This window comes from Lipotes vexillifer, unplaced genomic scaffold (genome assembly GCF_000442215.2).
Source record: "Lipotes vexillifer unplaced genomic scaffold, Lipotes_vexillifer_v1.1 scaffold1176, whole genome shotgun sequence".
Lineage (NCBI taxonomy): Eukaryota > Metazoa > Chordata > Mammalia > Artiodactyla > Lipotidae > Lipotes > Lipotes vexillifer.
Genome location: NW_006795223.1, coordinates 264,595 through 333,716, shown reverse-complemented (window position 1 = coordinate 333,716; position 69,122 = coordinate 264,595). Strand labels below are relative to the sequence as shown.

At 36.1% G+C, this 69,122-nt stretch overlaps 3 protein-coding genes across 3 annotated transcripts in view; all 3 read left to right on the top strand.

The window, feature by feature from the left end:
- Positions 1-8,622: 8,622 nt before the first annotated feature.
- On the top strand, positions 8,623-25,720 carry ALB (albumin). Its single transcript, XM_007467568.1, has 15 exons — positions 8,623-8,738; positions 9,443-9,500; positions 10,349-10,481; positions 11,789-11,997; positions 12,877-13,009; positions 13,844-13,941; positions 15,439-15,568; positions 16,560-16,774; positions 18,093-18,225; positions 19,547-19,644; positions 20,964-21,102; positions 21,961-22,184; positions 23,360-23,492; positions 24,130-24,197; positions 25,550-25,720. Exons 1-14 carry the CDS (start codon positions 8,660-8,662, stop codon positions 24,169-24,171), a joined length of 1,824 nt encoding a protein of 607 aa, XP_007467630.1. The 5' UTR covers positions 8,623-8,659; the 3' UTR covers positions 24,172-24,197; positions 25,550-25,720.
- An 11,075-nt stretch (positions 25,721-36,795) lies between these two features.
- Positions 36,796-56,740, top strand: LOC103087515 (alpha-fetoprotein). Its single transcript, XM_007467567.1, has 15 exons — positions 36,796-36,973; positions 37,458-37,509; positions 38,454-38,586; positions 40,544-40,755; positions 41,848-41,980; positions 42,901-42,998; positions 46,298-46,427; positions 48,238-48,455; positions 50,042-50,174; positions 50,714-50,811; positions 51,393-51,531; positions 53,162-53,385; positions 54,513-54,645; positions 56,165-56,219; positions 56,593-56,740. The coding sequence occupies exons 1-14, from the start codon at positions 36,889-36,891 to the stop codon at positions 56,207-56,209; spliced, it is 1,833 nt and encodes a 610-aa protein (XP_007467629.1). The 5' UTR covers positions 36,796-36,888; the 3' UTR covers positions 56,210-56,219; positions 56,593-56,740.
- Positions 56,741-65,785: 9,045 nt separating this feature from the next.
- The window catches only part of AFM (afamin), a 20,614-nt gene continuing 17,277 nt past the window's right edge, over positions 65,786-69,122 (top strand). Inside the window, exons 1-3 of the mRNA XM_007467575.1 lie at positions 65,786-65,870; positions 67,999-68,047; positions 68,357-68,489. Of these exons, the coding sequence (XP_007467637.1) occupies positions 65,786-65,870; positions 67,999-68,047; positions 68,357-68,489 (267 nt within the window). The remainder of the gene's footprint in view (positions 65,871-67,998; positions 68,048-68,356; positions 68,490-69,122) is intronic.

Sequence of the window (69,122 nt, the reverse complement as noted above, 5' to 3'; positions counted from 1 at the left end):
CTTTTTTTTTTTTTTTTTTTTTTTTTTTTTTTTTTTTTTTGCGGTATGCAGCCCTCTCACTCTTGTGGCCTCTCCCGCCGCGGAGCACAGGCTCCGGACGCACAGGCCCAGCGGCCATGGCTCATAGGCCCAGCAGCTCCACGGCACGTGGGATACTCCCGGACCGGGGCACGAACCTGCGTCCCCTGCATCGGCAGGCGGACTCCCAACCACCGCACCACCAGGGAAGCCCCTGTATATATTCTTTGGAAAAATGTCTGTTCAGATATTCTGCCCATTTTTTAATTGGGTTTTTTTTTTTGATATTGAGTTGTATGAGCTATTTATATACTTTGGATATTAATCCCTCATTAGTCATATCATTTGCAAGTATTTTCTCCCACTCAGTAGGTTGTCTTTTTGTTTTGTTGATAGTTTCCTTTGCTGTGCAAAAGCTTTTAAGCTTAATTAGGCCCCACTTCTTTATTTTTGCTTCAGTTTTCTTTGCCTTAGGAGACAGATTCAAAAAAATATTGCTAAAATTTATGTCAAAGGGTGTTCTGCCTATGTTTTCCTCTAAGAGTTTTGTAATATCTGGTCTTACATTTAGGTTTTAATCAATTTTGAGTTTACTTTTGTATACGATGTTAGATGATGTTCTTATTTCATTCTTTTACATGCAGCTGTTCAGTTTTTCCAACACCACTTATTGAAGAGACTGTCTTTTCTCCACTGTATATTCTTGCCACCTTTGTCATAGATTAATTGACCATGAGTGCATGGGTTTATTCCTGGGCTCTCTACTCTGTTTCATTGATCTGTGTGTCTGTTTTTGTGCCAGTACCATGCTGTTTTGATTATTGTAGCTTTGTAGTATAGTCTGAAGTCTAGGAGTGTGATTCCTCCAGCTCTGTTCATCTTTCTCAAGATTGTTTTGGCTATTCGGGGTCTTTTGTGGTTCCATACGAATTTTAAAATTATTTGTTCTAGTTTTGTGAAAAATGCCATTGGTATTTTGGTAAGGATTGCATTGTCTGTAGATTGAGTTGAGTAGTATGATCATTTTAACAATATTAAGTCTTCCAATCTATGAACATGGTATATCTTTAGATCTGTTTGTGTCATCTTCAATTTCTTTCATCAGTGTCTTATAGTTTTCCAAGCACAGGTCTTTCACCTCCTTAGGTAAGTTTATTTCTAGGTATTTTATTCTTTTTGATGCAATTGTAAATGTGATTGTTTCCTTAATTTCCCTTTCTGGTAGTTCATTGTTAGTGTATAGAAATGCAACAGATTTCTGTATATTAATCTTGTATTCTGCAACTTTACCAGATTGATTGTTGAGCTCTAGTAGTTTTTTGGTAGCATTTTAAGGATTTTTTATGTATAGTATCCTGTTGTCTGCAAACCGTGACAGCTTTACTTCTTACTTTCCAATTTGGATTCCTTATATTTCTTTTTCTTGTCTTTGACATCTCTTCTAAGATGTCTCAAGCATGCCTGAAATCAAACATGTCCAAATCATACTAATGATATTCCTACATAGCTCTGGTCTTTGTCCAGTGCTCCTTAGACCTGTGAGTCATGCCACAAACATTGAATTGTACAAGGCAGAAAGCTAGAAATCATCATGACACCTCTACTTTTCTTACCAACCATTTTCAATCCATCCAGTCCTGCTGCTTTTTTCTCCTTGGAGTTTTGTGCCGGAGAGAACTACCCCCCACCCCTGGCCCACCTCTCTTTTCTGCCTATCCCTGGCTTTATCCTGTACTATGAAGGGACGTTATTTATGTGCATGTGGAAATTCCACTTATTATATCCCAACTTATTATATACCACCTTCAAAAGCTGCCTCTTGGCCATTTCTCAGACCTAGGAGTAAATACATCAGTAATATGGTCTGCCCATGGAAAGATATACTCATGTAAGGGAACTCTCTGGCCCTAGAAGAGGTTTAGAGCTGTTTGGACTGGGAGTTCCAGGGTTAGGGTGCCTGAATCATGGTCTATAATAGGAGGAAGACATACCCTCGGTTTTGTGAGCAGAGCATAGCTGGAAGCAGAACATAGCTGGGGCAGAACATAGCTGGAAGAAGCTGGAGGAGGCCTTCTAAAGCATGGATTTTATAGACGGGGTTCCCTTTTTTGGGTCCAAGACCAGTACTGCTCCTAAATATCTCTTCAGTCTGTCCGTTTCTCTCCATTTCTATACCATTGATATAGGTCAAGATCTCACCATCTGTTGCTGGGACTATTGCATTAATCCCCTGACTAGTCTTCATAGGTATACTCTTGCCTTCTCTAGTCTCTTCCCTATACTGCAACCAGAGTAATTTTCTGAAGCATAAATCAGATTATATCATTGGGCTAATAAAATCATTCAACTTCTCATTGCTTTTAGAATGAAAACCAAATATACTACTGTAGCTAAGATGACATACAAACCATCTACTCTCATATCTCATCTCACTTTGTGCTTCCCCTCAACTCTAGACTTTCTCAGTTTCTTTCATGCTCTTTCTTTTCTCAAGCATATTTTGTCCCCTGTGCCTGGAAGGCTATTTTCTTTCATCTTTCTTTATGCCCATTTAAAAAACTCTCAGTTTAAAACTCACATCCCTGGGAAAGCACCCTCCGACTTCCAGGCACAAGGTGTTATTAAATAAATATGGCTTGAATCAAGAACACTGTTTTATCACTAAATATTTGGGTGGTCTACTGACTTTGTCAGTCATCTTAGATGAACTATTTCCCCATAGAAGTTTTGTAGCTTTCTACCAGAACAATACATTTCTTTGGGGTTTATAATATTAAAATGACCAATCTCATCCTTAGCTTTGCCTGCAAATCCAAATAATTGAAAATTCTGCTTTATTTTTTCTGATTGCCAGCCTGCCTTTCTTTTCTTTCTTACTCCTACAGGAAATTTCATTGTCTTTTAAAATCAGGTCTAAATCTTTGCTTTCTGCTTTTGGTATTTTATCAAACATTTAGAAATTACACATATTCTTACCCTCCTTACTTCCCTCAGCCCTCTACCTACTCATTCCATTTTGTCAGGCAAAGTTCCTTCATAGACAAAATTGAACCCAGAGAATGCAAATTTGAAGCTTTGCAGTCTGTTGAGTTGCATAGTTACCTGAAGAGGTTAGAGCCCACACCTCTTATTTATGGACAGGATTGCCCTTAAATTTAGAGCTTCTCCTCTGATACTTCTTTAGCACCTCAGGAGTACTTTGTGTTCTACATGCACAGCACTTTACAATGTTGCAGTGTAATTATCTTTCTGTGGTTCTATCTTCCCTATTATACTGTGGGCTTCAAGACCTAGGGAGGTCTTCAAGAACTTCAAAGTCAGGGACTGTATCTTATTAATCTTTTGTATCCTCGTAGCCTAGGAAATGCGTGGCATTTAGTGAGCATTCAATACATTTTGAGCATTTAGTGAGCATTTGATGCATTTCTTTCACATGAATGAAAGACTAGGTGGTACTGCTTAAAATAATAAGTAATAAAATAAGTCTGAAACATTATTTTCAGAATTGTGCCCTATCAGCAAGAACACTGGTGTTCCTAAATAAATAACGGGTTTGTTGATGCTAGGACAATGTTTGCTTTTAGATACCATGCTTCTCGATGTGCAGTTTTTGCCAATTTTCCATGTAATAACAAAGAGAAATTTGGACTCATCAATAACAGCATTTGCCTTCAAGACATTAAATGCTGAGAGGCCAAATTATATTAATTTTAATGAATGAATGAATATCTAATGTAAATATAAAAATTAAAATTGAAATAGTAATTGTATATATTTCATCTAATAATTAAGCTACACGTATTACATATACTGCATATCTCACAACTGTGAATCAAAAGTACTTTGGAAAGAAATTGCCATTGTCAACATCATACGTTACTGAAATTACTTCTTTATGCTATTTGAATGTATATTTTTATAGCAACATATTATTATCAAATAGCTATTTTTGCAAACAGAAACTTCAAACCTATACATACTATTCTAATAAAAGAATTTTGTTCTTTTCAATGTCTATATCACGAAAAACTAATTTTGAACAATTCATTGCTTATATGTGCAATAATTATATTTAAAATCATTTTCAAAATATTTACACTGTATAGTTTATTATAATTAGGCTAGAGATGAATTTCTCGTTAAAAAAGATTAGGCCAATTATTTATTTGATATATTTCTTAAAAGTTACAAGTTTTTTTGGATCAAATAATTCATTTCTTGATGTTAACCCATATATGGATGCTTAAAAAGGTAACGAGAATTTCAAGACTTAAATTTCATGGCTCAGTTGGGTGGCCAGCCAGAGGAGTTTCAGCTAAAGTCCAGCACTGTAAGATTACAAAACATTTGATTAATTTTAAGCTTTAGAAGACATGAAGGAGAAAACAATTTTTATCCTTTAATGAAAACTTCCTAAATTTGATCCACTGACGTTTTAACATAAGAATATTTTAGCTACACAACCTTTGTTGTTTTACAAGAGGTTAAAAATAGTTCCATTTTGTACCTTTAAACTAATCTCCTTTATAGGTAGTAAGTCTCTTGAATTATACTTGAAAAAATATATAGAATATGAAGAGACTAAGCACTATTAAACTCTCAGCAGTGTATTAATTTCTGTTTGATGTCCATCTGTAGCTACTATTATGAGATAGGAGTCACTAGTATTAATTTCAATTTCTATGTTTATAGACTATTTGTTGTTAACTTATACAGAGAATGGATAAACATGGATTTCAGGCATTAGCTATATTTTTCTTGTATTGGAAAAATGCTAGAAAGATGTGAGAAAGTGTCATTTTATTTCCATAATTTAGACAAGTTAAATGATCTTTTCATTTCTTAAAAATGTTAAACCTGAATTGGATAGAGAGTAATGCCTGATGAGCCACTGGGCAGCTTAGCAATGGACCAATTCTCAGATTTGTATCCCAATTTCCTAACTTGTTATATTCATTCTAACAGTCAGACCCTTTTCTCATGCTATGACTGTTTCATTAGGAATATGAAATCACAGAATGTTCAAGGTAGAAGGGTCCTTAAAGATGATTTCATTCAACTTGACCCATATAGCATAAAGATATAACTAGATCTGCATGTTCAAGTTTGGAGCTAGAAATTGACACTGAGCTGAATTAAACTGCATAGTAAAGAGTTGAGAAGTTTGAAGTAAATGGTTAGGAAATCTGAGAGAAGGTACATGTAATTTCTAGAGGCCCAGCGTAACATGAGGAAAGGTGGAAAAGGGACCCTCCTGCCATGGGAGCTTTGGAGAGAGGACTTAAGAGATGGGACAAGCCAACAGTGGTGATCTAGTATGGTTTTCATAATGTGAACTTTCTTTTCTTTGTTTCCTATGAAATTTTCAGCAAAGAATTTTCTCACTAATGCAACTGTTTATGGAGGGACATGAGGGGACAATTGATATTTGGATTACATTACAATTTTTTCTTTGCATTAGATGCCTGTATAAGTTCATACAATTTGGACAATTTATTTTCTTATTTATTAATGGGAAATATATCTTCACAAGTGAACAAGAAATTAAATTGCTTACCATGTTTCAATTAGTTAGTTTGATGCTTAATTTTAGTCTTTTACTTTTCTACCCTTCGTATGTTTTAGAAAGCAGTCCAGAGCCTTCATGATAGGTAGGATCTACCCTACCTATCCACACATATGTCCATAGTATAATAGGAAAAATGCTAAGAAGAGATTTTTTTGTTCTTGAATTTCTCTCCAAAAAGATCCAAATTTCCCTTATTTTGGAATGACTTTGGGTTAAGTGTTCCTAGAAAGTCTCTATTAAAATACTGAGGCTATTATCCGACATTGTTGTCACATTGTAATGCATATGTTTCACTTTTTTTCTGAGAGAAGACAACCCAGAAGTAATAATCTATCACAGAAGGAGATGGCATAAGGGCTGGACCAAGAAGATGGACAGTTGGAAGGAAAGCTGGTTTGGATGACTTGGTGAGAAACTTCAGGAATTCAGAGTGTGGTAGGAGGCTGTAGGTTTAAGGTTATGATTAGCAGGGCAAGGAAGTAGGGGACTGGTCTCAAGAGAGATTTCATTTGCTTCAAAACTGTGCCTTTTCTATCCTGTCAAAATGAATGCAAAAATAAAGGACGAAAGGGATAAAGGCTCAGGTTTAATTCCCAGTTATATTTCAACTGAGGTATTTTTTTTCTCTTCTAAATGATCAGTACATTATTAACCTTTGCATATGAAGTAATCATCTTAACCACTCTCTCTTTAAACTTTTTCCATAAAAAGAAACTAGAATCTGTAAGACGTATTTTTAACTCTTGGTTTAAATATTTGCATTTACTCCCATGCCAGACTCCTTTGATGATTAACTAAATATGACTTTAAAAGCTTGAAGAACAGAATATTTAGAAATAACCAACAATTATGTAGTTTCATTTTTCTTTCAGTTTATAATGTACATGAAGAATTAATCGAAGAAAACTGTAGGTATCCTTACTTTGGGAACCCACAAAATGCAAATATTCAAGGGATACTTATTAATTAAGATAAATTTTAAACAAATAGTGTTAAGAATTAAATATTTTAATTTCTCAACCATCTGCTAGTCTTTAAAAAGGATACACATATGGAAAATGCATTATTGATACTTTTAGTAAGATTCTTTCAGGTGTTTCAGTTTTATATTTGAAAATTATGCAATCTTCATTAAATATAGGAATATCAATTTTAGGTTTCTAGAATCATAATGAATTTGATTTTCTTTTGGTTTTCTCTATTACTATTATAGTACAGTATAATGTTACAGTGCGAAGTAGGTGGAAAAACTAATATTATTCTCTTCATTTGTTAAATAAAAAAATATGCACAAAGTATATGTGTGAATGCTAAAGGCCTGATTTTGTGAATTAGTCATACAATTAAGTCCAATGATAAGGATTGTGTGTTTGATCAAGCTTTCCCAGAAGACTCATTTTAAGGAAAAGGCCAGGGTTGAATACTGACTTCAAATAAAAGTGCCTACTTTTTCTTGGAGGCTAAAAGAAAAGTTGACTTCATTTACCCAAAAAGGAATTATTTTTTTATTCAGAAAATCAGCATAGTTTCCTTCATTCTTTTACAGTATGCAATATCAGGCTTCAAAGAAATGGTTTTCTCCAATGGAAATAATTCCATCGGCAGATATTCGTTTACTTCTGTTCATCTATGGCTGGAAAGACAAGTCTGGCTCCCTTATTCGGACTCCCTTGAGACATTAAAAAAACTCTTATCAGCTCTAGCTAGCTAGCTATCATCTGTATGTATATTACCTATCTCGGTCACCTATCTAAAAATCTATCACCTGTTTTTCTATTATCTCCTCTTCTGTGCTTGATTATTTAATTAGTACCTTGAAAATGAAATAAAATGAAATAAGATCATAGAAAGTGTATTTCTTTCACCATATGACTGAATAGGAAAAATAATTCTTCTCTTGAGTATTTACTAGTCTCTGAGTCTATATGTGCCATAGGGCAAAATGACTGACAGTTTTAGTTGACTCGGTTATTTAATTAAATGAAATGATTGGCTTGGTACTAATTATTGTTCTGTAGTATCAGAGAGGGTCAACTTTCCCACTGATTGAAATGCATAGTTCATCTTTTAGAGCAAAAGGGCAGAGAGAGAATAGTCATTCAGAGGTAGAGATCAGAATCTTGGGTGGGGAGAATAAGAAAGGAAGTTTGAAAAAACATTTTCAAAAAATTATCTTTGTTTTGCTTTGTTTTTAGACATGAAGTTAAATTTATTTTGAAATTTAAAATAACATTAAAAAAGAGCATGTGACTTCTCTTTTTATTAAAAGAGAGAAAGGAAAAAAGCATGAAATAGGGATGGAAAGAATATGATGCCTAGTAAAGAAGATCTAGTATTATTATAACCACTAAAGGTGTAATCAGGCTCAGCCTGTCCTGTGTATATTATGATGGCAAAGATCATCATTACTGCCACTGTGTCCATTTTCTTCCCCATGTCTATTTCATGAGAGACACCCACATTGCCTCTAAGTACTTTGCTCTAGGGCCTGAACCACATGTGGGCCAGAGCTGAGATGAAAATGTAGGACTTTTGAGTATCCATTTCAGTTATTATTGTTGCTATGGCTTTTCCTTAGTTCTCAAATGTGTGTGTGTATGAATACATTTTTCATTATTTATCAATAAAAGTACAGTTTGAATTAGTAATAGAATCAGTGCAGAGCTTAGCTCTTTTAGTATATGTTATTTCCAAGCTAAGTTATTGGTTTGGTTAAATTTTTGCAAATACTGAAAACTCAAATGTTCAAATGGTAAATCACAGAGAACACGGTAATCGTACAAATTGTTTAAACTCTTATGTAAAATTTGATAAGGTGTTTTACATAACTAATGAATTGACAAGGTCTTGTGGAGAAAACAGTTCCAGATCGCAAACATACGCAACGGATTTAGTCAAACAATTTTTTTGGCAAGAATACTATGACTTTTGTAATCAGTTGTGAGCCAATGAAATACAAAGATGAGTCTAGTTAATAATCTACAATTATTGGCTAAAGAAGTATATTAGCGCTGATCTCCCTCTATTCATCCTACCTTTTCTCTTCTATCAACCCCACAAGGCTTTGGCACAATGAAGTGGGTGACTTTTATTTCCCTTATCTTTCTCTTCAGCTCTGCTTATTCCAGGGGTGTGTTTCGTCGAGATACACGTAAGAATTCTATTTTTCTACTGTTCAACTTTTATTTTATTTTCCTAGTAAAAGAAGGTTTCAGTAAACCTTGAATCTTTAATGAAGTAATTTTTCCTTTAGCATTTATTTTCTAGACTGTTATATTTTGTATTTGTGAACCCTTAAGAAGTTATCTTATATTTCTAACATCCTAGGTGAAACAAATAGTGAGAATTGTTTAGTAACTGTTATTTGCTATTGCACATTGAGGGAACTTAGGCAGAGTGAATTAAACTTCACAGAATATAGTTGAAGATAGAATTCAAAACTCCAGATTCCCAAAGGTCTATCCACTGTACCTTAACTTATATAAAAAAATATAAAACCTGTGTTTTTAATCTTATAAATAGAACTTGTATCTATATTTTTCATTTCAGACTGTCCTCTCAGTGGCTGTTAATAGACACTGCAAAGGCATTAGATCTTATCCAGGTTTGAATATAAAGCTATAAATATTTAATGATTTTTCAAATAGTATCATTTGAGATTAAATAACTCTTCTGCTTAAATGCAGAAGAAATAGTTCACCGTCATCCTAAGATTTTCTGTTGGGAGTCAGAGCTCAATATCTTGGAGCAAATGAATACCTAAGTCAAATGGAGAGAAACATAAAAAATAATATCTTAACCAGTTGTTTCTTTAGAATTTAAAGCAAATCTTTTTTTCCCCTTTTTTTCCCTCAGACAAGAGTGAGATTGCTCATCGGTTTAATGATTTGGGAGAAGAAAATTTCAAAGGCCTGTAAGTTAAAATATTTAAGAATGAAAATTTAACGTTTCTAATAGTATTGGTTGTAATTTTGAAGTCCTTATATTCCACTGTCATCAAAGATTCTAGAACAGTACTGTCCAATAGGATTTTCTGCATTGATGCAAATATTCTATATCAGTGTAGTCCAATATAGTTGCCATTGGCCACATGTGGCTATTGAGTACTTTAAATATGACAAGTGCATCTGTGGACCAAAAATTTAAACAGTATTTAATTTAAATTTATTTAAATATATATTGTCACTTATGGCTAATGGCAACTATTTGGACAGTGTAGCCCTGGAACTCTTACATAACCTGCATGGTGGAAAGTTCCTTTCACAACTTGCTTACTAAATTCTTTTACCTAGCAAATAGTTCTGTGGTTTCTTGAGATGATTTTAATATTTTTTAATCTGGTAAAAGTTGAGAAAATAGTTTATTTTTCAAGGTCTATCTTATTCTACAGCCTGATTAAATAAGATATGTGTGTGGTTTTTGTTTTTTGTTTTAAATAGTCAAAAGGCCTATGTAATGCCCCAGTCTTAACAATTAGGTCTATTGAGAATACATTTGGCTTGCTTGCTCTATGTGTGTGCGTCTACTGACATGCACACACATATTTTTATACGTGGTGGAAATATAATCATCTTTGCTTAGAAAGCCACACATACCTGGTTAGGCCTCAGATAACAGCTGATGTGAACAGGCTTTCTGGATAATAGTAAGAAAGATGTGTAAAATATAGAACATATGCAGACACACTTTGTTTTCTAGCATAGCAACCTACTGTATATTAAAATTTTATTATGCTACATTTTTCTATGTCCTTCGTTTCAGGGTGCTGATTGCCTTTTCTCAGTATCTTCAGCAGTGCCCGTTTGATGAGCATGTAAAATTAGTGAATGAAGTAACTGAGCTTGCAAAAACATGCGTTGCTGATGAGTCAGCTGCAAATTGTGACAAGCCACTTGTAAGTATATTCTGATTTTGAATAGTACTTCTTCTTCCTTTACGTAATCTTGAATGTTTACAAAGAAAACAAATACCACTTTAGTTTTCTCAATTATTACTAAATGACCATATTTGTAAGCAACGCTCAAAAGTGGATATAGCCACTGTTTCTTCAATGATAGATATATTCTAGTATGCCCACAATTTTAAAAACATTTCTTTGTTGAAACCACACGCAAGAGTCATAGTGTTTTTAAATGGAAATTTTTTATTTGTAGAAGTTTCTTTTTAAAATTTGAAGTTAAATTTCTCTTCATAGAGGCTAATAATGATAGTATAGTTTTTATCTTCAGAAAGTACTCACCTGATCTCTGTGCTAACTTTGTTACCCGGGTGAAATAATAGTACAGCTATGTATTCCTCATTTTAGGGATATTCATATTTTTACATACAATAAAAAATCAGAACTTTGAACTTGTGATATTTTCAGATAGGTCTTTAATATAAGGATAGCTTTATGTTTCTCTCACCACTTAATCTATATATACCTTTCTGGGGACAAGGCAGTTTTTTATTTATCACTAAAGCCTTTCTTCCTCTTATTTTTCTCTATATGTACTTCTGCCTCAAGGCAGAATCAGTTCTTCAGCTACACACAATTATATTGCTCTAAATATGAATATTAAAAATGTCTTTTAAAAAAATTAATAAATTCTGTCTTGAGCAGCATATTTTCCCTGAAGTTATAATTACTTTCATAATAAAAATTAATGGGGACAGAAAGGATTCATTTAATGGAATATGCATTGAGGCAAATATTTCTAGAACAAAAAAAATCTATATTTTAATACAATAACAACTAATGCATGGTAGATTATGTTACTCCTCAGTTTTGAATGGTATCTACTAAAAAGTTGAACCTCTTCAAAAGGAGCAGATCAAATGAGAAACTATATGAACACTTCCCTCCCTAATGTGAATTCACTTGCTACTTAGAGGATATTTTTCCTTGAGTTTTTATTATAATGATTGTTCTCCTAGCCTTTAGCCTCAGGTGGAAATAGGAGTTATGCTCATTCATTAAAGTCATTGTCTTTTTGCCCTTCTGTTTTATCCACTATAAGTGATAGTGTGACAGTTAATTCTTATGGAAATCACACATAGATGGTCAAATCAAGGGAAGGTCTCTAAATCTGAGAAAAATGTGGATTTTTATATGATTTACTAACCAAGGCTTACCAAGATATTAATTCCTTATACTATTCTTTGGGTATAAGGAAAACAAAAGTCTGCCCAGCAATTTGACACCTGCTCTCTTTCACTTAGCACAATCTCTTTGGAGATAAACTGTGTGCAGTTGCATCCCTTCGTGAAACCTATGGTGAAATGGCCGACTGCTGTGTGAAACAAGAGCCTGAGAGACATGAATGCCTCCTGAAACACAAAAATGATAATCCAGACCTCCCTAAGTTGAAACCAGACCCTGATACTTTGTGTGCCGAGTTTAAGGAAAACGAACAGAAGTTTTGGGGAAAGTAAGTAATCAGATTTTTAAGCTTCAAAATTAAAAATTATGGAATAGGTCAAGACTCATTATAACAATTACTATTTTGAAAAATATTATCAACATTAAGACTTGAAGCTTCTGTTCTAATGACAATTTTCAAAGAAATAATATATGAGGGGCTTCCCTGGTGGCGCAGTGGTTGAGAGTCTGCCTGCCGGTGCAGGGGACACGGGTTCGAGCCCTGGTCTGGGAAGATCCCACATGCCGCGGAGCGGCTGGGCCCGTGAGCCACAACTGCTGAGCCTGCGCGTCTGGAGCCTGTGCTCTGCAACGGGAGAGGCCGCGACGGTGAGGGTCCCGCGCACCGCGATGAAGAGTGGCCCCCACTTGCCACAACTAGAGAAAGCCCTCGCACAGAAACGAAGACCCAACACAGCCAAAAATAAATAAATAAATAAATTTATTAAAAAAAAAAAATAATAATAATAATATATGATACGACAAAATTCTACATGTTGAAAAAGTCGATCAAAGATCTTTTGGAGGTCATCAAAACAGGATATGATCTGTATGAAAATATTTGAAGATAACATGTATTAAAATATTATAAAGATATATATATATTTAGTATTCTCAGAATTTATTTCATTTTAGTCAATAACATATCACTGATATTTAACTAATTTATGCATGTGTGTATATTTATATGTATATATATGTATGAGTTTAACATTTTCACTGACTCAAAGAGTGACAAAGACAAGTTCATTATGTGCAAATTGAGCTTAACTGGTAAATTAGATGTCTTCAGATTTTGGAGGTTCTGGGGAGAATGTAGATTACAAGTGTTCCTGCAATACTGTCTGCTATAGAAAAATGGCTGTCTGTTTTTTGTTTAAAAATTTAGATACCTATATGAAATTGCCAGAAGACACCCCTACTTTTATGCCCCAGAACTCCTTTACTATGCTCATCAATATAAAGGAGTTTTTGCAGAATGCTGCCAAGCTGCTGATAAAGGTGCCTGCCTGATACCAAAGGTATTCCCCAGAAGAAGAATAGAAGAATCAATTCATAATCAAATCTCAGTTTTGGGACATCTTATGGTTAGATTTAGGAAACCTAAGCCTCCAACAGAAACTTCTTTACGTGGTCAAAAAAGCCTTCCTCCGTCTTTCCCCCCGCAAAGATCTTTCATCTTTTTTGAAGGCCTATGTCTTCCACCTTCCTCCTTCTAAGATTTGCCTAAGTGGATCTGGTAGAGGGAATCGCTGTGTATGTGTCTAAATATCCTGCCTCTTTTAATAGTGCAAGTTGCTATAGTGAAATACAGAAACTCATGTTTAAAATTACACAGCAAGGGAACACAGTGTTTGTTTCTCTTTTCATGAGACTTTTTTATTCGGAAGGGAATTTAAAGTAGGGGAGAATTTAACTGCATCTAGAAGCCTGGGTTTATTCATTCATTCCATAAATATTTACACTGCATTCTCTTTTATAGGGAGTTTATTGATGTTATGAGAGTTGGTGGAGGAGGCATTGAAAGGGGTTATATGCAAAATTAAGAAGTCAGCAAAGTTCTGTTCCCTGGGATATTAATATACTCTGTCCTTCCACTTTTCCTTTCCGTTCCCTTTCTCCTAGCAATGGCTCCATGCTGGTTCTTAACTACCTGGAGGTTTCCACTATGAGCAGACTGACTTTTCCTCTTCCTACAGAGCAAAATAGTTATTTGCCAATAGTGATACTTGGGAATTTAGGGGTAAATTCTCTCTTTAAAATTCAATTTGGCATAGTCTCATCTGAGCTTATGAAGGGGTGGTCTGCGTAAAATTTTTCTTTTCTAATTTTTCCAAAATTGTTTCTTTTTGCAGATTGAGACTGTGAGAGAAGAAGTACTGGCTTCATCTGCCGCACAGAGACTCAAGTGTACCAGTATCCAAAAATTCGGAGAAAGAGCTCTAAAAGCATGGTATGTTAAACTTAGTTTGCATTTTTATAATGATGTAAATGATGATGGTTCAGATGACAATACTGTACACTTGCATGTCATTTTATGCAGTGCTTTCACATATATCTTTTTGGTTGTCTAAAAGGTAGAAATTTGACAGAGGTGAAAACCAGAGCATCAGTAACAATTTGTCATTATTTTTTTATCATATCTTTTCTAAGTAGTCAAAGAATCTAGAGGACTTTTTTGTTCTTCTAGGACAGGTGTTTAAACTCCCATGTATTTATAATGACTGTGATTTTAGTATAATGGTCCACTGTTTTTATAAAGCTGTAGTCAGGGTCTTTTATTTAATTTTATCTCCCCTCCACCCAATTATCTGAAGTGTCTGCTTGTCTTTTTATGTTCTGATAATTAATTTCAGCCATCAGGTTTTCTTCTCACTTTCTTGTAGCACCAGTTCTGCGCTTAATGTCTTGTTTTTTCCTGGGCCTCTGTTTTTATATTATTAGCTAGCTCTAGAAGCATCATCCTTCAGTATCTGAGCCAAGGAACTCCCCTTCTCCATCTCCCACACCCCCGTCACCAATCCCTCCCTTCTAGTCAACACGAACAGGAAATAAAATGAAAATAGATATTTTGCAAACTCTCTAGAAACTGGCACTTGAACTATCTTTGCCTGTCATCCCTACCATCTATACCACCAAAAGCAACCAAATCAATAAACGAAACAACCTTAACATGAAATGATACATAGTTAAACAGGCTATGATTAGTTTGGGGAAAGAAGTGTCTTTTATCAGATTTAGGCAACTCCGAAATGATTTGGGAAAGCTTGTGGTTGTTAGCCTTTTACATCTTGTCAGTGAGCTGAGAGATTATGCTGAATCAATTTCTTGGTAAGAATATGCTGAATCAAAACTCTCTAATTTTGTAGAAGTTATGAAATTTCTTTTCTCAGAGACCTTTGGAAGTCAGGAAGAATGTGTTTTAGTTAATAAAAAAAAAGATAACTGGAATTTGTATGGCACTTCCCAGTTCATAAAATGCTTTCATATGTATTATCTAATTTAATCCTCACAACAGTCCTTTGGTTTAGCATGTTGTTGTGACTCTGTAGAGACTGAAGCTCAGAAAGGCTAAGTAACTTGCCTAGGGTCACACTGTTAATAAGCTATAAAGCCAGATCTGGAAGTCAGCTCTGGGCTCCAAACCTGATGCCTCTCAGCATGTTGCCTTTTTTAGAATCCCTCTTTGATTTCTGCTTTCATGAATTGCTGGACTTCTAACAAGGATACACACTCCTACAATGGATAATTAGGCCCTAAGGAAACATTTTGCCCTAAGATAACAATTTGGTTCAGAATTAGCATTAAAATAAGAACTAATAAATCTTACAAATTATTTCTCTATGTTATTTTATCCTAAATTTTCTTGTTATACGTAGTATTTTCCTAGTGCCTTGATATAAAATGTTGCCTGTTAATAATATTCTGATGGGAGAATTTTCTTCTTTAGGGCAGTAGCTCGCCTGAGCCAAAAATTTCCCAAGGCTGATTTTGCAGAGGTTTCCAAGATAGTGACAGATCTTACGAAAGTCCACAAGGAATGCTGCCATGGTGACCTGCTTGAATGTGCAGATGACAGGGTAAAGAATCCTCAGTATACCTTTTGGTAACTTACTTGCTTAAGTTGGTAGAATCAATGTTTAGCATCAGAACTGAGAGTGGTTTGAGATAGTTTTCTATGCTCTAATCTGCTCAATACTTGCCTTGCCTTGTGGTTCTTTCCTTCTTTGTTTCTCTCTTCCTTCCTTCCTTCCTTTCTTTCTTTCTCTCTCTCTCCTCTTTCTTTCTTTCTTTCCTCTCTCTTTCTTTCTTTCTTTCTTTCTTTCTCCTACTCAGTAAGTGATCTGATAAACTCATTCAGTAATTTGTAATCCCTTTCATTCATATTCTGAGAACAAAAGCTTAAAACTGAAGTAAGACAGTTACAAAGGTAGATTTGTAAGAAGATTTTTTAAGGAGGTGGGAGGAGTTGGAGAAAGGCTAGAATCTGAAGAGACCTTTGGAAATTATGTAACTTTTTGCTCTATATTCTCTCAACTGTCTGTGTTAAAAATACAAATATTTAGCATATCTTTTTCTCAAACTGAAAAATATACCAAATACCAGGATACTAATCTCTTAGTACACTTTCTGGAAAATTTAAGGCAGATATTTTACATGTGTAAGTAGGGTCTGTGACTATGATCTTGACTAATTTTTCAAAAATCTGTAACACTTTAGTTTTTTGGTTTCAAGATGCCTGCACTTAATTTGTGGGGAATATTTGGAAAAACAGTACTGAGTTTTAGTTTAAAATTTAAATGCTTTAACAGTAGAAATATAAAATTAATAAATAACAGATATGAGACCTTTTTACTGACTAGTTTTTTTCAAATCAAGTGGAAATGTTTTAGTAGTTCTATCTGTGTTTCTAGACTTAGCAGCACAGACTGAAAATATTCACAGAAGGCAGGTTGGTATATGTATGGTCTTAGAGTAAAATGAACTTGTTCTGCCAACATAGTAAAAGTCTAGGGAGGAAGCACAGCAAAGTCAATTTACGTTGAACAGTTTCCATCAACTTGCTTGTAGGCGAATCTTGCCAAGTATATATGTGAAAATCAAGCTACAATCTCCACTAAACTGAAGAAGTGCTGTGATAAGCCTCTGTTGGAAAAATCCCACTGCATTGCAGAGGTGGAAAAAGATGAGTTGCCTGAAAACCTGTCCCCATTAGCTGCTGATTTTGCTGAAGATAAGGAAGTTTGCAAAAACTATAATGAAGCAAAAGATGTCTTCCTGGGCACGTAAGTGGATAAGGAATGATCTTTCATAGTTTTATATGGTCTCAGGATTTAGGAAATTATTCTAGGCTTTCCTTTGGAATTGCTACAATCTTCATGTTGCCTACAATGTTTCTTTATTCTTTCTTCTCCCAGTCTTTAAACATTTTTGGAAAAAATTAATTTAAAAAATTGTTGTAAAATTATACATGCATATAACAGATGCTCAATTAACAAAGAAGAGTACAAAGTAATAATAAAAGTTCATTTTTACACCCCCATTTCATTCCTTACTCCTTAGGAATATTTCTGGAAATACCTGTAGAAATATTTTGTGTATACATAAATTATATACATATTATCCATTAATGCATTCATTCAAAGAATATTTCTTGAACTTATATATCTGTGAATATATGTAATACATCTTTATGTCTCTATGTCTATCTGTCTACCTATCTATTGATATATCTGATGTCAGCAAAGCACTATAAAGAGAAGTAGAATGTTACCAGGTGCTTTATATTTGGTTAAAAAGACCAGAAGCGTGGTAGCATGGCAAGGCAGTGTTAAATGACAGCAATTAAATGACAAAATCGATGATTATATAAAGTCAGTAAGTGTAGTGATAAACTTTGCATTTTTATTGCTCAATTATAATAGTATTCCGTGCACTAAATAATATTTCATAAAATTATGTACCCATCAAGAATTTACTCATACAGAGAGGAAAAAAAATTAAGAATATAACTCTATTAATCTATCAGAACCTTTCTGAGGTGTAGTCCGAATCAAACAAATTATACCTAATAGTAACGGGTGTCATTCCTCAGATATTTAACATGTGCCAGACCGCATGTGTTTCACATAGATTACGTCATCTATTTCCTACAGTTTACCTTATGAGATAGGTACTATTATTATCCCCATTCCACAGAGGAGGAAACAAAGTCTTGATAGTTTTAATAAGTTGCCTAAGGTGGTATAATAAAATAAGTGGCAGAGCCAGGATTTGATAGCTTTAACTCTGAACTCCCAAGTCCTTAGCCACTAAGCTTTACTGCATGGCGTTTAGTCAAATTCAGACCTTTAGGATATGAGTTAATTTTGTGGTTAATTATGGTGTTTTTTTTTTTATGTTTTATTTACTTATTTATTTGTCTGCACTGGCTCTTAGTTGCAGCATGCATGTGGGATCTAGTTCCCTGGCCAGGGATCGAACCCGGGCCCCCTGCATTGGGAGTGCGGAGACTTAGCCACTGGGTCACCAGGGAAGTCCCAATTATGTAGTTTTTCTTGCTCATTTGTCCAACTAAATCTATTTTATTGTCATCTTAATTAGGTTTTTGTATGAATATGCGAGAAGGCATCCTGAGTACTCTGTCTCATTGCTATTGAGAATTGCCAAGGGATATGAAGCCACACTGGAGGATTGCTGTGCCAAAGATGATCCTCCTGCATGCTATGCCACAGTGGTAGGTTTCTGGAAGGAAAAAAAATATAGCTCTTTAACTGATGATTCTAATAACAGGAAAGAAAAATAACGCAAGAATGTTACATAGTGCAATTTAGATTTTTTCTTAAGATGGTTTCAACTCTGTGCTTTTAAACATTATAGGAATAATAGCCTTAAATAGAAAGATCAAAGAGAGCAATCTCTAATTTCACAAAATCTTTTTTTTTTTTTTTTTTTTGCGGTCCGCGGGCCTCTCACTGTTGTGGCCTCTCCCATTGCGGAGCACAGGCTCCGGACGCGCAGGCTCAGCGGCCATGGCTCACGGGCCCAGCCGCTCCGCGGCATGTGGGATCTTCCCGGACCGGGGCACGAACCCGTGTGCCCTGCATCGGCAGGCGGACTCTCAACCACTACGCCTTCAGGGAAGCCCTAATTTCACAAAATCTTGACCATGCTTTTTCTCCTTTTTACACTCCTGAGAACAAAATAAAGTAAATTTAAATGTTAAGAGATTTAACTTAGATATAAAGTTAACCTCCAAGTTTTATTAAGTATCAAGAATTAGTATCATAAGAAAGATTGTGAAATCTAGTACTTTAGAATATTTTCAAATCCTTTTTTGAGACAGTTTAAGAATGGTTTTACAAGAAATTAAGTGCTGAGAGGAAATCTGTTTTGAGAATATTTCGCATATTTAGCTATGCTAAAATAGAATTTTATCATGTTTGAGATATTTAGTACTCCTAGCACATATAGTGGTGTGCAAACTTAAGAATCAGAGGAAAGTCATTTTTTCCTCTACCAAGAAACTGGTTATATGCCACGTGCCACACAGGAACTGATGACCAAGGTAAAATCTCTTATCTCAGAAAGCTCAGGGTCCAACTGGAGAGATGGCTTAATAATGATGATACTTACAATCATAGCCATCATTTACTGAGTTTTTACTATATTCCAGGCTATGTTTTAATTTCATTAGCTCAGGTAGTCTACAAGAGCAGTTCTCTGAGGTGAGTACCATGTTCATCACCATCTTAAAAATGAGGGTTCTAAAGCTTTGAGATGGGAAGTAAAGTTGCACAACTAGAACATGAGTCAGGTTGGCCTGGCTCAAACATCAGCAGTTGCACTCCAGAGTCTGAATGTTCTTAATCACTTATCTCATACGGTCTCATCAAATAAACAGTTTGGACATATTATAATAGATTTGACATCAAAAATCTATTTTCATGGCTTTGGGCAGAAAGGAGGAAGGATCTCATTATGCCTAGAAGGATGAAAAACAACCTGCATCTGGTCCTCAGGGAGAATGTTGTAAACACAATTCTTTTATTTTTCAGTTTGAGAAACTTCAGCCTCTTGTGGAGGAGCCTAAGAATTTAATTAAACAAAACTGTGAACTTTTTGAAAAACTTGGAGAGTACCAATTCCAAAATGCGTAAGTATTTTTGCTTATTGACTAAATTTTTCATGTTCATTTAATAAATATTTAAGCCAATTTATAGACCACCTATCAGAACTTTTTTTTAAAGTAAATTTATTTATTTTATTTATTTATTTTTGGCTGCTTTGGGTCTTCCTTGCTGCACACGGGCTTTCTCTAGTTGCGGAGAGCAGGGGCTACTCTTCGTTGCAGTGTGCGGGCTTCTCATTGTGGTGGCTTCTCTTGTTGCAGAGCACGGACTCTAGGCATGCAGTCTTCAGTAGTTGTGGCTTGCAGGCTCTAGAGCGCAGGCTCAGTAGTTGTGGTGCGTGGGCTTAGTTGTTCCGCGGCGTGTGGGATCTCCCAGACCAGGGCTCGAACCTATGTCCCCTGCACTGGCAGGTGGATTCTTAACCACTGCACCACCAGGGAAGCCCTATCATAGAACTTTTAATCTTGAAAATAAAGTATCATTTCTAATCACTCCCCATCAAGAAAGACCAGAGAAAATTAAATAAAATAGTTGATGGGATGAAGAGGCCTATGTTTGAGTGCACTTTAGAAAATTGGGCTCTTAAGTCTGGGAGGAAAAATATCAAATCTTGGGATATAGGAACTGAGGATGCCATTTGAAAGTTAAGAAATAGTTTATGAGCAAACAAAATATAGCAATGCTTCACAGAGCCTTATCTGTGGAAGTTAAGACAGGAAGGGACACATCATTTAGTTATTTATTGTTCAGCTTACACATGTTAACACTCTTCTACCTATAGGTGCTAGGAATAACAACAATGAACAAGACATAGTCTCTTCCCTTGAGTAGATTATGGTCATACATTGGCTTTCAATGGTGATTAGCATTCTTAGTAAATGATTATTACATGCTAGATACCACATCAGGTTGATTGCATGCTTTGCTCCTTTTAATTTAACCCTTGCACTATCCCTTTTGAGTCAGATATATTTCCTTCCATTTCATGGGTGAGAAATTTCATCCATGTCTTTCAAATTTAGTATAGTGCTGATGTATGTTAAGCTCTCAGTAGGTTTTATTGAAAGAAAGAAGCAATAAATAAATATCTTAATGTCACTGAATTACAATAAGGTAAGCCACTTTCCTAAGATTATACAGCACAGGTGGATTCAAAGCTAGGCTTAATTAGTTGCTCAGGACAAGGTCTTCTCCCACATTACCCCGCCAACCTGGAGATGATAATTTTATGAATGGAAAACCATCTTAGTGGATTTTGGCTAAGTGACCTCTGCTTGACCTGATGTGTTAGAAAAAGACAGTTTCTTCCCTGGCTGAAAACACATGGATTATGTTGTTATAGGCTCATAATTCGTTACACCAAGAAAGTACCCCAAGTGTCAACTCCAACTCTCGTGGAGGTCTCAAGAAACCTAGGAAGAGTGGGCTCTAAGTGTTGTAAGCATCCTGAATCAGAAAGAATGTCCTGTGCTGAAGACTATGTGAGTCTTTTAGAATATAATAAAGTTAATAATGATGAATTTTTGCTTTTAGATATTGACAAAGCTAACTTTCAGAAGCAAGAGTGGGCTAATGTGTGTGTGTGTGTGTGTGTGTGTGTGTGTTTTGTATATGGTAATGGCAGCCAGGATTTGGTCAGCTGTCTTATCCTGACCATCAGAAAGAGGTTTTAGATAAGATTCCAAAAATGATAAACTGTTTTGAAAAAATTCTGTGAACTTTTAATGTTCCATCCTGGAATTTTCTAAATTTTTACTTTCTTTGGATCTTTTTTTTAATTTTTTTTTTTTTTTTTTTTTTTTTTTTTTGCGATACACGGGCCTATCACTGTTGTGGCCTCTCCTGTTGCGGAGCACAGGCTCTGGACGCGCAGGCTCAGCAGCCATGGCTCATGGGCCTAGCTGCTCCACGGCATGTGGGATCTTCCCGGACCGGGTCACGAACCCGTGTCCCCTGCATCGGCAGGCAGACTCTCAACCACTGCGCCACCAGGGAAGCCCTACCCTCTATTTTTGCTTTGCATCATTGGATCTTTAATGTATAGAACTATTTCTTCCCTACTCCAAGACATATATCAGGATTCACCTCAAATTATTTAATCAATTATTTTCTCAATAAATTATTCTTAAAATGTAGACATATTTAATTAAAAGAGAAGACTTCAAAGTCCCTTATTATTTGTAGTTCTAAAAATAAGCAAATCATTTTCTCAAATCAACCTAGGATTCAATGTTGCTAGTTATTATATAACATTTGTTTTGGTCCTTTGGAAGGTAGGAGTTCATGGAAAACTTTTCATTATGCTTCCTTTGAACTTCTGCTCTCCTGCCTGATTTTAGCTGTCCTTGGTCCTGAACCGGTTGTGCGTGTTGCACGAGAAGACACCAGTGAGCGAAAGAGTTACCAAATGCTGCACGGAGTCCTTGGTGAACAGACGGCCATGCTTTTCTGCTCTGACACTTGATGAAACATATGAACCCAAAGCCTTTGATGAGAAAACATTCACCTTCCATGCAGATTTATGCACACTTCCCGAGAATGAGAAACAAATCAAGAAACAAATGTGAGGAGTACTTCATTACTGCATGTGTTTGTAGTCTTGATAGTGAGAATTGTAAATTAAAATGAGCAACTTTTCCTTAAGTAGTGATTATATACCTTAAATACTTAAGTATTGACCTTATTAAGCAGATAAAAGTGTCAAGAATAAAATGGATAGCATTTTGTTTTCTTAGCAAAAGAAAAAAAAAAAAGTACCATTCAGAATAATCTTGTGGATAAAAACTGCAGTAGAATAACAGCTTAGGCTAGGTCCAGTAGAAAAAACTGAACTGATGCATTTTTGCAGATAGCAAATTAGTTAGTAGAAATCATATGAAAATTTAATTCTAGGCATGAATGGTTATTTTCAGTTTGTTCTATGGCAACGCACAGACAAGGCAACCCCTCAAGACCTGACTTTTGAGAATGGAACTTGGATTAAAAATATCTGGGATTTAGAGTTCTGAGGCATGACTCCCTATTGCTGTCACAAGGGGTTATAATTGCATGAAATTTAGCAACATAAATTTGCTATTATCTCTGGTGGATTCTGATCATGGACATAGACCTAAAAGTAATATTGCAAAACCTGTCATGCCCATATGACTCTTTCTCTAGCACTGTTGTCTCTGTAGATGTCAGTGAAAGAGAACCACCCACTCCCATGAATTGGATAGTTTATTTCCTATGGCCGCTCCACTATTAACTTTGAATGGGCAGATTACAAAAACCAAATATAAAGATTCTCAGATTAGAAACTTTTTAAATGGAGCCCAAGATAAGTAAGTTTTTCAGGGTCATTTTTAACTCTCAAATTTTAAAACTTCCATATGGCATTACTTCCAAAATCTGAATAACATATAAATGCAATGACATCATCCTTTCCAGTGATTTACTGAAGAATGATTTGTTGAGATTTACTGACACTACAAATGTTGAGCAATTTACATTGATTACTTAATTTGATCCTTCCACTGACCCTGCGAAGGTGGATTTTATTATCCTCATTATGCAAGTAAGAATATTGAAGCTTATAATGGTAAGCCTGGGCCTCAGGTCCAGAGTTGTCTGGCTCTAAGACTTAGCATCTTAAGTAGCAGTGCTACCATTTTTACCATCTCCATTTTTCTGTAGTGAGTAAACATTTTTTCCATATTTTGTTTGTTTGTTTGTTTGTTTGTTTTCATTCAAATGCAGTGCACTCGTTGAGCTGGTAAAACACAAACCCAAGGTAACAGAGGAACAACTGAAAACTGTTATGGGGAATTTTGCAGCTTTTGTAGACAAATGCTGTGCAGCCGATGACAAAGAGGCCTGCTTTGCTCTGGAGGTACTGGAGTTGTTTGCCTTCATTTTCACGTGTCTAATTTCCTTTGCTGTTGCATTTGATCAAGCTAGGGGTTAGTGGTTGAAGTATCTGAAAGGCATTATGTGCATGTAGAACAGGAATCTTATTCTTCATACAATTGTCTTACCAAATGACTGAAAGAGCTCTTTTTTCTTTTAAATCTCCTGCTGCACTGTAGTTTATTACTGTTTGTAATGTTTGTTCTGTTTCCAAAGTTGTGATGTTTATGAATATAGATAGAAATATTTCTAAAGCCTGAGATGTTTTGGTAGAGACATCATCAAACCAAAGCATTAATTTATTTAAACATTTTCTTGAAAATGCTGGTTTGTGATTTGGTTGAATCTGAATGTTTATTTTACAGGTTAGTGTGGAAATTTATATTTAGATGTCTGAATCATTTAATATTCCCCCTATGACTTGACAGTAATTTTTTTATTCCTTTGGGGGCAATGATGCTGGTGAGCTTCCTTCTAGAGATTCTAATACTAAACTGTTATTAAGGGATATGATGTACATAAAATTACTTTGTAATCACCAATGGCTGTATAAATGTTACTTTTTTACCCTAATAGTGGTGCTAATATTTTCCCCACATCTGTCATTTCTTTGTATTTAGGGTCCAAAACTTGTTGTTACAACTCGAGAAGCCATAGCCTAAAAAGAACACAACCACAAGCATCTCAGGTAACTACACTTTAGATTTTTTTTTAAAACTAATTTTAATAGTTATTATTAAAATAGCAAAGATCAACTGACCAGTGCTAACCACTGTTCTAAACTGATTATATATATTAACTTCTTTACTTCTCAAAATAGTTGCCTGAGTTGAGTACCATTATTATTCCCATTTTGCAGATGAGAAAATGAAGGCATAGATCAAGAAATAGGTTAAATAATTTACCCAAGGACTACCCAACCACGGAGCCAAAATTAAAGATTCAAACCAGGGCTTGAGAGTTAACCACTGGCCTGTTCTGACCCAATGTGACACAGAAGACAGTCATTCTACTACGTACTGGCTCAGGAGTGGGAAACTTTAGGCAATAGGCTGGACCATATGAAAGTGCATTTTTGTATGTACAAAAACAGTTCAATATCAATGATTTCATATGGTTCAACCATATAGCTCAAGAACAAATTCATTTCATTGGAGAATATGATAGGTCTACCTTATGTGAACTTTTATTACAAGTAAATAATTTGCTACTAAGTTTCCAATGTGTCAACATGCTGAGCTTTAAGAGAATTTCTCTTCTTATGACAAAAAGGCCCACTTTAAAATTTAGATGTTTGAACATAAACATGTTTTACCCATTTTGGTATAGTATTTTGGGGGAAATTATAGTAAAAAATAGAATGAACTTCCTTTTTGAAACAATTTGTCCGACTATTTTTTAGCATGAATTATTTTCATATTTTTTAAACTGTGATGTTTATTCCACTATTAGATTTTAACTTGCTCTTTGCCTATATGGTAAAACCTTCATATTGTGCATTCAGGAAAGGAACCAACTTCATATCTTTGCAAATTTGGGCATTTCAAAATGTGATTTGTTTTAGTCCTAAATGGCAAGATTTTCTTCCTAGAGATCTAACTTTGAGAAGACAACTTTTTTGTTTGTAATTAACTTAAGTAAGAAGTAGGTGTTGGGAATTCCCTGGCAGTCCAGGGTTAGGACTCCATGCTTCCACTGCAGGGGACACGAGTTTGATTCCTGGTCCGGGAACTAAGATCCCACTGCGTGTTGCGGGAAAAAAAAAAAAAAAAAAAAGTAGGAGTTAAGTAAATGACCCTGAGAGTTAATGATGAAAAGCCTGTGTGACGAAGAGAGGACTTTACAATCCTCATTGCTGTGTCCTCTCCCCTAGTCCAACAGAAGAATTCAGCTGCCATGAATCTAGGACAGGCTTGAATTGTTTACATTGGTGGAAATTGCGGAAAGGCAATCTAAGCAATTTGGCATTCATTTGAAGAGATTTGAAAAAACACATGCCATTTTATAAACAGTAATTATATTTATCTTTTTGTTTTTCAGCCTACCCTGAGAGTAAGAGGAAAAAAAGAGAAATGAAAACTCAGAGCTTATTCATCTGTTTTTCTTTTCTGTTGCTGTTAACCAACACCCTGTCTTAAGAACACAAATTTCTTTAAATATTTTGCCTCTTTTCTCTGTGCTACAATTAATAAAAAAATGAAAAGAATCTAACATAATTATCCATGACTGTTATTTTTCAAAGATGTGTTGCCATCCTGAAAATTTTGTAGGTGCTATGAAAGTTCCACTGTTCTCTCCCCATTTCACTGGAGGACTTCTAGTTCCTTATGGGTTAATTATGTAAAAGAAACATTAATACTGTTCTGAGTTATGGATTATAAGCACCCAATGTAATATTTTAGCATTATGATAATTCTGGATAAAAGAATAGAAACTGTGGTATAGGTAAGGCATACAAAACATGGCTTCTTCTTACTACTAAGACTCAATTATAAAGGTGGGGGACCAAAAAGATAGAGAGGATTGTAAGGATATAGTAGTCCTCCCTTATCTGCAGGGTATAAGTCCCAAGACTCCCAGTGGATGCCTGAAACTGCAGAGAGTACCAAATCTTATATATACTATGTTTTTTTTCCTGTACATACCTACCTATGATAAAGCTTAATTTATAAATTAGGCACAATAAGAGATTAACAACAACTAATAATAAGATAGAACAATGATTACAATATACTGTGATAAAAGTTATGTGAATGTGGTGTCACTCTCTCAAAATACCTTATCGTACAATTTTAACGCCTTTTCCATCTTAACTAAGAACTCATCACGCACTGTGGCCATAACTTTTGCAGTTTGCAGTGTGAGAGCAATACTAGTATGAATATCTTTTTCCTTCTTCACAGTTTCACAGATAAAAGATATGTCCTTAACATAGATCTTAACACGCTCGGTATACAATTCTTTTTCTTTCCATATTAAGTTGAGAATTTTCACCTTTTCACTTAAAAGCACTTTATGGCTTCTCTTTGGCAGACGTGAATTGCCAGCATCATTACCCTTGTACTTTGGGGTACTTTGGGGCGATTATTAAGTAAAATAAGGGCGACTTGAACACAAGCACTGTGTCCCATGACAGTTGACCTGATAACTGAGAGGGTTACTAAGTGACTAACAGGTGGGATATGCTGGACACAGAGATAATTCTTGTCCTGGCTAATTCATGTCCAGGACAGGACAGCACGAGATCCCATCATGCTATTTGGAACAGTGTGCAATTTAAAACTTATGAATTATTTATTTCTGGAATTTTCTATTAAATGTTTTTGGACCGTGTTGACCTGAGTAACTGAAATGGCAGAAAGTGAAGCCATGGATAAGGAGGACTAGGGTAGTTAACTGAATTAGGAAAAAAAATGATCCTAGAAGAAATTTAAGACAGTTTAGGATGACAATACAAGAAGAATGTAAGAAGTTTAACAAGTTTGGAGAAGCATTATTGGAAGAGAGGACTAAGAGGTCTGGATATTTTATTTTTCTTAAATTCCATATATATGTGTTAGCATATGGTATTTGTCTTTCTCTTTCTGACTTACTTCACTCTGTATGACAGACTCTAGGTCTATCCACCTCATTATAAATAGCTCAATTTCATTTCTTTTTATGGCTGAGTAATATTCCATTGTATATATGTGCCACATCTTCTTTATCCATTCATCCAATGATGGGCACTTAGGTTGTTTCCATCTCCGGGCTATTGTAAATAGAGCTGCAATGAACATTTTGGTACATGACTCTTTTTGAATTTTGGTTTTCTCAGGGTATATGCCCAGTAGTGGGATTGCTGGGTCATATGGTAGTTCTATTTATAGTTTTTTAAGTACCTCCCTGTAGGCGGTGTGGGATAGGGAGGGTGGGAGGGAGGGAGACGCAAGAGGGAAGACATATGGGAACATATGTATATGTATAACTGATTCACTTTGTTATAAAGCAGAAAATAACACACTGTTGTAAAGCAATTATACCCCAATAAAGATGTTAAAAAAATAAAAAATTAAAAAATTAAAGTTACAACAAATTAAAAAAAAAAGAGGTCTGGACAAATGTACACTAATGAATAATTAAGATATCTTGAACTGAGGAAGTGCAACAGTTAGAAGGTGAAATTTTCTTATAAAAAAATTAAGATGTTGCACTCAACACTGAGCCTGTTTTCCCTGTTCCTAGAGGTTGCCACTGATATTAGATCATTGTCTATCAATTACATACTTAAAAATCATTTATAACCTTATTGGTTTGTGTATTTTTAAAATTTTTATAAAGTTGGTTTCATACTGTACATTATTCACAACTTGCTTATTTTGTCCCTAATAATAATGCTTTACAGTTTTAAGTATGATGCTTACAAAGATTTTTGTACCAAGTTAAAAAAGGCTCCACACTCCCTCCCTATTGGCCCTCAACCCCTGTTTTGACCTGATATTGACTGTATCAAATGTTTTTCCACATTTGTTGCTATCATCAAAAAGCTCAAAGAGAGCCTTTAAGGGGAGAAATGGAGATGGTGGGCTCCTGGAAAGTCCTGGAGTCAGACCTTGAAAATTTTGATTAAGACATTTCCACAGAACTGGATCCACATGGGACCAGGATCTACATGCCCTGTCTGGATGGCATTGCAGCCCAGGCACTGAAAGGGGACTTGAAAATTTTGGAGAATGACTCTCCAGACTGCAGAACTCCAAGAGCCTTGCTTCCCCGCTGCACACGGGGTCAATCAGATTCCTGAGGGGAATTCAGACACTTGAGTCTAAGAGTGATCCCGGAGCCCAAGGCCCTCTCTGGTTCTGAGAGGCTGGCCTGGCAAGTGCAATTTCCAGTCAAAATATCATTTTCCAGCGTTACTTAGGTCAACTCCATTCCCCCTCTACCCACTTAAGTAAGGTCATGACTGATGAGTTTTGTGTGACTCACATTGGACACAAGAGGAGTTTGGGGTCTGGGCTGTTAACTGACCCTTAGGCTTGAGCTGCATGTGTGGTCCCATCCAGCAGCTCTTTGTTGTTTGTGTCCCGATAGGGCAGCCTCTGTTTACAGTACACAAAGGTGGCAGGGTTCTGGCAGGTGTCCTTTATTCAATGTGCTCCCTGATGCTGGCACCCAGGGTGGTCACTCCAATTCCTCCACAATCTCCACATAAAGCCTCCTATAGTCTTTAGGGGTGGATATATCTATCTCTTCCAAGGGCTTTGGAGATCATTCCTCCGTAATGCCCCTGGACCCTGCCAGTCAACATTCTCTCTTGCCTTCATCACTGTGGTTACATTGTGCTCCCCTGGGTTGGTCTTGAGCCCTGCCAAACACCCCTTGCAAGAATAGAGTCACTCTTCTTGCTTCACCCCAGGTCTCTCACCCATCCTCCCAGTTGATGGTTGTGTGTGGAAGCCAGGAGTGCAGTTAACATTGAAAGAGATCACATTCTAAAAATGCAGTGATTATGATCTAAGAGTTCAGGAAAAAACATGGTTGGAAGATGTGTTGATCTATATGTATGCTAAGAAAGTTGTAATGGTGAGTTTAAGATAACCAGAGACTTGCATTTGTGGTTATCGTCAGTGAAGCACAATAATAACGTTTAAGAGAGTCATTGGAAGCCAGAATTCATGGTGATATGCTGGATGCTAAATCATCATGAATAATGATGTAACCAGATTAAATTAAAGAAATGAATTGAGAACTATAGTGGCAAGAGGATTTATTTGTTTCAATGCAAATAAGCTCCAAGGAGCCATCACATCATGAGAAATAACAACATTTTTACCTTTTTTGTTGAGATGGTAGATATGAAATTAGCCAGGAAGGAGATGCATTTGACAATACAGAAGATAGTACCAAAACAGAGGTGGTACCTGGACCTGAACAAGAAGGTATGGTGCCAGGACATTGGGAAGAATCTTCATGTTCATTGAGCAGACAATGAGGAAGTATGTAAGTATCACTTCTCTACTCATTATTCTAAATCTTAATTGATAAATTAGTATACTTCACATAGACCCATGCTGGTGCTGCATAAATCCAGAGGACATCATTACTGTAGAATAAAATGTGAAGGGTGCCTTTCAGAGTTGAGCAACATGAGCTCAGTTATTTTTATTACTATTGTTAACGTTTTAGAGATTTGGTTTATGAAGGGGCAGCTGAGAGTGTGATAAGACTGCTGTTTTATAACTGATGTGCTGGATATATGGGAATTACACATGAATCACATCATTTCTACCTTATCGTCTCATCTAACAACTCTTTTTGTTCCTCTAGGTCACTTTATTAAGTGACTCACTATGGTTTCAATATTTTTTTCACCTTTCCTTTGATACTCTAATCAGTTTCCACTTCATAGTATTCATGAACAAACCATGCTTTTTCATGCATGCTTTTCCCTTCTACCTGGTATGTCTTTCTCTCTCTTGTTTATCTGCTTAATTCAACTCAAATGTCACCTTCTTTGAGGAAATTTCCCTGCATAGAGTTAGTTATTTCCTTCTCTGATGCCCCCTTCATTCTTTGAACTTGACTTATTACAGGATTTATATTTTATTATAATTACGGTAGATTTTATATCTATTTTAAATATGTGAAATCTGAGTCCTGGAGCTGGAATTTAAACACACATGGTTCTGACTCCCGGGAGCAGGCCCATTTAATATTATCAATTCATTTATATGTCTCTCTCTTCAACTAGATATTGTTTCTCACCAGAGGGGACCATGAATTAGAAGTCCATGCATCTCCCTTGGCACTAAGCATAACCTGATATATAATGGATATTCAATAAAACTTACATGAATAAATTGACATGCTATGGGGTGTAAATATTCTAAACTACAAATCACAGAAACCTGATTTACAGCAATTTCCTGGGCTTCCAAAATAGTAGATATAGTAAATTGAACTTTGTGTTAATTTGAATCATGAAAGTTTATGTTTCAATATAATAATAGTGATACATTTTATTTGTAAAATGTTAAATAATGAAAATTCCCTCAAATTAAAATAATCAAGAGCTGCATATTTAAAACTGATAGACCTGGTAATGTTCCATATGATGGTGTCACTTTTGCATCAGTCCAACTCATCCAAAAGTATCCTAATTATCTCTCTTATGTGAGTAACTGAAGAATAAATACATGAATATTTGCATGACACCAAAGAAAGTATTTTAGCACTTTGAGATCTATCTTTTGGGAAGGGTAAGATCTTTTTCTGACTAATGAAAAATTTTATATCCATAAAATGTTACATATGATGGTTGATATATATGTGGATTAATAACCATTTTTTTCCATTTTATTTAATTCGTGTGAAACTTGTGTAATTTCTTCAGCACTAGACTATAAGCAATTACTTGGACAATTTCTGAAAAATGCTGCATCAAATGAACAGATCACTTTTAGAATATTTATTCTTTATCTCCTCCCAGGTCTTACTCAGTTCAGTTTGTTGCAAATGTCTTCATTCATTCAGTTGATACCTGGACTCTAGGAACTGGTTCCTTAAAAAAGCTGAACTTAAGAATCTCAAGAGAAGGGCTTCCCTGGTGGTGCAATGGTTGAGAGCCCGCCTGCCGATGCAGGGGACACGGGTTCGTGCCCCGGTTGGGGAGGATCCCACATGCCACGGAACGGCTGGGCCCGTGAGCCATGGCCACTGAGCCTGAGCGTCCGGAGCCTGTGCTCCACAACGGGAGAGGCCACAACAGTGAGAGGCCTGCGTACCGCAAAAAAAATAAAAAGAATCTCAAGAGAAGAATTGAATTAAGGAGCACTATGAATGGAGAATAAAGAGTAGGACCACTGAGGGTGTTGTAAGTGACAGACAGAGGAAGTCCATCCTCTTTGGGTGGGCTGGATCCTCACCCACCTCAGATGGAATAATTCAGTTGGTGATTTGAGAAGCCACACAGTTGAGTATCAGGAGTCACAAACATCTTCCAGTGATGGAAAGGGGCATCAACAAGGCAGAAGAACACCCTAAAGTTTCAGATAAGTTTAGCCCATGTCATTGGGCTCAGCTCTAGGGCACTGAAGCAGAAATTGTAAGGGAGCAGAGTGCAGAGTTAGCTCCAGCAGCTGGTAAGAAGAATGTGTGCCCAAACTAAGAATGCCTCTGCACTGTGGGAAAGATGCTCCCTTGATTTCTTTTTTATTGTAAATTGCAACGAGGAAAAAAATGTAGAACTCCGCAGCCATATTCAGATATTCACTCCACTGCTTCTTCCCAGTGCTGAAGGATCGGCTCTTCTACGTTCAGAACTACATTCAGAACTGTCTTGGATGAGAGAGCTGGCCTCCCTAACTTTGTGATGGGGTGAATGACAGATGCATTGCTTGAGGTAAAACTGATTCAGTGCAAGAACGATTATGAGGTATTGAGGACGGGAATGGAGATGTGCTCTGACCCATTTTATTACCTTTCTCATGACAGAAATTGTGAGGCCACAGCACAATCCACTCACAAATTTCTTTCCTCCCACAGAATACTGGAGAGCACATATGTTCTCATTCTTTTTCAGGAACATCAAAAGCCAGCCACATTTCTCTAAATAAACAGAACCTGTTTAGAATGAGGTAGTTTATGTTCTGGGGTCAGTGTGATTGGCTTAAGAACAATAGATAATAATTCTATTTTTTATTCTATATAATTCTCATGAAAATAATGCACAGGTGTGCGAGTGTGTGTGTGTGCTTTAGTCAGCTTGGGCTGCCATAACAAAATACTGTAGACTAGGTGGCTTAAACAACAGAAATTAATTTTTCTCCTAGTTCTGTATGCTGGAAAGTCCAAGATAAGTATCTAGTAGGGTTCAGTTTCAGGTGAGTGTTCACTAGGTGGCTTGCAGATGTCCACCTTCTCACTGTGTCCTCACAGGTGAGAGAGAGAGAGAGAGAGAGAGAGAGAGAGAGCACAAACGCAAGAGTGCTCTCTGGTGTCTCTTCTTATAAGGACACTAATTCCATCCTGGGGCCCCTTGCTCATGACCTCATCTATGCCTAATTACTTGCCAAAGGCCCAGTCTCCAAATACCATCGCACGGGGGGTTAGGCCTTCAACATATGGACACAAACATTCAGTCCATAAGAGTGTGTGAAACCTCTGGACCATGTAGGGGATTTTTCTGAATCTCCTATGAGGATCAGCCATCTCTCCACCTTGCTAAGGAAAGGTAGTGTCCGGCAGTTATGCTGATGATGGCATAAGGCCAGAGAACCCCTTTGTTATTTCTCATATTCTGCCTTGGCTATAGTACCTGGGAAGAGGGGAGTCGTGTAAGTATTTCCTCATCAGAGAAAGTATATGTCATTACAACAAAGTATTTAGAAAGTGCTTTTTTTCCTTTGTAATTTATTGTTCTAGGACTTTTGGGAGATGCTCTCAAAGTATGTTTCCCTGAAATAGTTTATAATCTATCTGGGTATGTGGACCAGTTCTGCTGTTTTAAGGACCCGTGCTTAAGCTAGCAGGAGCAGTCCACCCATATAAGGAGAGATGATGTAAACAGAACATAGATTTTTGTGACATTAATTTATGATTGGTCCCTGACTTACTTTGTTGTATCTCTGCTTGACTTATACTGATGTTTTACTTCACCTTGTCGACTTTGAGGCACTCTGTCCTTTCAAGTTTGGCAGGCAGATTGTTGTCTTCTCTGACTCTGATCCCTCTCATTCTGTTCCTGGTGTAGATGAGAGGAAAAAATGCCTCCCCCCGCAAAAAGAGGCAAAATCCCTTTGATGAAGGAAAACTGTTCCCTCTTCCTTCCTCCCTCTCTCCCTCCCTTCCTTCCTTCTTTCCTTCCTTCCTTCCTTCCTTCCTTCGCAAAATACGTCGATAACTTTTGGAGGCCAGCAAATGTGAAAAGTGGCTTCTGCCCTGGGTTATGATTTAGATAGGCTCACGTTAAACAAAGGGAGAGATGGTTTTCTCTGCCTGAAAACAGTAATAGGAAGAGGAGTGGAGGGGCTGAGGCCAGCTGAGAAAAGATAAGAAAGAAGGAGGGAAGAGAAACCAGGAAAGGAAGGGGTTGGTCAGCACTCTACATGAGATGTCAGGTGGTATTGCGACAACCTGAAAAGGATTTTTCATGTTTGATTTCAAATATCTTGATTCACACTTGTGTTGGGGGGTTCTTTACAAAAGCAACTGAGGGGTATCCAATATAAGGTTCAGGATAAGAGATAGCATATGTAGGAGAGAAGATAAAGCACAGGTAAAGAGAACCCAGCAGGACAAGAAAATAAGAGCTAGAGGTGTCCAGGATAAATGCAAGTAGTCCTTCCATACTCCTTAATTCTTAGAAATCTGGAGAGGGTGGTGGTGGTAATTCTGGTGGCTTTCTGTAGGTGACATTACATTTAGTATTGGGCTAAATGTAATTAAATCTTAGGTGACAAGAAGACTCTATTGGACTGGAGGACTTTGGAAGCATTCTTCCTGCTAGAATTTGCTTATATGTGCTCTATGGAGTGTGTTTTTAAGCGTTATGGCTTGCAAACGGACTCGTCATCATTCATGAGGATCTTCACCTAACCATGATCCTAGGTACTGTCCTCTTCTCATATCTATCTCAGGGCCTCTAGACCCTGATTACCAGAGAAAATATGAATGTAAACATTTCAGCAGTGATCTCTGGTTAGAAGGGTATGAGAGATGTGTCATTCATATACGTCAAATGAGTGAGTGAGGACGGTGAGTGCATAAATCCTGACTGCAAAAATCTGATTCAGTGCCACTCAGTTTCTACTTAAAGGTTCTGCTTTGTGCCAGACATTGTGCTAGGCACTGCAGGAGTCGTGAAGGTGAGTCCTTGAGTCCAAGAAGTCAACTATTCAGGAAGAACTGCCTAAGCTTGCAAATGACTGTGATGTAAGGTCAAAGGAAAAGTACCAAGAGAAAAAAATCTAAAAGGTGTTATAGGTCGCCAAAAGTGAGAGCATTCTTCTCTATTTAGGGAGTAATCAGAGATACAGTCATGGAAAATTATTTGATATAGACCTTAAAGGATGGATAAAATTTTTACAAGCATTGTTGAGAAAGGGGAAGAGAGATTAACCACAGTCCCCCTCCCCGCCAAGCTTTCAAACAACCAACCACTCAACCCAACACAGAACCCAGAAGGAATAAGTAGTCCAGTATCGTCTGAAGAGAAGGCATTTTCTAGCAACCACATGTATAGCTTAATTGCTTTGAAGAAAAGTACCTCTAATATTTAATACTAATAGCAACGCTAACATGATAATAAAAATTATTATCTTTTAAAAATGTTAGGTATCAAACGTTTTAAATACATTATTCCATCTATACACAAAGAACTTCAGGTGAATATTATCATTTTCATTATATACGTGAGAAAATTAAGAATCAAAGAGATTAAATTATTTGCCCAAAGTCATATGGCTAATAATTGTTACAGCCAAGATTAACATCTGCCTGATACAAAAGTCCAGTTTACCATGCTAAGCTGTTTCTGAGCAGTTTCATAGATTTATTAAAAAGTAAACCATCAGAATTAGAGCAATGGAAACACATTTGATGTAAACTGTACACTTTGGACAACACTTTGAGCAATGACACATATATATCATGGGTTGTTTGCAGTTAGTAGACAAACTCTGGTTCACAGCTCCTCTTTATTGCTTGTCTTTTAAAATTGGGTGTTCCTCAGGGTACCTCTTTTCACTACCATCTCTCTTTCTCATCCCATCACATGGCTATAATAACTATCCAAAAGCTGATGATTCCTGAATCTCCATCTCCAGCTTTGATCTTGTTGCAGAGGTTAAGAAGTACTATTCAACTGCCCATCAGCTTCTCTAGAGGAGGTCTTACTTCAAACTTGCAAACCAGGGTGTTCTGCTTAATAATTACACTAAGTTAACAGGCATAAACCAGAGTGGACTGGTCACTCTGCCTTAAGCTTCGATATATGCAAAACTGAACACGCATTCAGTAAGTAAGTCCTTTCGATTTTAACTCATTCATATCACTTACATTCATCCACAACTCTCATTCCTATTAGCACTAGCCTCATCCAGGGCACTTACTGGACCGTATTATTATAAAAACTTCCTAACAGTTCTCTTTATCACAATCTTGTCTCCTTTTATAACAAAGAGATGGTTTCAAAGCACAAATATGATTTTATTAGCTCCCTTTTGTAGTCTCTGTTATTTTAGGATGAAGTGTAAACTTGATTTAAAAGGTCTTTGAGATGTGGCCCTGCTCACTTTGCCAGAAATTCCCTTTATAGAGTAAGTTTCCTCATCTTTAAACTTTGTATCTCATTGCAGTTGCATTTCTTCCAGTTCCTTAAATACACTGTGCTGGCCCTCACTAGTGGGCCTTTCCACGGCTTTCTAAATTTGCTTTGCACACTTGCCTCCCTCTTTGTTTGTCCCACCTTCAGTTTTTCTACTGGTCCCCACTAAGAGGTTGCTTCCTCCAGGAAGCCTACCCTGACTCCCTCCAAAGATGTCAGGTGTTCCTCTTCTTACTCTACTTATCACTGCATCTATCACACTGTGTTGTGATTGCTGATAATAACTGTCTGTCTCTCCTGTTATATAGTAAACTCAGTGAGAACAGGGGTGGTGCCTGTTTCTTGTTGATGATTATTTCCATCAAAGAACAGTGCCTGGTATGCAGACTTCCTCTTTTTGTTGAGTGAATAAATAAAACTCCCATCTATTAAGTGCCATTCTGCAAAAGGCCCTATTCTTAGCCATTTCCACTCATTAATTTATTTAATCATGAAAGAATTCTTTCACTCTCATTATTTTATAGATGATGAAAATAAAGCTCAGAAAAATTAAACAACTCATCCAAAATTATGTAGCTAATAAGTGGTAGGGCAAAAATTCAACCCTGGTCCCCAAGCCCTCATGTTGCACCATGACACTGTACTGCCCTACTGATAATATGGCAGTAATGAGTTAGTGCATTTAGTTGAATTTCATACAAAGTCTGATGTCTTTTGTCTATGGCCCTGTTAACTTCTGTTGTGCAATTTAGGGAAAAGTCACCTCCTTGAATACTCTGTAGTTTGAGAAGAATATTTGTTATATTTGCAAAATGGAATGAATTTGCAAGTTTTTCCCCCTTTTTCCACCCAAAAGAGGTCTGTGTCCTTGAACATAAAACACAAATAATCCCTGTGCTGTTAATTATTAGCAAGTCATCCCATTTGGAACATAAGGAAATAAAGTAACAGATATACCAACAGAAGATTACTAGTTAACAGGCATTGCTAGAGAAGACTATAAAAGAATTTCAGCATGATTTTCAATATTCTGCCCCCATCATCATCACCAACAACGAAATAGCTAGCAACCATGAAGTGGGAGGTATCAATTTTTTTAATTTTTCTACTAAATTTTACTCAATCCAGAACAATGCAAAAAAATGCATATGGAATAGGTAAGATATTTTGTGCTTTTCTTTTGTCTTTTTCCTATATGAAAATTCTTAAATTTGCTTTTATTCATTTGCCTTGATTTATTTATCATACTTACTGTTCGACACAGAGGAAAAACATTTAATTGGTGAATATCATTAAATGAATGATAAACTTGTATATTTATAAGAGTACAAGAGTTTTACAAAATCATGGCAGTGCTTAACGTTACCTGTGAATGGTTCAATGGTTCCAAGAAATTGGAAGATATAAAATCTGAATTTTAGTGTGAAGTTTACTATAAATTATTCTCATTAACTTTATTCCTTAGTTTCTTAGTTTTCTCAAGTACAAAATTAAGATGCTTGGATACATGATTCCTAATGTCCTCTCAGTTCTAAAATTGTATAGTTTTAACTTAGACACAAACATTTACAACTAACAACGATTACTTTCCTGACTGCAGTTGAAAATATCATTTCTCATGAAGTTTATCTTGCTTTCCAGCTTCCATATTGGATTCTTCCCCATGCTCTGCAGAGATGAATTTAGTTGACCTGTAAGTTTTGCTTGTATAAATGCACTTTAAATATGCAAAGCAATGAAAATTTTAGTTAGGTAATTGAATAAAGTTGGATAGCCCTATGAGTTTTTAAAAGTGTGAAAGCAAACTAGACAATGCTAAGAAAAGTTATTTATGTTGAATATCAAATTGATATTGAAGAGGTTGAACTGTTACTCCACGCCTTAGATATTAACCCCAAACTCTAGATTCCTTGTAAAGAGATGGGACAAACAAAATCAGATTTTAGAAGCTGAGGAATAATGTCTGATTGATGGCAACTATGTATGAATTCAGGAATTTTTCTCATCAATACCAATAGGATGACATTACCATATTCTCTATTCTGAATACTATTTAATCCTAGTGGCAAATAGTAGGAGGTAAAATGTTCTGTTTTTGGTTATTTGTAGAAGGTATGTTGTTCTCTTGAATGATATCTTTCTGTCCCACACTTCTGAAGTTTCTAATAAGGAATTTAAAGTCATGTGTTACAGATACTGGTTGCACACAGAAACCTGCAGAAGCATTGCTTTGGGTCAATCCATGATCAGACCTTGATCACGCTGGTAGTAGACACAGGTAGAGGTCTAATGACCAATTCTTTGCTTAAAAAAAACAAAAAACAAAAAACTACAAAGGATATAAATACCTTCAATTATGGAGACATTGCAGTGGGTGGATGACCACAAAAGGAGGAACCACTCTTAGGGGAAATCCACTTATTTTCATTGTTAACAGATATATGTATATTTATGGGGGAAGGGGACAAGAAGACAGACATTTCTTCCTGGATGGCTAAAATTTCACATACTTTTTTAGCAAAAGTCATCCCCTAAACAGGTCACAACATAACAGACAATAAAAACAAACAAAAACTAACCTTGAGAAAAAGATTGATATGTCTGTTCCTTAAGCATTCATATGTATTTTTGTTTCAGAGCTACCATATTTTTTGCCCAGTTTGTTCAAGAAGCCACTTACAAGGAAGTAAGTCAAATGGTGAAAGATGTATTGACTGTAATAGAGAAATCCACTGGCAGTGAGCAGCCTGCAGGGTGTTTAGAAAACCAGGTGAGTGAATAATAATAATTTTTTAAAAAAGCACTGTGATATTTGACCAAAACTCAGCATGCAGAAGAGAAGATGCAGGGACTGCATAAGAAATAAATACATTTAAATATCTCAAGACCTGTTTTATGAAAGGAGGTTTAGGTTAATTCTGATTTGCTGGCGAGAGCAGAGGAGAAAACAATGGGTGTCTATTGTAAAGAGACAATATAAGCACGGTGACTAAGAGCTAAGGTTCTGAAATCAGAGTATCTTGGTGGCCATGGGCGTATTACTTAACTTCATTGAGCTTTAGTTTCCTTATATATAAAGTGAAGAATAATAATAGCTTCCATTTCTGGGTTGTCATGGAGATTGATATGATAATGGTAGCAGGGGTTAATTTGTATTAAGCACACAATGTGACAGGCATTATTCTCAGGAGTGTTACATATACATTGATGATCAAAATACTTTGTGACATGGAGCATAGCATTGATGAATCAGAATCAATGTCCAGTGAGCCAAGAGACCCTGGCTGGGGCTTATTGGTAGAATATCAGCTTTCCTTGCAAATATTAATTTATTAAATCTTTACAATAATCCTAGGAGATAGATGCTAATATTCCAGTTGGAGAAGATGAGGCACAGAGAGGTTAAACAACTTTCTTAAGGGAGTCCAGAACCAGGATTTAAATTATGTCATCTGGCTCCAGAACTAACACCCTTAGTGACTTCATTATACTATACACTATAGTGAATGTGAGGTGCATAGCATAGATTAGGGTTGACAGATTTAACAAACAACAACAAAATATGAAGCCCTCTTAAATTTGAACTTCAAATAAACAGTGACTACTTTTTTTTATTATAGGATATCCTAATGTAGAAGATTAATAAATAACAGTTATTAGTGTTTATTATTATCTCAATATAGAAAAGAATTAAGAACTTTAAAATGATTAGAGCTACCAGTTCTGGGACAAAATGCCCAGAGAATCCTCTGTCATGATGGAGCTCGTGAATTAGCCAAAAAATGATGTATCTGCAATATTGCAAAGGAGATGCCCTTTTAAAGATATAAAGTACTTTACAACTCTGAAATTGATGACTTAAATAAAAATCCCTTATAGGCATCTCTATTTTTAGCTTGACATGTGAAATAAGCAAAATACATTTTGTATTGCAACTTTACATCCAATGAGACATCCAAGGTGATGTTACAGATTAGTGATTTACCATTGTAAACTTAAAGGCATGATTTTTTAGGTGGATTGGGAACTGGAAGTCTTAGTTAAGATTTCCAGGATTCTCTAAATATTAGCAGTTATAAAAGCTAAATTAAAAGTTTCCTGAGATGAATGAAACACACGTATTCCTCAGAGGCATTCATCAGACTAGTGGTGTCTTCACCTGATTTTGGTAAAGCTAAGGCAAACAAGAAAGATTTTAAACACTTACAATGTACATTTTAAAACTTTTTTTTTTTTTTTGGATCTTAGTTCCCCAACCAGGGATTGAACCCAGGCCACAGCAGTGAAAGCTCCAAGTCCTAACCACTGGACTGCCAGGGAATTGCCTAAAACATTTTAGCTAAATCTATAATTAGACCCATTAAAAGTATTGGAAGCTATTTTTATTCAGTTTCAAAATATTTTGATTTTTATTTGAAAATAATATCCAATTTTATATCAGTGTCTCATAATAAGAATGCCAGATGGATTATCTATGTCCTCCTTTTAAGATAAAATAATTTTGTCTAATAGGCATGTGTATTATTTAAGGTTGAAAACTAAATTCCATTTTCCAAACACATAAAAGAAAGCTATCCCATCAGGCTGAAACTAAATATATTGGATTTTGTAGGGGGAATTATTTTCCTAATCTACTGTTCTGACTTTAAATATTAGAAAACTTTTCATGTGTTTTACAGCATTTTTAGGTAAAGTTAGTTGTCTTTCATTAAAAATAAATCTTATAGGTATCTGCCTTTCTGGAAGAAATTTGCCATGAAAAGGAAATTCCTGAAAAGTATGGGCTTTCAGACTGCTGCAGCCAAAGTGGAGAGGAAAGACATGACTGTTTCCTAGCACACAAAAAGGCCGTTCCAGCATCCATCCCACCTTTCCAAGTTCCAGAACCTGTCACAAGTTGTAAAGCATATGAAGAAGACAGAGAGCTATTTATGAACCGGTAAGGATCCAATTTTAAAGGTAGATAAGACCCCAGAAAGGGTGCAGTACCGAGCAGAATCTACAAATTCTGCAATTTGTGGCTGTATTCTAAAACATGGAGAAATAATGTTTGGTGTGGCATCTGCTGAGCTCCTGCCCTACGAGGTTAGGTGAGAAACATTAAGTGTAACTTTGTCTCCACGGCAAGTAGATAGATGGGTATAGACCACACAGGAGACCCACCAGTTTTTCCTTTAGTCTCTTAGATACACCTTGTTTTTTCTCTCTAATTTTAGCTTGCCCAAGAATATATTAGTGTGGCACAAAATGACTCCTTCCAGAGCCAAATATTTGGTGTTTTGTGTTCACCAAATTGCCTGAAAATAGAAAATGTTAGCGATCCAGGAATGTTTAAGGTACATAAGCATGTCTAACATTTATTGAGCATTTAGGATGTTTTAGGAACATGTGTGCTTGGCACGTATGATCATATTAATGCTCACAAACAGCCTATCATCTCCTTGTCCTCTTTCTCTTCATTCCTTTTCTTCTTCCTATTTTGCAGATGAAGAAATTGAAGCTTAGACGGTTAAGACAATTGGATGAGGGCAGACCACTAGTACATTCCCAAGCTGGGATTTGAACCCAGGTTCTCTGTTGGGGGAGCCTGTGTTTAACTCTTAATCACTTCTACCTTCCACGTTGCTGCCTAATCCAGAGAAATATAGAGCCTGCCCTTAGAACATCTCTGCTATGTTGACTGCCAGGGTGGATAATCTCATTCTGCACTGATGAGAAAAAAGACTCCACCTTTCTCTTTTACTTAGTGGAGGTCTGGCCTTGCTGACCCCCGAAACATATCTGTGTAAGCTTATTGAAAAGGATACTTTCATAAGAATCATAGTCAGTGTTTTTGCCTAGTTTGCTCTTATAATCTCATAATAGATTTTTCCTTTTCTTGGAGGATCTTTAGTGAGGAAAATTTTGACAGCAAGTGGAAAAAAATATGACTATTTTCTGAATCTTTAAACAATTCCAGAGTCTAGTTCCAAGCAGTAACAGTCCTATTTTAATGTGTTTGTAAATCTTACTGCTCCTTTTCATTTCACAGATACGTCTATGAGATAGCAAGAAGGCACCCCTTCCTATATGCACCTACAATTCTTTCTTTGGCTGCTCAATATGACAAAATAATTCCACCTTGCTGCAAAGCCGAAAATGCAGTTGAATGCTTCCAAACAAAGGTATTGTATTTGTGTGGATATCTGAACCAGTAACTTCAATCTGGCTATGACTTACTAAAACCAAACAAAGTTAAAAATGGAAATATGCTTTGTGGGCAGAGTATCATTTTCAGAATAGAGCATATTTCAGCACTCTGCTATTCTTTGGGCTAAAAACGCTGGGTTTGCTCTTTTTTTATTCATTCCTTTATCCATTAATTCAGCCAACAATCATTTTATTATTAAGGAAGTGAGTTTGGTGCGATAAAGACAGAGATAGAGGTGATAACATAAATGAAAGAGAGAAGAGTAAGAAGTGAAGGAAGCAAGTGAAAGAAGATGGGGCAGAAGGAAAAAGAGTAGAAGAGAAAAAAGGTGAACGAGAAGTATGATAAGTGCTTTATATTTATTATTTCTTTTAAACCTTAGAACAAATTTGAGATGTAAGTGTTATTGTCATTTAACAAAGAAGGAAACTTAGGTTTAGAGATGCAAATAGTTTTCTTAGGTTTTGGAGAGCTAGAACAACATCCACGATTAATTACTTGCTGCCTGAAGTCCTATAACAAAATTCCTAAGAACTGTGACTATTCCCAGAATGTCAGGCTGTGATGCAATCTTACGTTTGGTTACCGAGAAGACATTTAAGAAATTATCAGGCTTCAATTTGTTCAAAATTACAGTTGTTTATTCATTATCTCAAGTATGAAAGTTACAAGTGTTTCTGTTTCAAGATATTTTTAGTAATTCTACCTGGCATAGATGTATATAAACCCATCTAAAAGAAAGAATGAATAAAGTTCTGCAAAGATATATTGCATTTATAAGTTTTAGCAAAAATTTTTAGAGTTTAATGTTTTAGTTGTATCTGTTGTTTTTCTAATTATTAGAGCCTATAAAGGAAAATACATCCTTTCTTGACACCTCATTTTTCTATCTAGGCAGCATCAATTACAAAAGAATTAAGAGAAAGCAGCTTGTTAAATCAACACATATGTGCAGTAATGAGAAAGTTTGGACCCCGAACCTTCCGAGCCATGTAAGTTTAAGCTCTATCTAGGGAAGAAGGTGAGATCTGCAAAACTCCCATTTTGCAGTTTGAGTCCATTTTTCACATTGTTACTGTTGTAGAGAATGAAGTTTCCTTTGATGAGAGCTAATGTGATGAGAATCATGAAATCCTAGGATTGGGAGGAACAGGATCAGTCTGCTGTTTCACACTTATTAAAGTCTACATGAGATAACACTTGAGAAGACTTTGGAGATTTATGCTTTTTACCTATTCTTCTAGATACTCAAGTTCTGGACTGCCATCAATTTACACCTCATAATTATACTACACTTTTTTTTTTAGAGAAGTATTACCTTTTATTATTTTTTATGCATTAGTTCATTGAGATATATGCTTTTTGATGTGTGTTATGGTCTAAAAGAAGTGCTCAAAAATTCCAGTTGTTTCTCTTTTCATTTGTGCTTGTTTGTATGCTTTATATCTGTAAGACATTTTAAGGTTCTTGTGGTAACAAGTTTGCTTTCTTCCCAGTACCTGACACAATGGTTTTGATCTATGATCTCCAGATGTTATTAAACTGTTTATTTTTTTTAAGTTGATGGAATGATCTTAAGCAGATATACCACATTTTCCTAGATTCTCTACAAGGTAGATTAGCCTTCTCTAAGTATCATTTAAAATTTCTGGCTTAACAAGAAATTCTTTACATTAACTCTGCTTCCTAATCTTCCTATAAAAGTCCATTGTGTCAATTATTGCTTTTTATGAAAATATTCACTTGAGGCAATAATATTAGAATCCATTGTCCAGAGGAAAACAAAATAGTCATTTCTGAAGAACTGGCATGTATTTTCCTAACTGATGAAAGCATGTAATTCACTGAAGTCTGTTTTCTTGTCCCAGCTGCTAAAAAGCTCAGAGGCAAATTTGGAGTTTTTCAGCTGACTGCATTAACTCTTACACTTAGCATATTTGCCTTTTCTCTTTTCCCTTGATTCTGTCTGTCTATCTATCTATCTATCTATCTAATCTATCATCTATCTATCTTTCATCTATCCAATTTATCTCTATCTCATCTATCTATCTTTGTTGTTAGGATGAGAGGAATATTTAAAAAAAAAAAAAGCCCAAACAATTGAATCAGGTAGTTCAACCTCTTCATTTTTACACATGGGTAACCTGAGGTCCAGACAGATTAAAACAGTTTACCCAAGACCACACTACTGGTCATCAGAACAAAGTTTTTCTAGATCCTTTTCATGATTTTTCTTTCTTTTTTTTTTTTCATTTTATTTTATTTATTTATTTTTACACAGCTGATGATCCTTGTCATCATTTATTTCCATTACACATACTTGTCTGCTATGTCAGTGATCTCTAATTGTCTGTGTCCTGACAACTGAGACTTTGAGGTCAAGTATAGGAATCAGAATTACCAGTGGTTTAGAGCTCCACTAGCCAGTATGGCAGCCACTAGACACACGAAGCTCCTGAGCATTTGAAATGTGGCTAGTGCAAATGAGGAACTGTGTTCTAAGTGTAAAACCTGATTTCAAAGACTTAGTATGAAAAAGAAAATGTACAGTATCTCATTAATAGGTTTTAATGTTATAAACAACAAGGACCTACTGTATAACACAGGAAACTATATTCAGTATCTTGTAATAACCTATAATGGAAAATAATCTGAAAAAATATATATATTCAGTTATATATATATATATATAAAACTGAATCACTTTGCTGCACACCTAAAACTAATACAACACTGTAAATTAACTATACTTGAATAAAAAATGGTTAAAAAATAAGTTTTAATGTTGATTACATATTGAAATGATATTATTTTTGATATATTGGGTTAAAAAACATATTATTAAAGTAAATTTAACCTGTTCCTTTTTACGTTTTACTATGGTTACTAGGAAATTTTAAATTACATAACTGGTTTAAAGTACTCTTTAACTTTTATGCTGAAACATTTATAGCCTAGAAAAACCTCTGACCTGCTAATTGAAGAGTATTAAGTGCATGCATTTAAATTTTATTTATTTGGTTGCTTGTTTTAAATGACACATTTAAAAATATTGTCCATAGTGAAGACAGATTAAAGTTTTTAGTCATGGATGTAGTTCCAAGACTGACTGATTCTTCTTGGAAGAGGTCAGATTATGCTTTAATCACCCTCCAACTCCATTAGAAACTTAAAGATTGATTCATGATTTGCTTTAGTTAAATTTATCTTAGTAATACAATGTAAGTTAAGATTTTATTATAATGACATTGTTTATCATTTGCTATCCATAAGTAGTTAAATTTAAATGTTCTCAATTTAAAAAGAAAATCCGTCTTTATCAGTAGCAGCAACAATACCAGTTGCTCTAGGCCACAGTGGTCCCACCAAGACATCTCTTAAAATTTACATGAACTATGCAGAAGAAATAAGAATTTTTGTTTCTTACCTCCTTTTTGGGTCACACTACATGTCTTGGCATGATGACACATTTGAGTGCTTAGTCTGCTCCACTTTCTTGTCCCGTTAATATGCACATATGCATCCTTCCCTATATTCTAAGAAGTAATTTTTTCTCCCAAGTAAAAGAATGATTATCGTTCTCATAGAATTTTCCGTTTCTTAATTGTTTATCCTTTTTAATTTTTTCCCACCCTCTCACAGCAATGAGCCCCAATACTCAGCAACAGGGTTGAACAGCAAAAAGATAGATATCATTAAAATCCACAGTAAAGGTTTTAGGAAAAGATAAATCACTTCTAAACCTTTTGTAGGGCCAGATCACAGTTTACAGAGCCACTGCCTTGAAAGACTGGGCTAGAATTAACAAGACATAACACTTTTCCTTTTATTTTTAAACAAGAACATATTGGTCTTTTATCCTTGGAGCTGTAACTATACTAATACTCTATAAATGTTATTTAAGTTTACTTAACATCTTTATTGTGGAGTATAATTGCTTTACAATGTTGTGTTAGCATCTGCTGTATAACAAAGTGAATCCGCTATACATATACATATATCCCCATATCTCCTCCCTCTTGCGTCTCCCTCCCACTCTCCCTATCCCACCCCTCTAGGTGGTCACAAAGCACCGAGCTGAACTCCCTGTGCTATGCGGCTGCTTCCCACTAGCTATCTATTTTACATTTGGTAGTGTATATATGTCCATGCCACTCTCTCACTTCGTCCCAGCTTACCCTTCCCCCTCCCACGTCCACAAGTCCATTCCCTGCGTCTGCGTCTTTATTCCTGTCGTTATTTAATTTTGATAGATAACCAAGATTGATTCTAATTCTTTTTTTCCCCTTAGAACTGTTACTAAACTGAGTCAAAAGTTTCCCAAAGCTAATTTTACTGAAATTCAGAAACTGGTCGTGGATGTGGCCCACGTACACGAGGAATGCTGCAGAGGAAATGTGCTGGAGTGTCTGCAGGATGGGGTGAAGAGTCTTGCCTCCTATAAAAGAGATATTCCCACTCCCTTTTCTTTCTCTTTCTCTCATTCTAAATGGGAGAAGGGTGTCTGCCATAGTTGGTCATAGAATGTGGAAACTAGCTGACTGAGTGAAGTTACAGAATTCTTAATAGTAAAACTTGAATCTCTTTTGTTGACTCTGCTTTTCACTTAAGGGATGCGCCCCTCTTCCTAGACCAGTGCCCATTCATTCTTACTTCTAAAGGAGATGGTAACCTCTCTGGAGGTCTCCACACAGAATTTTGGGGGGAAAACTCTATTTTTAATATATTTGTTTTTTCACCCATTTGTGCTTTCATTTGATAAATATATATTGAATACTTTCTATGTGCTAGCCACTGTGGGGCATACCTGTTAGGAAGGCACAAGCTGGTTTCAAGAAATGTATAGTTTGATAAGAGAGATAAGACATGTGACCTCATTGGGGTTAGAGACTGTCTTTGGTTTACTGTTATTTCCATAGGCCATCAGCGCCATGCCTGGCACATGGAAGGCACTCTATATTATATACATAGAGTTATTACATGAATACAACAAAATAATAAAAGAAACATAAAAAATAACACAAGATATTATTCTATATGGTAAAAAGCTAGCCATCATGGAGAGGTGTGAATAAGGGCTCTAGGGGCATTAAAAACCAAAAGCAAATACCCCAAAAACAGAATCCTCAAGCATGCCATAGTCAGTTGCGATTTAAGCAGTGTGGCATTGGTCTATTTCGGGCCACCCTAGGCTTCCTAGATGTTGGAGGCCTGTCTATCCCCAAATTATTCCCTCTCTGGTCCCCTGTGATATACCCTCTTCTTCAAGGAGGCTTAGAATCATTGCTCCTAGATATTTCGGTGGCTTGAAACCAGGGCTGGAATATGGTTTCCAGAAGGTTGAAAGTGAGGATAGAATGCTCCTTTCAGCAAGTCCACGGCAATTTGGCTGAGATACGCTTGAAAACCAGCAAGAAGCCAAGGCTGTAGGGGAGACCTGAGGGTGAGTCTTTGGGCCCAGGCAGAGAATCCTGGTGTCAGTAGTTGGGGCTGCCTCCAAGACAAATTTTCCTATATCATTTATTTTTCCTTTTAGAAGCATTTACCTTCATATTAGAATGGTAATAAGAATGATTTTATTTTTCTTTGATGTGAGTTGTATCAGTTTCAGTTGACTATTTTACTAATTTGTATACTCATTTTTTAAAGTTTAGTTTTTTCAATTTTTGGACTTCAAACCACCCTTTTCCATTAAAGTGAAAAAAATAATTTAAAAGTATGGTATATAAGTTGGATTTTAATGGCTGAATAATGGGTTCTAATTGTTCCTGGTGAGAATGCACAGAATTTTCAGTCCTTTGACAGGTACGTGTAAGCTCGGCTTCTTTCTGGCCACTTACGTGCATTTCATTATCTATAGACTGCCCTCTGGAGGTCATAATCGGTTACTGCAGGGTTATATAAACAGCAAATGTTTACTACCAAATTTCAATACTAATAGAAAGATATGCATCAACGTGCATGTCATTTGGTTTGAGGAGTACATTTGTCTTTTGTTTTTAAAAGCTTGCTATTAGAATAAAATAGTAGATTTTAGCTGACAACTATGAAAAGAAGAATTGAACAAACAAGGCTAGGTGGAAAGGAGTGAGGAAAGGTAGAGTAGGGAGAAAGCACTAAAATGGGAGACAAGGTAAATGTCTTCTTCCTTCTTTCCTTCCTAGGACTGGCCACGAGGTCCTGAATTAAAGAATAAATGTTTAACACTTAGACTTTATTTTTCTATTACAGGAAAAAATTATGTCCTACATATGTTCTCAGCAAGATATTCTGTCAAGCAAAATAGCAGAATGCTGCAAATTACCCACCACACTTGAACTTGGTCATTGTATAATTCATGCAGAAAATGATGACAAACCTGAAGGCTTATCTCCAACTCTAAATAGGTTTTTAGGAGAGACAGATTTCAACCAACTTTCTTCAAGGGAAAAAGATCTCTATATGGCAAGGTAACACACTCTGTAAATGTATGTTCACACAAGTAAAAATTATGATGTGACTGACAGCTTTGTGTTGTTGAAATGGTTTCTGAACTCAGTATATGAGGATAATGTTAGAATGTTCTAAGCCAAAATATAGTTAGGAGGAAATAACAAGGAAGTAAGGAATAGGGTCTATCTTATACTGATGAGACTTTCACCACTGCTGTTATTAACTGGCTTGCTTATGAGGATGCATTTTGTTTTGTATCAGTTTCTCTGGAATCAGAAGCATTGTCATCCCTGTATGGATTACTCATGTAAGGACCACCATTGGACATCCGAATAGGATATGGATATTTTTGTAATAAGAAGGGCTCATAATTAAGAATGTGCTTTTTCACTGTGCATGTTTTAAAAACTTTTTCCCCCAAATATAACTTAATAGATAATGCTAGATAGAAGGGCTTTCATTGTAGCAGTTTATTTGCTATTTATTGAATACATGTTTTATTTTTTTAAGGAAGTGAAAACACATTTAGAGACATTAGCAGTATGGTAGTTGTAATTGACAAGACATGTTCTCATTCTATTTGCCTTTAAGGGGAGCAAGCAGTTAACACATTATCCTTTATTGTACAGTGTGTATCAGTGGACACTATTAGAGGAGGCATTTGTGCAGCTTTTAGGACACTATACTTAGTGATCTCCAAAGGTCCTTCTAAATTTGAGTCTGCTTTTAATGTAGTAATGAAAAGAATGGTGCAATTTTCTTTTTAATATTCCTGGAGGGTATTACTCTATTGTTGATTAAAATTAGACATGCACACATTGTTTGCACCGCTAAATTAATTTATGCAAACAAGAGCAAAGTCCAGATTTCAGAAACCCATAATGACATTATTGGAGGAAGAACTAATATGACTTATTTCTACAACCTGGGAATACAATTAGTAAATTCAAGAATCCTCTTTAAATTTACCCATTCATACATTCTGATGCTAATTGTTTATTTAATAGAAGCAGTTCTTCAATTGGAAAGGTTCTTTGCAGTAGAAATTTTCTCAGCTGAGAATGATCTTCCCCCAGATACTTTGTGTGGCTTCCTTCACCCAGGTTTTTCTCCTGAAAGAGCTACTCAAAGAGACTTTTCTTGACCACACACTCTAAATTGTCACCCCTTTCCTTCTTGTCTATCTTGCTTTATTTCTCTTCATTGATTTATCACTACCTAAGATTGGATGACCTATTTCTTATTGGTTTCTGTCTCCCTATAATGCCTGCTTTTGAGAGGTCAGACATTTTATCTTATACATGATTGAATCCATACTGCTTAAAGAAATTGTTTGCACAGACTTGGCAGTGGAAAAATATTTGTTGTATGGATAGATTTCACGTCCATAACTGAAAGTGAATAGTGCAAAAGAAAACAAAATACCGTTTTAGAACAATTTGAGGGATTATAATTTTTATTAATAGCTTTGCCATGCATATAGTTGAAATAATATTTGATTTCTAGTTTTATTTATTTGCATTTTAACTTCTGCGTGCCATATAACACAGGAATAATTTGTCTCTTAATTCCAATAACATGATTTTTTTCACACATATTTCAGATTTACTTATGAATATTCAAGAAGACATACTAAGCTTGCTGTCCCAATAATTCTAAGAGTTGCTAAAGGATATCAGGAGTTATTGGAGAAATGTTCACAGTCTGAAAGCCCTCCTGAATGCCAGGATAAAGGGGTAAAATGCTCTAGTTTTTTAAGGAAAATCTGGAAAACTAGATGGATATCATGCATTAAAAGTGCTGTTTGTTTGAAAGCATCTAATTACTAATGAGCAGTTAGTTAGTTATGTCTACTAACTAGCTATCTAGCTATCAAGTAGTGATTAACTAGTAGTCAACAACTATTGGCTTATTTTAGAAATAAGAATGTTTTAACGAAAAGTTCTTTGATGCACAGAATAAAAATAATATTCATTTTTGAATAGCTCCACTCCAGAAAGGCAAGAATCTTGTACAGAAAGAATTGTAACTTTTTACCCAAAGTTTGAGTTCTGCCATCAAATAACTTGGTGATTCACAAAGTTTTAAACTTATTCTCCCTAAAGTTCATTGGCCTTAATTCTCACAATTCATCTTTAATATTAAAAAACCCTCTAAAGTGGTTTCTCTAAGATTTGTATCAAAACAGAATAAACTATTACTGGCCAATTTTTACATACAAAGTTATGTGTGAAGAAAGAGAAAAAAATGTATGTAATAATGCTTGTATTTTCAGGAAGAAGAGTTAGAGAAATATATCCAGGAGAGCCAAGCGCTGGCAAAGCGAAGCTGCGGCCTCTTCCAGAAATTAGGAGAATATTACTTACAAAATGCGTATGCTTTTTAAAACAGTATTTGGAGTGATTTAAGATCATTAACTAGTGAGGGAAAGACCCATCTAAATTAATCACCCATGGCTACCCAAATTCCAGCCCCTATGTTGGACTGGAGGTCTTGTAATCTGATCACCCAGTTTCCAGTTCCAGAAGGTGGCCTTTCCCAGTTCTCTCTCTTTAGGAGCAACAGATGGCCTGTGAAGCCTGATCTGTGGTACTGGCTTTGGGTTCCCCAAACCGTGCAGATTTTTGCAGTAAAGATACCCATTGTATCATAGCCTGTCGTAGTTAAAGCGCCAAAAGATCAAAGTGCATATCGAGGAAACTTCTGAGGTTGGGAATAGGAGTCAGCCTGCTGCCCAGCGTTTATTTTCCCGTTGTGATCTGTTGGTGTAAGAAGAGGGTAGGGAATGCTTATCAGAGTAAATGCACCTCCAGCGTTGGTCCAGGTACCATGTGGGTGAAACAAATGAGCTAATTTCATGTTCTCTGATGCCAAAAGGGGGTCTTTTAGAAGGAATGAGAGTCCAGAGTCTCCTGAAGGACTCAGCAAGATTTGGTGAAAAATGCTTCTTTCAGGTTTCTTGTTGCTTACACAAAGAAGGCCCCTCAGCTGACCCCAGCTGAGCTGATGACCTTGACCAGGAAAATGGCGACCGCGGGAGCCACTTGTTGCCATCTCAGTGAGGACAAACAATTGGCCTGTGGTGAGGGAGTGGTGAGTGTTTTGTTTAGTCCCATCCTTTTTCTGCCCTTTTGGGCTTGAGATAGCCTTATAATTCCCATTTAGGGGAAATGGGAAAAACCAATGTGGAGATGGCTTTCCAGGACTTGTTGGATTAGTTGCAGTTGAAGGGGTGTAAGAACTCGGCTCTGAATGGTTGTCATGTGGGCAAGCTTCCTGTCCTTCTAGAATGGCTGGTAGAAGTGCAGTGAGTCTATTCAACAAACAAGCAAGCTTCATGTACAGGGGAGACAGAAAGACTGACACGTCACTCAGTTCATGATTTCACCAAATACCTACTTTAATGTTAAAACAGAAAAAGCTTCAACTTTGACAGATTAAAATATGCTATTTTGTTTTTAGCCATACCTATGTTTTTGTCTTTTATAGTTTAATTTTTTATGATGATATTAGGGACAATTTATTCCCCTTGACAGGGTGCAGGGTACAGAACAGGTAGATCCCACGTTCTGAATAGTAAAATGACTTTCCAATTGGTAATGCCAATAATCTTTACTTCTTAATGTCATACATATGATTACAGGTTGAATTTTTTTTTTATTATTTTTTCCCTTGAAGTCACAATTGCAAATAAAATTGTGTATCTTTTTTTTTTTTTTTCACTTTTCCTCTTTTTGATGATGGGGAGTCATTTGCTAGCCAGTCTTCATGTCCTGGAATTTTTTGTCAAAGCTTAGCAGTGAAAAGAAACTTTCCTGTGATTAAGCATCATCTTTGTCATTTATTGAATCCCCCATGTTGGGAGGATGCAGGGGCACAGGATGGTGTAATGGTTCAGGAGTATAGGTTCTGGGGGCCTCCTGCCTACATTCCCATCCCACTGTCACCACTTGTGAGTCTTGCCACTCTGGGAAAGCTAGTTATCTCACTAAGCTTGAGAATTTTCATCTGACATTTGAGAATAAAGTTGGGATGGCTGTCTTAAACGAGGTAATCCGTGTGACTCACTCAGTACTAGCCTGATACATAGTATGCCCACAAAATATGTTGGCCCTTGTTACAAGTTATTATTAGGTGTTTAAGAAATATCTCTGAAGTGTGGAAGGTAGGCCAATTCTACACTAGGAAAGCCTTAAGGACACACAGACTCACACACACACACACACACACACACATCTTATTTCTTTACAATTAGGACTACATATTAGCTGTATGTATGCATGTATGTACATATGTGAAAGGGTTAGGTTTGTGCTATTCTTACTTCAGAAAGTGATTCTCTGAATCCGAAAAATAAAATGGAAAGCTCAACTAAATATACATGGAAAATGTAGGCCATGTATTGATTTCAGAGACTTTTCCCCTTCAGAAGTATGTATGTAACTGAAAATGTGTTTCAAATCGCTGACACAAATAGCTGAAGTGGCTCTCTTCAACATCACTTGTGGAACATTGGTCACTAAATGCTGAAGTTTATCCCAAACAAATGGGTAAATAAGAGTCTACAATATGGCAGCACATGATCCCTACACAGACAGCAAATTTTCCTGTAAATTAATTATAAGTTACTGGACATTAAACACTATTGCAACAATTTTCCTGAATCAATTCTATGGCTGATGCTCCCTCTCCTTGCTTTCTCCTTTCTCATTCTCCTAATTAGGCTGACCTTATTATTGGACTTTTATGTATCAGACATGAAGAGACTCCCGTAAACCCTGGGGTTGGCCAGTGCTGCACCTCTTCATACGCCAACAGGAGGCCATGTTTCAGCAGCTTGGTGGTGGATGAGACATACGTTTCTCCGCCATTCTCTGATGACAAGTTCATCTTCCATAAGGATCTGTGCCAAGCTCAGGGTGTAGCACTGCAAACAATGAAGCAACAGTAAGAAATGGGTATTCGCTAGCATGGAGAAGACTGACAACACTAAATAGTGGTGGAGATTTCTACTTCACACACCCAACACCCTTGGGCTCACCAGGAGAAAATTATTACTCCACAGCACTTAAAGTGACTTTCAGAATAGTCTTGTCTCAGAGTCTTCATAGCCTCTAGTCTGGAAAAATTCACTGGGGCAGATAATTTCCTGTTTGTAAAACTAGTCTCCTTTTAAACTATTGTTGTGATGCATCTTGGGATCGAGGGAAAAGGGGCAATCTATTTCAAGTAATTAGGATATATCTTTGCAGTAAGTCTTGGGTACTTCCATTCCAAGCACTGAATAAACACTTTTGAGTTTTTTCCCACACTGTTTACTCTTTGAAGAGAATAATCATAACATTTGATTCAACCATGCAATATGGGCGTTATGAAGTGGAATACACATTTCAGTTCATTGTGGGAGGCATTCTGTAATGATGATAGTAATGCAAGTCAATGTAACTCATGTTCTCCAAATTCTCATGCATTTTCATACTCCCATACTTTGTAAAAGGTCTTCCTTCATTTTGGAAAACTTGTTCATCCCTTTTTTCTCTGTCACAATCTGAGGCATGTTTCTAGGTACAGTAAGAATGCCACCTGGCAAGCCTCCCCTATTCCCTAGGTCAACATTAATTCCAGCCTGAATGTATTACCAAATGAGTATTACAGGAAATTAGGACAGACAGTGCTCAGGTTAGGGGTGTGATAATGTGAATGACAAGGGTTTGGAAGCTGGAGCCTTTGAGTATGGATAAGACATATTTTAGAAGAGAGAACTGGAAAGAATTTTTTAGGCAAATAAGAAAGAGACTATTTCACTACATATAAGTAAGGTGGGACTGTGAAATAGTGTTTCATCTATAACCTGCACAGGTCCAGACCAATGGAACATTTAGCATGTTTCTCGCCTCAGTCTTTCTAATAAAGTGTTAGCCAAGATATATGTGGTGAGTCTGGTGATGGGTTAATGGAATGAGGGTTTCGGGTAAGGGTTGCCAGAGCTCTGAAAGTTCTCTCCTAGGAAGGCTTTAGAAAAATACCATTGCATAGCAGACTTCTCTTTTATATTGCTTTGTTTTAAATCATAGATTTCTCATTAACCTTGTGAAGCAAAAGCCACAAATCACAGAGGAACAACTTGAGGCCGTCATTGCAGATTTCTCTGGCCTCCTGGGAAAGTGCTGCCAAGGCCAAGGGCAGGAAGTCTGCTTTGAGGAAGAGGTATGTGCAGCTCATGTTTACACTCAGAATACTTGGTATGGAATTTTTTGTAACGAATAATGAAAAGAGTATCCCACTAATTTATAATTTTAAAATAATGCCAGAAATATTTAATTTAGAAATAGATTGAAGGATTTTATAATATTTAAAAATAATCACAGTTTTCTCACTAAATATTAGGAGAAGTGTAATTTTAGAGTATATTATGAGAATTAGTAATTTTGATTTATTTTCTAGTGGAGAAAACTGTAAAGTGAATTTATAATTAACTGATGATAATTTAGACAGCTTCTGGCTTAAAAATTATCAATTGAGCTAAATGGATTAAAAGGATTTAATAGCAGATTAATTGTGCACATAGGATATTGGGGGAATATTTATAGGAAATATATTCAACTCAGGAGCAAGCCTTTGAATATTAACGGAGTAGTAATTAGGTATTATCTTAATATAATTATTTAGCAATTTTAGCTGGATTTGTAAATTGACTACATTTTGTAAGCCTCTAGCTTATATTACTAAATATATTTGAATAGAGCATCACTATATTTTTAAAAGATATTCTATAATTCAGCCTTTTTGCCAATTTTATTTGACTATCTCATGATGTAGAAGTTTAGATGTTTTGTTATTTGATAATATTTAGAAATGTTGAGTTTTTCAATAGCTAATGTAATTACATGGGTTTGAGTGTGTGTTCTTACTAGTATGTGTCTGTTTTTGGTAGGAGGGGTGGGACACAGATAATGAAATGAGATAAAACAAAACTGATAAAATAGATTTTATGTAAACCATTTCTGATAAATATGATACAAAAAGATTAATGTCCTCTGTTTTGAGAACACGTTCATTTACATGCAGAGAACATTAACAAATAGTAACATAGCAGTATTTTCTCTGCAAACCTTTTAATTTCTGTGACTGATTTGTAGAGAAAGGGGAGAGATGGGATGAAGCTTTGTAAAAGTTGGGAGATTGGTATAGGAAAAGCAATACCTCCTGTTGATAAGAGTGGAGTTGTTTTCCTTCTGCCTTCTATTGTCCTAGCTTGTTGACATCAGAGTTGTATATCTTTATTTTTAACTTGGTTAACCTATAAACCAATGAATTCACCCCTAGGTAGTGGAGAGTTAACTGTACAACTGGCACAGCGGTCTACTTTTTTATCTGATGATTCTTATTGACTGATTTATTTTCTTTTTTTCTTTTTTTAATTGAAGTAGAGTGGATGTACAATATTATATGTTACAGGTCTATAATCTAGTGGTTCACAAATTTTTAAAGATTATATTCCATTTATAGTTATTATAAAATATGGCCTGCATCCTCTGTTGTACAATATAACCTTGTAGCTTATTTTATACCTAATAGTTTGTACCTCTTGCTCCCTTACCTCTATATTACCCCTCCCCCCTTCCCTCTCCCCACTGGTAGCCACTAGTTTGTTCTCTATATCTGTGAGTCTGCTTCTTTATTTTTTATATTCACTAGTTTGTTGATGATTCTTTTTAATTTGTAGGGTCCAGGACTGATTTCAAAAACTCGTGCTGCTTTGGGAGTTTAAATTACTTCAGGTAACAAAAAATTCAGATAAGGCTAACTATAATGTTGATTCTTCACAAATATTGATCCATAGTTAAATACATCCTAAGAGCTAACATTAAATACTTTTCTTAAAAATAAATGCAATTCATAAAAAAAAAAAAAAAAAAACTTCTTTAAAAACCCTGGAACAAAATAATGCCCACAATGTTAAATTAGTGATTCAACTAACTCAAAATTCTTTAAGGTTATTTCATGGCTTCAGAGAATGTCATTAGAAGGCCTTCCTAGCAGTTTATCTTATATAGATCCAATATATGTATATATATAATATAAAATAATAAAACCAGTTACATCCTGCATCTATTAATTTAATTAGTACTTATATTTTTGTTCTTGTTACAGGGGGAAGAGAAAAGACCAAAAGTCTTTATTGTTTGGTGTGAACTTTTCCCTTTAATTCTAACTGATTTGTGCTTTTTGTGAATTAAAGAAATGATGAAGACTTTTATGTGAAATTTCCTTATCATAAAAATAAAGTATCCCCAAATGTTTCTTTTTTCCTAGCCTGCTTATTTATGAACACTTATAAATAATTTCTTCAAATAGTTTTGTATACCATTGTCTGAAGCAGATTCTGGTCACAAAGCACTGAATATTGTTTACTGTAGGAGATTAAAGCCCCTCAAGGATGGATTTACGACACTGAAGGCTATATTACGTGGTGAACTAGAAACATGTTCCCAAGTGAAGCACTTTTTGGTGCTTCTAGGGCACACTGTTCATTAAATGATCATTTAAGTATTCTAACAGATAAGTTGGAGATGAGAAAAGAAATTATTGTTTTTATAGGATCCATCAAGAATGATGTTACTCAAAATTTAACATCTACTTTTTTCTTAATCTTGTTCATAAACCTTTTAAAACATAAATGTTAACTGTACTGTAGTTGTTTTGATTGAATATAATTAACATTTTCATCAATTATTATTATTTTTTTGTTCTGCAAGTATTTATTGAGCATTCACTGTGTCCAATGTCCTGTTCTGGGTGCACTCACTGTCCTCTAGTTGCTCCAGTAAAGAAGGAAGCAACTAAGAGCAATGCAACAAGATTATGGCCATTATAGAGGCAACAACATGTTGAGAGAATCAAAGGGTGGGTGAGACCAATTGTGACTGGGGAAAGTCACATCGGCAGAGACAAACATTTAAGAAGCATCTCAGAAGATGAGTGGGCATTCATCTGTTCAAGTAAAGGAGAAGGCAAACACATGAAAGAGGAAAACATGGTCTATGACAAACGGTGATGAATGATTTTAGAGGAGTATAGGGTGGGGAAGAAGGCTATAGACATGGAAGATCAAGCAAGACATTCAAGCTATATAGGATTGAGTGGATTCTCATGGGTTTTATTCCAAAGGGTTTGGATGATGTCTTACAGGTAACAGTGGACCAGAGTAATATCTAAGCAGAGTGATTAGCTTTTAAGGAGATAACTCATGAGATATGGAGGATGGGAAATAGGGGCAGGGGAAAGAGTAGAGGGGGGCAAGGTCAGTAAGTGGTGACAAAAAGATCAGTCCACCAGTAGGGAGGCTGTTTATTGTATTAGCTTAGAACAGAAATCTAAAAATCACATTCATGCTTTGGCGTCTGCTGCAGGAGAAAACATTTGCTCAGAGCAATAAAATGGACTTTCTGTTCTAACTCAGTTACTTTGTCCTTTATATTTTTCTTTCAATTTTGATGGAACATCTGTGGACTTTGCCTGATTGTGGTGTAATTCTAAGAAGTCTTAACTTAGAGATCACAGTAAGATAAAGTAGAATTCAACATAAAGCATTTAACAGGAAAAATAATCTTTTACCGTTAAGAGGAGAGTTCAAGTAAGATAAAACTGTTTGGAAAATTTATGAGCCAAATGATATTTCATTGACATATATAAAGAAAAAATGATTGGAAACACTAGGACAAATTGAGGCAAATACAATAGTAAATTGGAGATTTTAGAACATTTCTACTTCTCAGAAAAAATCAGTTAAGCAAACAATAAATAAAAACTCAAGGTAGAAACTTCTCTAGTCAAAGTTACCAGTGGCTTCTATGCTGCAAAATCCAGTAGTCAATTCTCAATGTTTAGTTTACCTGATTTCTCTCAGGAGAACTTGACACAATTGATCACTCCCTTTTCCTTGAAGTATTTTTCTACTTGGCTTCTGGATTTTCCTCCAACTTTATTGGCTGAATCTCCTCAATCTTCTTCACTGCATTTTCTGCAATTCTTTGACCACTAAATGTTGCAGTGTCCCAGAGCTGCTCTTCCTGAATCTAAACTTACCTCTAGGTGATCTTATATAGACTTGATGCAGTAATACCATCTAGATGTTGAAAACACATATTTATATCTCCAGCCTGGATTTTTTCCCCTTTAATTTCCAGGCTCTCGGGTCAGCTTCCTCCCTGACGTCTCCATGTTGATAATGCGGAGACAATCCAAACTTAGCACATTTTAAACTGAACTCCGCCCCATCCCAAATTTGTGTCTCCCTCTGTCTTGTTCTTCCTTCTGCTTACTCAAGCCAGAAAACTTAAGAGTCATCTATGGTTCCTCTCTTCCATATCACCCCTACATTCAATCTATGAGCAAAACCTGTTGGCTCTACCTTCAGTGTACATCCAGAATTTGCCTCTTTCCCAATACCACTAGTAAAAGCCACAGTCATACAACATAGGGATTATTGCAATAGCTTAACTGGTCTCCTTACAGGTACCCTTGCCTCACCCCCTGCTCTAGGCTCAACACAGTAATTGAGGCGCTCCTTTACATCTAAGTACATTATACTACTTTTTCCACATCTCACTCAGAGTAAAGTCTCTACACTGACTCTACATGATGATAGCTTTCCGCCCTTTTCTCTTTATTCTTTTCCACTGTGTCTCTTTGCTTAGGCACAGTGGCCTCCTTGATGTTCTTCAAGTTACCAATTAATTTCATGCTCAGAGTTTTGCCTTTGCAATTCTTCTTGCTTGGAAATTGTGTCCTCAGATACGTGTGGGGCTCAATCCATCACCTCCTCAGGTTTCTACTTGTTATCACTTGCTGGATGAAAAGTCTTCCTTGACTGTTTTATTTTATTTTATTTTTAAAATTTATTTATTTATTTATGGCTGTGTTGGGTCTTCGTTTCTGTGTGAGGGCTTTCTCTAGTTGCGGCGAGCGGGGGCCACTCTTCATCGCGGTGCGCGGGCCTCTCACTGTCGAGGCCTCTCTTGTTGCAGATGACAGGCTCCAGACGCGCAGTCTCAGTAGTTGTGGCTCACGGGCCCAGTTGCTCCGCGGCATGTGGGATCTTCCCAGACCAGGGCTCGAACCTGCGTCCCCTGCACCGGCAGGCAGACTCTCAACCACTGCACCACCAGGGAAGCTCCGACTGTCCTATTTTAAATTGTACACCTATCCTTATTCCCCCACCAGTTATCACCATCTCATATACAGTAGATTTTGTTTATTTTCTGTCTACCTCCACTACTGTAAACCCCATGAGGAGAGGGATTTTTTTTCTGTTTTGTTCACTTCTGTTATCCTCAACATAAGAACAGTGTCTGGAACATAATAGACATTATATGAATATTTGACGGATATGTAAATGAATACACATGCCACAGGCTGTGTTTTATTACAAGGTGGTGATCTAGAGGGGTTGTTAGCTTCATCTTCTAAAAGCCACGCTGGGGAGAAGCATGGGTCTGAGAAATTAACATCAAAAACATAAGAAACCACTGAGGAGGTTCAAGGCTTCAGGTTTGGGGTGTGTGTGTGTGGGTGTGTGTGTAATGCGTGTGTGTTGGTGTCTTGTGGTCTTGTGGTCTTGTGGCTACTGTAACAAACTACTGCAAACTTGGTTGCTTAAAACAACAGTTTTCTCTTTCACAGTTCTGGAGGCCAGCGGTCTGAAACCTACCAGGGTATTGCTCCCCTTGGGGCTCTAGCAGAGAGTCCATTCCCTGCCTCTTCCAGCTTCCGGTGGCTGTCCCAGCATTTCTGGGCCTGGAGCTGCTTTACTCTGGTCTCTGCTTCCATATTCACATCATCTTCTCTCTGTGTGTCTGCATCTTCTCCTCCCTCTTCTCTGTCTCAAATCTCCCCCTGCCCTTCTCTTAAATCCATTTGTCATTGGATTAAGGGCCCGCCTGGATAATCCTCATCTCAAGATCCTTAATTACATCTGCAAAACCCCAAAAGCCTGGTGTCTACAGGATAGTATTAGGACAGGACTAAACTCCTGCTGCGGTAACAAACTGTTGAAAGCAGGTGAATATAGACCAGCCACTCTTAAAAATTACTCTTCCAACCTCTCCCTTGCCATGCCCTACTGCCCCCAGACGGGTAGATAACCATATAAAGAATTTGTCTCCTCCCAATGATGCCACTTTTGAAGAGTTAAGGGAGATTCCAGAGAGTTGCTTGATGGTATAATATTAAATGGTAATATATAATAGTAAGATATCTGGAAATCCCCAAGTGTTCATGAACTAAATAACACACTTCTAAAGAACTCATGAATCAAAGGAGAAACTAAAAGGACACTTAAAAATATTTTAAATTGAATTAAAATGAAAACACAGCATATCAGAATTTGTGGGATACCATTAAAACAGTACTTAAAGAAAATGTATTGCACCAAAGTCACTCTGTTTTATAATTTATAACACTGTTATCTTCACTTAACATAGATTAGAAAAGAAGGAAGATCTCAAAACAATGAGCTCAGCTTTCACCTTAAGGGGAAAAGAGCAAATTAAAACAAAGCAAGCCAAAGAAAGGAACTAATAGAAATTAATAAAATAGAAAAGAGAAAAAATATAGATAAAAGTCAATGAAACCAAATACTGGTTCTTTGAGAAGATCATTACTATTGATAAACCTCTAGCTGGATTTTAGGGAAAAAAAGAGAATAAAACAAATTATTAGTATCAGGAATGAGAGAGGTGACATCACCTCAGATATCAAAATGATAAGGGAATATTTTGAAAAATATTTTGCCAATAAATTTGACAACTTAGATGAAATGGGCAAATGCCTTGAAAGACACAAACTACCAAAGCTCACTCAAGAAAAAAATAGATAATCTGATTATTTCTATATCCATTAAAGAAATGGAAATTTTAGTTAAGATCATTACCATAAAGAAAACTCCAGAAAACTGGTGAATTCTACTAAATAAACATTTAAGGAAGAAATTATACGAATTCTACACAAACTCTTCCAAAAAATTGAAGAGAAGGGAATATTGTCCAGTTCATTCCGTGAGGCCAGCATTACCCTGATACTCTTTCTCTGCCATGTGAGGACACGACCAGAAATTGGCAGTCTGCAACCCAGAGGAGGGCTCTCACCAGAGCCTGACCAGGCTGGCACCCTGATCTCAGACCCTTGGCCTCCAGAACTGTGAGCAATGAATTTCTGTTGTTGATAAGCTCCCCACTTAATGGCATTTTGTTATAACAGCCTGACTGACTTAGACACTATTCCTTCTGTTTTGTTCTCCATTTCTTCTATAGATAACAGCTTATCTCAATTCTTGGTTACCCAGTCTCCCCTTTATTTTTAACAGCTAAGCAAATATATATATATATTTCTATTGCACCATTCTACCTATATTACACAAGGGGTTACATACTTACATATATTGTTCTATACCTTTTTACGCTTAAAAATGCAATCTTGGTGATTACTCCATATTATGCACAAGTTTTTTCCTCAATTTTTTTAACAGCTTCACAGAATTTCTTTGTGTGATTATGTTGTAGCTTATTAATTGACCTTTTATTGACATTTGGATCATTTCTAATCCTTTGCTATTGCAAATAATGCCACAATGAATAACCTAGTGCTTTAGTCATTTAGTAATATTGGTAGTGTATTTTTAGCATAGGTACCTATTAGAAATTTGTTGACTCGAAAGACAAATATATAATTTTTTTAGATATTGCCAAATTCTCCTCAGTAGGTATTACATCACCATTTTGCATTCCCACCAGCAGTGGATAAGAGGACGTATGTCCCACAGTTTTATCCTCAAAGTATGTTGTCAAACTTAGATTTTTGCCAGTCAGATATGTGAGGAATGGTGCTGTGGTGTTGCATAGATGTTTGTTTCTCCTGTTTCTCCTGTTGTTTCTCCTGAGCATCATTTTTAGGTTTAAGGCCCTTTTTTATGTTTTTTCTTTTTGTGTAATATCTGTTTATATCATTTTACCATTTTTCTATCAGATTGTTGGTCTTTTTTTTCTTTTTCTTTTTTTTTTGCCGTACGCGGGCCTCTCACTGCTGCGGCCCCTCCCGCCGCGGAGCACAGGCTCCAGACGCGCAGGCTCAGCGGCCATGGCTCACGGGCCCAGCTGCTCCGTGGCACATGGGATACTCCCGGACTGGGGCACGAACCCGTGTCCCCTGCGTTGGCAGGCGGACTCTCAACCACTGCGCCACCAGGGAAGCCCTGTTGGTCTTTTTTTCCCCTTCAGATTTCCAGGAGCTCTTTGTATATTCTGGTATAGATTGCAGCTATCTTTTCTCATTTTTCCTCTGCATTTTTTCCTTTGCCTACAGTATTTTTCTATGTAAAGCCTTAAAAATTTCTTTGTGTGTAGTTGAATTTATTACTACCTCTGAATTTTGCATCATAGGAAAAAGTTCCCCACTTCACTTGGGTTTCATCCAGTACATTTACCGTTTTTTCCCCCTTTTTACATTGGGACCTCTGATCTATTTGGAATTTTCCTTGTGCATGGATAGGCATTTGAATCTAATTTTAGATTTTTAGTTGTATGTGTCTTTCTCTTGATTGCCATTACCACACTGTTTTAATTACTATGCTGTTTTAGAATGTGTTTTATTATCTGGTAGTGCTGCTTTGCACAACCCCTCGCCCCAGTAGTTTTTTTTTTTCTGCTTAGGGTTTTCATGATTATTCTTCTTGGTCATATATACCTCAGTCAGCGCATAAATGCCCCAGCTTCCCAGTCTCTGGCAGGAGAATTCTAGGGAATCATCTTCCACTTCTCAGATATGATTACATCCAGTTGCCTACACTGTTACTCTTCTCATTAACACCTCCTTTATTAGTTTTTTCTCTTCTTGGTCTCACTTCCTCATTTGTGCCTCCTTGAATCACCTTCCAAATAAATTAAAAGTCTTTGCCTGGAGTTCTGCATTTGAGGAACCCAAACTAAGAAAGAGTCATTTTTAGATTTTGACCTAGATGTAAAAGTTACCGACCACTGAGACCTGAGCATGCTATATAGGTGTGTGTGGTGGTACAGAAGGGGAGGGAGAAGTGGTGCCTTCTAATTTAACTGTTAAGAATGTTGCTTTATAGCTTGTTCTCTGGATTATTGCCCTATAGCCTATATCTGATCTTTAGACTTAGAGCTTCTCTGAAATGCCCTTGGGAAACGTTGGTCTCATCTTCCATATTTTGAACTCAAGTTCCTTTTTTTTTTTTTTAACATCTTTATTGGAGTATCATTGCTTTACAATGGTGTGTTAGTTTCTGCTGTAGCACAAAGTGAATCAGCTATAAGTATACATATATCTCCATATCCCATCCCTCTTGTGTCTCCCTCCCACCCTCCCTATCCCACCCCTCTAGGTGGTCACAATGCACCGAGCTGATCTCCCTGAGCTATGCGGCTGCTTCCCACTTATTTATTTTCTCCATCAGCTTGATCCCATCTGTGTTAGTTTCTAGGATTTTCTCAAGATTTTGAATGTTCTGCTGGCTGTCTCCCTCTTTTTTTCCCCCAGTGTCCTTATGTATATGTATGTGTCTGTATTGTTGAAGCAAAACTTCTTAGGCATATTTATCTGAGTAAGTTTCAAAGTTTATTACTCGTTAATGAGGGATTAGCAGTTAGATAATTCCAGGCAAATTCAAAATGACAGGAAGAAAACTGGTTTAAATACATTAAGTTTTTAACTAGGCACAGACTGCTCTTTTATTTCATATAATCACGAAAAACCACATTCTTATCAGTGATATGGGATGAGATTTGTGAAATGGATGAATTGGAGCTGTCAGGCATGAAATGGATATCAGAAGTAATAAGTAACATTATCTGAGAAGAAAATTAAAAGCAAGCTGATCTAATAGTTGAAATATACCCAGAAACAGGTTTTATACCCTGACAAAAGGCCAATTAGAGGTCAGCAAGATCAGTAACATTCACTGGCTGCAACCAAAGATGCTGACCAAACCAGTTGCATAAATCTCAGTCTCTATCTCTCTCCCCCTCTCTCCACCTTTAATTCTACCTGTATCTCTCTCTTTCTCTCCCCACCTCTTCTCTTTCTCTATACTGCTATTTACTTATCCATCTGTAAAGATGTCTTTTCCCCTTGGTAATTAATAAGTAATCTATGGAGTTATACTTTGAAACTGTAAATATGCTATTGCCTGATAATTTCTCACCAGTGACTTTAGCATCCATTCATGATACTGGCTTAAATCAGTTTTTACTCTGAGAGTTACAAATGATTATTGACATTTATCAGTTGGCATTCTTATATAGAGAAGAGCTTTTCCTCCCTCGACTTTTATTTTAATTTAGTATTGGTATAGATTCATGAATTCTTTTTTCCCCTAAATTTAATGAGTTATAATGCATTCTTGTCATTATTTACTTTACTGTCAAATTGTCCCATTGGTTTCTATCTTCTTTTGACATGTTTTTGAAAATTTCCTTAGTTTCTGGCATGGTGCTCTCAGCTTATTTTATAGTTTTTATGGGTCAGCCCTGGAATTATTCATTTCTTTAAGAAGCTCAGGATTCTTATAGTAGAGAAGAGTGTTTAATACCCAAGGTGTGGACACAAAATGTGCTCCAAGGACACCAAATAGCTACTTAGTTGCTACTGCTTTCAGGTCCTTTTAGTAGACATAATTAAGAAATAGATTTCTTCTTTTATATCATGTACTAAAAAATATTTCCATATTTAGAATCATGTTCTTAATATAGATTCCCAGAATTTGAGTGATTGGTTGAAATAACATGAACATTTTAGTGTATTGATTCTTATTATAAACTTGTTTCTCAGAAGCTTTGATTTTGTGGGTACTTGTTTTGCTATATGTTTACCAGAATTAGATCTTAATTTTTTCTTTTTTCTAATTCTATCAAGTATATAAAAATTATATATTTTAAATTTAACTTCCTTTGATTACCAGCAAAATTTAGCGGCTTTCTAGTTATGTTTCTCTTTGGTGAATTATTCTTGCCCTTTCTCTTTTAGCATTTGCAATATTTCAAGATTTTTTTCTTTTTTTGGTTGTCTATTTGGCTAGGCATTGTGCATACTTAACCTGTGGACTTTTTTTCTAACTCAATAGATTTTTCCAGTGAAACACTGAGATAATTTTTTCCTAGTTAATAATTAGCAAAAAATTCTGCAGAGTGATCAAATAAAAATCAAATATGAGGTATATGAGAAATAGGTTAAACAAGTTACTTTTTTACTAATAGTGTCAAAGAATAATATAAAAACTTGATTTTCCTCAGTCACATTACTTTCTTTTGTGAATGTGATTTCTTAAAAAATGAAACAGTTAAAACTTACAGGTTTTCTTTTCTTTTTCTTTTTGACTGAATCCTTAACCCTGCCCACAAAGCCTCAAGATGTAGGTAAGAAATTTACTTGTATATCACCTAAGGAATGACTAAGTTGGGATAATTTCTATTTTTTAACTTTGTTTTCTTTCAATTTAATTTTTCGCTTGCTTTTTTCTCCCTCTCCCTAGTTTACATATACTTATCAGATATTGTGAACTAACCTTCCCAGATGTTGTGTTTTGGTGATCATATTACCCTATCTATAGACAGAGACAGTTATCACACCCAGCAAATTGTCACCGGCCTTATGGTAGTATAGGAAATGTTGCTGGGAGACATAATTTGGATTTGAAAATATTAGTATTTCTTGCAGATGTGTATAGTGTATGGTAACAGTGGAACATTAGATATGAGTTAAGATTTTTCTGGAACCTTTGGTTGTTCAATGTATCTCCCAACTAGGTGGTAAACACCATAAGAGTATGCAGGACCTTGCTTCTTCCAACTGTACAGTTTGTAAATCTCCCCAAGTCTGTACATTCCCCAAGCCTGGCTGATGCAGTGTCAGCCTGGAGGAAAAGGTGACTTTTATATTTCTTCTGCTCAAAGGGGGAACATTTTGAACTTCATCTGTTCAGAGGTGTCTTTTTGTAATCCCTCTGGCCTGTAAGGAGCATATTTTTGTACCTCGCACCAAGGTGTTGTAAGTGTTGCCGTGGCCCTGAAGACATGGATTGTGTCTTAATTTGGTACCCCCTACAGTGTCTGCTAGTGAGCCCAGTCACCAGGCTTGAAGAAGGGTAGTCATTCTTGAGTTTTCCTTATCCTTAGTCCCTGTAACAACTTATTAAAAAATCCTGTTGATTTTTGTCTCCAATATCTTTTGCATTCATGTTTTCCTTTGCACTTCCATTACTCCTACCAAAATTCATGTCCTGCTGATTTCTCAGTAGGATAATTGCAAAAGTCTCCTAATGGGCTTCTTGCCTTTTTTCCACCCCATCCATTCATTCTTCCATCCATCTATTTGACAAACAGTCCTCGTCGCTTTCTATTTGTCAGGCACTGTGGGAGATCCCAACATATCAGACATACCACTACCTGCCTGGTATTTCTTAGCATATAGAAATGATGATATTACTATTCTATATAAACATTTTCAGTGGCTCTTCATGGCTTCCATTTGGAGCCCAAACTCCTCAGCTTTATATGAAAGATATACATAATCTGGACCCAGTTTCTTTCTATCTTAGGTTCCATTATTCTTCTTTATGACCCACTTTTTCATCAGAGTGGATTAATTGACTTTCCCCAAAGACATCCCAGGATTTCTTACCTTTGTGCTTTTACTCACATCATTCTCTCCACAAAGAAATATGAGTTTCCTTATTTCTCAGCTAGCTGAAATCTTGTACATTTTATTTTTCAGACTCAACTCATATGCACCTCCTCCTATATTCCTTTTCTGGTTCCTCACCCAGAGATCATAAAACATTCCTGTCATATACTTACCCACATTGTACATTGTATTATAGTCATGTTCATGAGTCACCTGCACTATGAAAGTATGTAGGAACCCAAGGTCCAGGGGGAGATGTTTTAGTCATCATTGATTGACTCATAGTATACAGCACAACATTTTGCAAAAGTAAGGACTCCATAAAAATAGTCTGTGAACAAATATAAATGTGTTCTGATAAGTATATGCTCACTGGGAGGGAATCAATGATTTTAGACTAGTTCAGAGCTCACTTAAATATCTGTGTCTGACTAGCACTACAATCAGTACTACTACCAGCAAGCTCTGGTATCTCTTGTTGGGCACAGTTGTAGCATTATATCACTTAACAATGAACCCACATACTACTTTTCTAGTCATACACGACACTTAGTGGGGAAATGATGCTTGTATTTGACATTTGTGGCTGGGGAGCCACCAATAATAAATCTAAAGTCTGGTCAGTGTGAGATTAATTCAAGTCAATTCAACTTAATGAATATTTTTTGAGCACGTAATCAACTGTGATTAAGATCTAATATTTGGTTCATATGATGTCTCTTCTTCATGTTAAATATGCCAAAATTATTTTCTACCATCAGTTATCTATTTTATACTTATAAATTTATCACATATAGTTATTTATTGGGTAAATGTTAAAATACCAGGATATATAATAACCTGAATATCTTTGCTTTTCAGATGATGTCAGTATCACCCAGAAATTTATAGAGGATAATATTGGATATATGTGAGTTTCTCTAAACGCATTTTGATGACGATGGTGTTTACTATAAGCTTATCTGGTATCTTCCAGAAATATTAATGCTTCTCAAAAGTAATGTAAATAAGTATAAACCGTATCAAAAAATAAATACAGTGTTAATCATAAAATTCAGATGAGGCAATTGAATTGTCAAGAAGTTGTAAAAGTTATAACCTTCACACTTTGATAATTTCCTGAGGTTAGTCTGCAAGTGGGTGTTCCTATGAGTTTTTGGTTGGACATAAATCGAAATTCTGCAGGTCATCATTGTGTACTCTGTGTGGACTGTTGCAGCACCATCATTGCATTTGCTCAATATATTCAGGAGGCATCCTTTGAAGAAGTAGAAATGTTGGTAAAAGCCATGACAGAATACAGAGATAAATGCTTGGCTGACATGGCACTCCCAGAGTGTTCAAAATTAGCTGTAAGTAAATTGTTTGCATTTCCTAAACAAACAAGCTTATTTGTCAACATTGAGAGAATTTTTGCCTTGGAAATATAAAAAGAGAGATGCTCTATGGCCCTCATTTTAATTTTTTGATTAAAAAAACTTTTTTAAAAAAACAACAGAAATTTATTCTCTTACAATTCTGGAGGCCAGATGCCTAAAATCAAGGTGTAGTAGGGTGCGCTCCCTGCAGAGGCTCTAGGGAAGAATCCGTTGAATGCTTTTCTCTTAACTTCTTGTGATAACCAGCAATCCTCGGCATTATTTGACTTATAATTACCTCACTCCAATCTCTGCCTCTGTCATCACATGGCCATCTTTTCTCTGAATCTCTTCTCTTCGCCTTATAAGGACAGCAGTCACATTGGTTAAGACCCTCTCAATAACTTGGTTCCATCTGCTGAGACCTTATTTCCAAATAAGGTCCCATACACAGTTATGGGGATTAGGAATTGAACATAACGTTTTTGGGGACATTTTTCAACCCACAACAATGAGTATCTGGCTAGACTCATTACAAGATTCCAATAACGAATTCTTCCTTCACCTGAATGAATTTGGACCTTGAAGCCAACTTGGGAATAAGGAAAAGTTAGTTCCATGTACCAA

What these genes read in the sequence shown, in the direction of transcription:
- LOC103087515 (XM_007467567.1), top strand. Translation starts at nt 36,889, where the DNA reads ATGAAGTGGGAGGTATCAATTTTTTTAATTTTTCTACTAAATTTTACT. An exon ending in AAAAAATGCATATGGAATAG is followed by an intron (nt 36,974 to 37,457) that starts GTAAGATATTTT and finishes CTTGCTTTCCAG; the next exon opens with CTTCCATATTGGATTCTTCC. An exon ending in CCCCGAACCTTCCGAGCCAT is followed by an intron (nt 42,999 to 46,297) that starts GTAAGTTTAAGC and finishes TTTTCCCCTTAG; the next exon opens with AACTGTTACTAAACTGAGTC.
- ALB (XM_007467568.1), top strand. Translation starts at nt 8,660, where the DNA reads ATGAAGTGGGTGACTTTTATTTCCCTTATCTTTCTCTTCAGCTCTGCT. An exon ending in GAAAGAGCTCTAAAAGCATG is followed by an intron (nt 13,942 to 15,438) that starts GTATGTTAAACT and finishes TTTCTTCTTTAG; the next exon opens with GGCAGTAGCTCGCCTGAGCC. An exon ending in AAAGATGTCTTCCTGGGCAC is followed by an intron (nt 16,775 to 18,092) that starts GTAAGTGGATAA and finishes CATCTTAATTAG; the next exon opens with GTTTTTGTATGAATATGCGA.